We start from the raw sequence: 71734 nt of genomic DNA, 5'->3' as shown, positions 1-71734 counted from the left end.
GCATGCTGAGAACCAATGGTTGATGGCTGTGCATAAGTAGTGCTCATTGTGTGTGCAAAATGATGTGAAATAGGCATGGAGGTGGTGTGAAGGGCAATTCTATTTTATGCATGCTGATGCATTGTGATCTTGGCAGTATGGTGGTTTATGTGTGTGTTGGTGGTGTCAAAAGTGTGACCTAATGAAAGATTGCGATGTGGTGAAATGTGTGAATGAATCAAATTAAGAGACATTCCATCGGCCAGCATCCCGATGATGCCCCCTGGGAGTGGGGATGCCCCAAATTGTGTGGTCTGGGATGCCTCAATTCAAGTCACAAGGCCAGTGACCCTTGGACACCAAGATGCCTCGAAGGGAGATGCCTAAGGCCAACATCCCCTGGAAGTCCGGCCAGCAACCAAGAAGTGACTCGAATAGATCCAACCAGCATCTTCGGTTAAATCCGATTCGAGGGTGGATATGAAATGTTCTCACATTGAAATTAATTAATAAGGCATGTGAGTACGTGTGATGATGTAGTTGTGTGCCATGTGATGCATGAATGAATTCGTGTGCACCGTGTGACACATGATTAGAGTTTGTATATGCCTTATGGTGCGGTCTTCATGCATTTTACTCATTATAGCTGTGATATCCTAGATTTTCAGTCCTATTTTCAATTTAATAAATCGGGCTTTTCATCGACGCGCCTGTAGTGCTATTCTCAGAGCTGATCACTCTTGAAATAACTAGACTATCTGGAGAAATTATTAAAGGATTTTAATGCAATAGACTTGATAATTCAATTAGGAACCAACTAATCGACCGTGCTCATCTGCAGAGATCATTACGGCACAATAAAGATCGATTAGAGATTAGAGATAGGTCAGTTCAACTAAGATGTGTGGTTAAACATGGATGATTCCACTAAATTGCAAATTCTTATTAATCGGTACTAGACTGATTTTTCTGTCGTTTTGGTACCCTGTGTCTGTATTTGAAACCTTGAGATTTTTACGACTACCGAGAGTCGCCAATGTGTCCAAGAGATTCATTGTGGCTCGAATAAAATCGACCACGGGCCATTTGCACTAAAATTTTCTAAAAGCTACCCGGCAGTCTAGGTCACGCTAAAATCATGCCAAATCAAAATTAACCGCGAATTTGAATCCGATTTCAGAAATTGAAAGTTCTTTCATGTCACAAGTCATTTTAAAAATGTTGACTCATTTTTTGAAGATTTTTCTACAAATCGAGATTTTTGGCGAAAAGTTGACATAGGGCCGTTTTTGTCCAGAAAATTCAGAGGACCGTTTTTTATCGCGCAATTGGGATACAAGTAGGTTCTATTGGTAGAAAAATACAAATTTGATTGAAGACTTGATAATAGAATTTATAGAGGCCGAATTGAGTTGATTCAAGATGGAATTGAAGTCCAATTAGGGGAAAATCCAATCAAAATTCGTAGCCCCCCTTGGACACAACCTTTGGACCACCTCTTAGGCTTCTAGAGGAAGTTTGGTTGCTGGAAATTGGTTGAGGAAGCCAGCTTGCAAGTGGGACCAAGCTAAGGGAGACAAGAGGATAGAGAGAGGCCAAGAGGGACCCTCCACCAGCCAAAGCTGTCCCCCTCCCTCTATCCTTGCTACCATCGACCCTCTTCTAGCTCCTTGAAGCTTCACAAATTCTAGAAAACCGAGCTTCAATCCCCCCTTGCCGTCGCAACCACCCGTCAAGCCGTCGGACCGCCCCTCGTAGCTGCTCGCTCGCTCGCACGCCACTCGCAATTGTCCCGCCTACCCACGTCTCCAACTGCACATTCCGCTACTACTCGCAACTGTCCGATGTCACTAGGCCACCGTACGTCGCCGTTGTAGTCGCCGGAGATGCGGTCTACCCGCCTGCACACCCGTCCAAGCTGTTACAGTCCCCGTTGACCATCCTCGCCACTTCAAGCTATCGAAGCAGCTTCTTCGGCTCAACCATAGAACTGAATGGAGTGGGTCTCGCCAACACTGTTTGGCCCGTTTTGGTGCCCTTCCGAACCTCGAAAGACGCACCCATTTTGGAATTTATTGATCCTCTTTGCCTCGCCGTCGTTTTGGTTCAACCGGTTCGTTAATCAAGTGAGTTTAACTCACTAATCCATACTTAGTAAGTTAATGATGCTTAAAGGTTGATTAGTTTAAGTTAATTAGGGATTATGTGGTTAGTTAGAAATGATTAGTAATTTAATCAATCATTATTGCATGTTAGGTGGTTAGAGTAGTGCAATTAGCAAGTATATAAGCTCTAGTATTTACCTAGATAGGTTCGGAAATTTTTCAAACCTGAATTGGTATTTAATTAGGCTTTTCCGGCCTAAGTGTGCATTTTTGCTATTTATTGATAGTTATTAATTATTTTCCGTAATTATTTAATTAATTATTTTTTTTTAAATTAGACTGGGATAGCCAGTGATCGGAATTTTATGCTAATCGTAGTGGTGTGATTTGTTTAATGAATTGAGTGCTATCTTGTGCAATTTGAGCGTGATTTGTAATTTTGGGGTATTTATCCCAAAATTTTATATTTTAGTATTTAATTAGAAAATATCGGACGTCGGTTTACAACGCCAAAAATATTTATGGACTATGAAAATTAGTGGGATTTTCAAATGGGAAAATGTTGTATTTTAGCTAAGGGCGACCGTGTACCTACACACAATTATATTTATCGGGTATGATAAAAATGGTGGCATTCTCAATTGGTGAGAACAAGTATACTATATCAGCCTACGGGTGTCGATATATCAGCTTTGGGTGAACAGTATACTTTATAGCTTAGGGTGAGCATCATAGGTATACTATATCAGCCTACGGGCATTGATATATCAATTTTGGGTGAGCAGTATACCGGTATACTATATCAGTCTACGGACCTTGATATATCATCTTTGGGTGAGCAGTATACCTTAGCGGCTTTTGGTGAGCATTGAGAGTGTACTATATCAGTCTACGAACTTTGATATATCAGTTTTGGGTGAGCAGTATATTCTATTATCAGCTTTGGATGTGCTGTACTATCTATCTTTAGCTTTTGATGAGCAATCCTCGATGAGATCGGAATTTATAGATGGTATTGATTGGATTGACCGAGTAATGGTCGTGATGATATGGAATCAACTGAGTCGATTGATCGATGGTTCAATCTGATGTGATGATGTGATTTATTGATGTGATTCGATGATTTCGTGAATCATACTGACTTATAAGAAGGTACCAAGGCAAAGGTAAGTCCTCTGACTCGTGTTTGTGCTTAGGTAGCCCTTAGAGTGTATTCTCTTCCTAGTCGGGTCTTAGGGGGTGAACTTGCTGAGATGTCGTCTCACCCCGTTGTGGGATAATATTTTCAGGTCCTTAGATGGCTGCTCCTCCTGAGTGTTTTGGATAACTGAAGAAAGTCACAGAACAGGTATCTTACATCCCGTTTCATGGAGCCCTCGAGGATGGGTCTATGAGCTCATAAAGTCCGTGGTCTGGGTTAATGAGGCTCATACCAACGTACGCGGGATGGACAGAAAGGGGGTCCCATACCGAAGTCTAAGATACATGTGCATGTGCTGGAGATTGCTTTTGGAAAAGGCACAGCAAATCCTCCTAGTGGGTTAGTGGTGGACCCGTATCTATCAGATCCAGAGTTCCCAATGTATTCAGCTGAAGGCTCCAATGAGAATGAGGATGAGGATAAGGAGGAGGAAGAAGATCTATAGTTTTATGTAACCCCAATGTTTTACAAACCTTGTTTTATAGACTGGAATTGTATATGACATAGTTTGGTATGTATATATAAGTGTGGCTTGGTTTGGTTTTCAAAAATTTTGGTCCTACTTTCCTATCACATCTTGTTGTTATCCGGGAATTATTTATTCGCTTCCGCATACGTATTAAAAAGAATGGGTCGGCGACACATCCTGAGACGTCGCTATTTAATCAACCGCCGAGGGATGGGCACGCGCTCGGAGGATCGGGGCGTGACAATAGCTTGTTTAGTTCACATGATATCATTAATGCCATATGCTGCCCAATTTGATGTAGTCCATGTTTATAATGATTCAATATGTTTGTGCTATGTTCAATAATGAGCGAAGTTAAGATCTTGTGGTTTAATGCCATACTTTATCCTTTACTGGGCATTGTTGCTCACCCTTTATTTTTCCTTTCAAATTATTAGCTATGGATGTGACACCTTGGCGACTTATGGCACGCCCGTGCGGGTAGATGGCGTGTATAGGAATTTTGAGGATCAAGATTCTTGTCTTGTTTTGACTCATTATGTTTGTACTGTATGGATAAATGATGGATGCCATAATCCTTTCCCGATGTGATTTGTGTCCGTGTACCTCAACGTGAATGGGAGGTTGTTTGGGCCCACCCATTGGCGATGTTTTGGGCATGGAGTACGAGGCACGCGTGATATGAGGGGATGTAGTGAATGAGGAAAACTACCAGGTTGATGAGTTAGGCACCTTTTTGACTTTCCCAGGTGTTTTGTTCAGGTCATCTTGATAGTATTTTGCTATGTTTGTAATTGTTAAGATGTCTTTTTCCTCTTGTAACCCCTACTTATGATGAATGAAATGAAAGCACGTCATTATGGAATTTGTTTTTGAGTAAAATTTCCTTATATTAAAAATGTATACTCTTCCCCTTGCGTAAGATTATAGTCGAGGGTCTAACGTGATGGCCTGGGACGTCACAAAAGCTAATATCCGAAACTTGGTCGTGGATTTCTATATTATTATTTTAAATTCTAAAATCCAATTTAATTTTGAGCTCAAATTCGAAGCATATGTTAACAAGGGTTAATCATTTAAAGCATAGAAAAATACACTTAGAAGAAATTCGAACAGACATCGAGTGCTGTCGACATATAAAAGGAGTGTAAGATTTTGAAGAGCCAAAAATCAACATTTCAAAAAACTGGCGAGTTCTTAGTCCCGGGTCTTCGTCAACAAGCACTGGACTTTCATTGGAGCATCGTACTTGTTTTTTCTACCAAAAACGTATGTACCTCTATTCCTTCCAAGCAGGTCTCACCGGATGATAGTCCTCTGGTCCCACACATCGAAAAATTTCTATGCTTCTGGATGACTATGAGAGAATCTGCACGTGTGGCGATTCCAACCAAGCCTTGAACGAGGAGAGGAGGAACGTGTGATTCATAACCATTGCCGAGTCTTTGTCGGGTCTTTTCGGTTTGTATCTTAGGTTGATTTTTATCCACCGAGGGGACAAAAACCTTTGGTTTTTTTTCTTTTTTGGTCAGAAAAATCCTTTCGTTGATTTATTTTTATTTAGTGCCGGTCTTTATAGGGTCTTTTGGGTCCCTCTCCCCTGATTTTTCCTCTGGTAAGGCAAGCCAGGAACGGTCACCCTTCATTTCTCCTGGAGAAAAAAAAAGCCAATGGATCACACCTGCCAATTGGATCACCAGGAAGAAGCCAATGTTGACGAATGAACGTGGGAATTGGACTAAGTCGTCTTCGCCAACCCCGGCACCTGGGAGAGCAGCTGCAAACTTGGTTCTTGGTCAATTTCTTTACCTCGGCCTCCAGAAGTTGCTTATTATCGTACTCCTCTTGAATTGAAAGACAGTCCATGGCCGTCTTTGAATTACTCTTACTGAAGTTTCATTCTTTCCAAGTTCAAGCAAAAAAGATTATCGATGCACCAAGAAATATTTCCTTCGCTTTCTGGATTTCATGCCTGATCCTCTTCATCCCAGGCACTCCTGTCGGTGCACAGACATATGTTCAGGAGCGGTGTGCAGATAGGGGCGACTACGCTTCTCCTAGCAAGTTTCAGGACAACCTCAGCAGCCTCCTCCCCAGGGGCAACTCCGCTGATTACAGCAAAGGACCCATTCGCGGTTTCTACAACACAACAGAAGGTGAAGATCCAGACAAAGTTTATGGTCTCTTCCTCTGCAGGTAAATCACAAGCCAAAGATACCAAAAATTTCAACTTTTGAGTAATACCTTCCAAATCAATCATTATAATCTTTGGAATCGGCTCGCTTGGAACCAGGAATTATAATGACCTGATATATTGGTCTTAATTGGAATCCCCTCCAAAGTACGGTGATCCAATGCCAACCGAAAAGTTACTATCCAGATATGAGTGATTACTAATGCAACTTTACCATTTCTCTTTAGAGGGGATGTTGCCTCCGATCTCTGTCAGACTTGCATCCGTAACGCTAGCAGCACCATCATAGACAGATGTCCAGGACAGAAAGAGGCAACCATATGGTACGACGAGTGTCTCCTGCGCTACTCTAACAGATCGTTCTTCTCTTTCATGGAGACAGAACCGATTATTTTTGTTATCGACCCTGAGAGCAATTCAGTTACCTTCAACAAGATTGTGGAGCAAACTTTCGATAACGAGGACTTTGCAGCAAAAGTGACAGATTTGTTCGTGAGAAATGTCACGGACAATGCGATCTCCTCGGAAAGCTTATACACAACCATAAACGTTAGTGTCTCAAGTTCAGTGACCCTGCATGAGCGTGCACAGTGCACCCCTGACATCTCAAAGTCAGCTTGTAAGAGTTGCTTGCTTTCTGCTGTCAAAAATTTTTCTACCGCTCTTAATCTTAAAAGGGGAGGTGCGAGAATTCTTCAGCCAAGTTGTTATGTACTGTACCGAATGTATTTTGCTGGGGAACCTGGAGGACAAGCACCAGCACCTTCTGCAACCAGTAAAGGTATGAGCCATAGAACACTCAAAATGTGTACTCAATTTGTAATTGATAAGCATATAATGGTATCATTCCATTGCTTCTAATTCTCAATATAAGCTGTTTTATGTATCATAATGCACTTGACTTGCTTTACGATCTAAAGGATCATACTCTCTTGCTTTCAACGAGTTCTTGGTACTATTTACACTCAGTGAAAAAAAAAGTCTGCCCATTTGTGGTATGTTTAGATGCAAGGAATTTCTCTTTTTTGACAGGGCTCAAACGAATTCCATGGATTACAATAGTTAGCTCAGTAATAGGATCGGGGTTACTAATAATCATCGTGGGTTCGTGTCTTTTCTTTATGAGGAAAAAGAGATTGAAGAAAGGTATAAGTGAATTCATCTTGCTTGCCATTGGGATGACCATTTTCTAACCTTTACCTGACTAAACTCTTGGACTCTCAGAGATGGAAGACAGCCAAGAGGTTCAGTTACTTCATCTACGACAAGAAATTGGAGAAGAGTTTTCAAAGGAAAACTCTCGTGGACTGGCGGGTTCTCAAGAATTATCTCTGATGCGATTAGACATCATACGAGCAGCCACAGGAAACTTCTCCGATGAATGTAAACTTGGGGAAGGGGGTTTGGTTCTGTGTACAGGGTAAGCATTTCAGTGACTCAACACGTATTTATGGGGAAATTGGGAAAATCTTCTAATGGTAGCAAACTGGCAAGCCATTATCCATGGCATGAACTGAATCGAATTTGATTATCATTAGTAATTCTCAGATAGGGATCTCATTACTGACTTTACGCTGTTTCAGGGCACATTGGCAGATGGAAAAGAAATTGCAGTTAAGAGGCTTTCAAAAACCTCAGGCCAAGGACTCATCGAGTTGAAAAACGAAGTCATCTTGATTGCCAGACTACAACACAGGAACCTTGTCCGATTATTGGGATGCTGCTTGGAAGAAGATGAAAAACTCTTGCTATATGAATACTTGCCCAACAAAAGCCTTGATGCCTTGCTTTTTGGTTTGAGCTTTAGCAGATGCAATGAATTTTTGAGCTAGTTAATTTTAGTTTTTAAAGTTGAGCTCATTTGAGTCTCTCATTTTGACAGATTCGAGTATAGGGCGATATCTAGATTGGAAGCTGCGCATGAACATTGCCTGTGGAGTAGCTCGGGGACTTCTCTATCTGCATGAGGATTCTCGCCTGAGAATTATCCATAGGGATCTAAAAGCTAGCAATATTTTGCTAGATAGCGAGATGAATCCAAAGATATCTGATTTCGGAATGGCAAGGATCTTCAGTCTAAATCAAGACAAGGCAAACACAAACAGGGTTGTTGGAACCTAGTAAGTCCCTCAATATCTTTCTACGTCCTTTACGTGTTTGACTGATTCAGGAGGCCAACAAAGGACTCCGATGATCTTCTCAACAACACCGGATAGAGCACATTCATTTCAGAAGTTCCATATAGAAATTTACTTTACTCTGCTTCTTACTTCCAACTAATTGCTCTTCATTACATAATTCTGGTTAGTGGATACATGGCACCGGAGTATGCGATGCAAGGACTTTTTTCTGTAAAATCAGACGTCTTCAGTTTTGGAGTTCTCTTGCTAGAGATAGTAAGCGGGCACAAGAATAATGGTTTTCATCTCCAAGAACAGGGTGAAAGTCTTCTCACATTTGTATGTTCCTAATCACCATATGAATTTAATATGAAATCGAAGATTTTTGTGCAGCTATCCTTGTTAATTTTCCTTACTAAATAACAGGCATGGAAGTTGTGGTCCGAAGGTCGAGCGTTGGAACTTATTGATCCGTTAATCAATGAGTCATGTGATGAAGTTGAAGTGCTGAAATGCATACACGTCGGTCTATTGTGCGTTCAGGAAGACCCAGCAGATCGACCAGCTATGTCACTCGTGGTTCATATTTTAGGAGGCGATACCATCACACTCGGCCAACCATCGCAGCCTGCATTCTCAGTTGGGAGAAAAGTGAAAAACTTGATCGTTTCGGGCACACTCAAGAAGCCTCAACTGTCAATGGAATAACCATTTCGGTTGTTACGGCTAGGTGACCAAGTATTATACAATGGAAATGCTGCCAGTAATAATTGTGATATATTTTATCTTTTAGGACTGTGTATATATCTCCATTGTAATATATTTATATCATGTTATTTTCTGTATTTATCATGTAAAACTAGCTTATGTTCCCTTCTTTATATATACAAAAATATACAGAAACTAAAAATCCTCTCCTTCGCATACTTCTTATCTTAGCGTTAGAGTTAGACGATCTTGAGCAAATTTTGAGTGCTCAAGTGCAACACACCCGAGTGCACACCCGGAGCACACCTTCACATCCCGTGTCATGTGATTCATTTTTATTATAGTTACTAGTATCCCTTTCTCAATGTCAATTCTAAACATTTTCGTCATATACACATAAACGTCAGCCTATTGATGCATAACCTACATCCATCAATCGGTTCTCTCTTCATCACATAAAATCACCTCGTTGGATCTTTTCTCCCAACTCCATTTGACTTCCTCTTTTCACCTTGACCTTGAGAGTTTGTTCAAGATAATTAAGATTTTACCTTGATCCTTCATTTTTCATGATTGTAAATATATATTTCCCTTAATTGTGCATATTGTTGATTGATTTATAATCAATATCATAAGCCAGCCCCATTTTATTTTGCATGCATTTCCACCCCGTTCATCAAATCCATGTCATTCCGCATCTAGTTTACATGTAAGAGGGTTAAAATATCACATGCCGTTTGATTATGGGGATATATTCTTGTTATATATACATGTGATCTCTTTCTACTTATTTGATGGTTTTATTTAATGTGATGGGCCTAAGTTGGCCCATCCGCCCATGTTGGGCCTAAAAGCCCGGCCCACAAGATTAATGCCCATGGATGAAGGGATATGATGAAGGGGTATGTTTCTTTTTTGGAGGAGATGTATATAAGGGAGAAAAGAAAGGGAGGAACGCAGCTTTTGGCATTTACATACGTTCCTCCTTCCTCTCTCCCTCCAAAAAGAAAAACAGTGAGAAAAAGGCAACGCCATCTTCCCTTCAAGGCCAATTGACGTCATCGGATCAAACAGGATCGGTTTCTCTTCCTCATATTGGCGTCGGTATTTAATCTGTGGCTTATAAGGTACGTTCAATTATGTGATGTGATTTAGGATCGGTGATGCATTTGTTTTCCCGGGCTCGTCTTCCGCATTCGTTTTAAGGGTTCGATTTAGTGTCGAATCCGGTTTTTTGGGAATCCGACAATCCCAACATTGGTATCAGAGCCGTAATTCTTGTTTCCTGATCATTTTCCATGTTTTTCCCGACCCCTTACATGTTTATGGATGATTTCTTAATTGGTTTTTCGCGAAATTAATCGGCCGACACCGATCGGGGCGAAAAATCCTGACACTTGAGCACTGTTCATCCATTTTTTCGAGTTTCTGTAACTCAAAATCGATTTCTAATGGTGTTGGATGGAAGGTCTTGTCGAGATGATCGCGACGAGTGGCGGAACGCCGCCAACGGCCGCCGAACGCGCCCCCATGCACAGCCGGAACGAACCGTTGCACGCATCGATTCGCAGGGGAAGGCGCGTGCGCGCACGCGCATGCGCGGGTTGATCGGCGCGTGTGCCGCACATGTCGGACAGTCCGTTCGACCCGGCCCTACCGGTTCGACTGATCCGACCGGTCCGTCCGGTCCAACCGGTCCGTTCGGTCCGACCGGCCCGCCCAACCCGGTGACCCGACCCGGCTGACCGTTGACCGTTGACTTTGACCGTTGACCCAAAAAAAAAAAAGAGAGGAAAGAATGTGTTTCTTTTTCCAATTAAGTCTATGTGGATTATATGCGATCCCTTATTTGTTCTGCATTTGTTGCAGGAATAATGCCTCCCCTTAGATTGCGCACACCTGTTTGCGCAATTACCGATGAACAAAAGGAAAGGCTTTCTAAGTTGATAGCTGACCTGACTGATCATCGATGAGAGAGTGGTAACTTAATTGATCACGTTCTTGAAGTTAACGGGAAAATTCAAAAAGTCATATGGAATGGTCGTCCTATGCCACAGTCTGAGATGGTGCGATTTTTCATGAACACCCTTCCACCAGAATGGCAAGGAGTGTTGAATCGCATATGGGATGTCAAGAAAGCCACTTCATACAGGAAAATTGTGATGGATTTTATAGATGATTATTACTGGTTGTTACAAGGGAAAATATCAAGAAATTGAACAAAAGAGGATCTTTTTCTAGTTCGTGTATTGACTTGGTGTTAGATGTATTGGCTGACCTTTGTTGAGTGTGCTTTGTGAACATCTTATGTAATGTTTACTACCTGATTGTTGTTGATGTAGCAACCGATATATTAGTTGTATTATGTGAAATCATTATTATTCTATTGGATGTCAAATATTATTTGCTTTCATTATTGTTGATTCACGTGGGTAGTTCATAGAAGTTTTTGTAGCTTCATAGAATTTATTTTGCATAAGACAATTATATTAATGATAGTTTTAAGTTAGGATTTTTGGAGGATGATTGGAAACATAGTGACATTTTGATTCTTAAACCTTACTTGAAATTGTTCATTAATATGATGGGTCTGTGCAAAATGGATGCATAAATGATAGGCATTAATAATTTGTGCATATATGTCTGATGTATTTAGATCAATGGTTTTAGCCACAAAAAGCATAGTTGCCGAGCTGAACAAAGGTGAAAAACTCAATGGCGATAACTATGAAATATGGCACATGAAAATCCAATATGTGCTGGAAGAGCAAGAGGCACTAGAAGCTCTTAACCTGACCATGATAGAACCTGAAGAATGAAACATTGCACAGCACAAGAGAGATAAGGAAGCATTTGCTGCATTGAAAGAAAGAACTCTCTTGCTCGCATTACGTTGCTGAGTAGCATGGAAAATGACGTCATGTGAGAGTTTAGGCGTTTTGAGAATACCAATGAAATGTGGGAAGCATTGGCAGCAAGATTTGGTCATACTTCAGTGACCAGACTGAGGCAGCTCACTATTAGGTTTGACTCTTATAAAAAGCCTCATGGTCAGACCATGAAGCAACATCTTAGAAAGATGTCAAATATGATTAATGAGCTTAAAGATGCTGGTCATGTCCTCACTGATGAGTAGCAAGTGCAAGCAGTGATTTGTTCCTTACCTCGGAGTTTGGAACATATGAAGGTGCACCTGACCCATAATGAAAATATCAAAACCTTTGAGGATGCAAAGACGTCATCTTGAGCTGAAAGAGGACCGCCTCTTGGCAGCTAAGCCGTTTGAAATCTACCATGCCTGGTTCTAGCTCACATGGAGCTTCAAGCTCCAAGCGCAAACGTCCTAACTGGTTTGATAAAAGGAAAAGCAAGGAAGCAAGTCCTTCAGGGAAGAAGTCTAAGCTTAACCAACATGAAAGAGGAAAGCGTCCTCGAATGAAGAAGCTTACAAGGGTGAAGTGTTACAACTGTGACAAGAAGGGTCATTATGCTCACGACTGTCGTGAGCCAAAGAAGGTATACACCCCTTGTACTTTTCAGAACTTTGCTTTTGTGTCGAGCTCTGTATTCTTAACTGAGTCTAATCCTTTGTGGACTATGGATTCAGGAGCGACAGACCATGTAGCGAAGGATAGAGAATCCTTCGTGGAATTCCGACGAGTACCAACTGGAACTAAGTGGATCTATGTGGGAAACAACTCCAGTTAAGTGAAAGGAATTGGCACTCAACCGAACATGCATGGTGGACGCACTTTGTTCCTACATGATGTATTATATGCTCCGGAGATTCGTCGGAATTTAATGTTTGTTTTAGTGTTGGTTAAATTAGGTTTTAATATGAACTTCCATAATAGAGGTGTGGATTTGTTTTTGGATACAAATTACTATGGTTGTTGTTATTTTCTGGATGGTTTCATTTGTATTAGATATTGACTATGTTAATGCAAATGTTTGTTATTCCCTTCTCACGTCTCCTAGTTCATATGATAATGATGTAAATGTGTGGCATGCAAGACTTGGTCATATTGGCCAACAACGTATGAATAGACTAGCCAAAGAGGGCTTGTTGGGCAACATTGAAAAAGTTGATTTGCCCATATGTGAGCATTGCCTAGTAGGGAAAACAACAAGGAAACCATTTGGAAAATGTAAAAGAACTAAATTTCCTCTGCACTTAATCCATTCTGACGTCTGTGGTCCAATGAATGTGAGAGGAAGGCATTGGGCTATTTATTTCATCACTTTTATAGATGATTATACTCGATTCGGATATGTCTATTTGATTTCTCATAAATCTAAAGCATTAAGTTGTTTCAAAAGGTTTATGAACTTGGTAGAAAATCAATTAGATAAGAAAATAAAAGTATTAAGATCCGATCGAGGTCGAGAATATTTATATGATGAGTTCAGAAAATTATGTGATGAGAAAGGAATAGAAAGACAGTTGTCTATTCCATATATTCATCAACAAAATGGTGTTGCGGAAAGAAGAAACAAAACCCTATTGGAAATAGCTAGGTCCATGATGGCGCATGCTAACTTACCTATCACCTTTTGGAGTGATGCGTTGTTAACTGCTGCCTATATACTTAACTGGGTACCTTCCAAATCAATTACTTCCACTCCATATGAGTTATGGACAGGTAAAAACCGGACTTAAGTTTTCTTAAGCCATGGGGTTGTGCTGCCTATACTCATGAATCCTTTCACAAGTTTGGGAAATTGGGTCCCAGAGGAAAGAAGAGTATTTTCATAAGGTACTCCGAACACTCGAAAGGGTATGTGTTTATAGGTGAGCAGGAAAGTGGGAGTGTAACTGAATTTAAATCACGGGATGTCACATTCTTAGAGGATGAATTTCCTAAGAAGGGCGAAATAGGGGAAGATTACTCCATATTTGAAACCTTGGATCAAGATAATGATATTAGTGGAGTTCGTCCAAGTGGGAGTAATATGAGAAGTGATGAATTGAATTCAACTCATTCTCAATTGCAACCACATGATGAGATAACATCATCATTATCTAATCCTAGTGGGAGCATAATGGGGAATGATGTGCAAAGTGTACAATCTCCCATACGGCGAACAAGTCGCCAAAGTATTCCCCGTCAACGTTTTGACATTGAAGGGGAAACTTTTATGATTGCTCCGCAAGATGAGGATGAGCCAAGAAATATTAATGAGGCCCTGAATTGCGCTAGTAAGGAAAAATGGATTCATGCAATGGAAGAGGAGATTGAGTCAATGAAGTCAAACCGAGTTTGGGAACTAGTTGATCTTCCAAAAGGACGCAAAGCTATTGGGAACAAGTGGGTTCTCAAAATAAAGCGAAAAGCTGATGGCTCGATAGAAAGGCATAAGGCTCGCCTTGTGGCGAAGGGGTATAATCAATAGGAAGGAATTGATTATGAAGAAACATTTTCTCATGTAGTAAGATTTATCTCGATTCGCATTATTCTGGCAATAGTGGCTAGTATGGATCTTGAGTTACATCAAATGGATATAAAGATTGTTTTCCTCAATGGAGAATTAGAGGAAGAAATATATATGGAACAACCTACTGGTTTCATAATGAAATGCCAAGAAGAAAATGTATGTCGACTTTTGAGATCGATATACGGCCTTAAGTAGTCATTGAGACAATGGTATATACGCTTTCATAATGCCATAATGGCATATGACTTTACAATGATAGATGAGGATCATTGTGTATATATCAAAAGATCCAAATGTCAATTTGTGTTCATATCATTATATGTTGATGATATACTAATTGCGGGAAGTAATATGGAGTTTGTTAATACTGTCAAGAGTTGGTTGTCTTCCAACTTTGAGATGAAGGATATGGGTGAGGCTGCATACATTCTTGGAGTTAAGATTTCAAGAGATCGTTCGAAGAGGTCGTTATCTCTTTCGCAAGAAACATATATAAATAAGTTCTTGAACGATTTCGTATGCAAGATTGTAAACCCATAGACACTCCTATTGCAAAAGGTGAAGGATTGAGCCATAGACTGTGTCCAAGGACTCCACAAGAGAAGGAACAAATGAAACATGTTCCTTATGCTAGTGCCGTTGGGAGCTTGATGTATGCTATGATGTGTACAAGACCTAACATATGTTTTGTAGTTGGAATGGTGAGTAGATACCAATCCAACCCAGGTCAAGCACATTGGAAGGCCGTTAAGAGAATACTGAGGTATTTGAAGGAAACTGCTGATTACAAGTTGAATTACCAAGGAAATGATCTATCACTTAAAGGCTATTCAGATGCTGATTGGGGAGGAGATTTAGATGAAAGAAAATCTACCTCTGGATTTGTTTTCTTACTGAAAAATGGCGCCATATCATGGAGCAGTAAGAAGAAAATGTGTATAGCCTCGTCCACGATGGAAGTTGAGTTCGTGGCATTATCAACAGTGGTACAAGAAAGAGTTTGGCTTAAGAGATTTTTGGATCATTTAGGTATTATTGAAAAAACTGCAAATCCATTATTGGTTAACTGTGATAGCCAAGCAGCTATAGCGTACACCAAAGATCCAAAATATCATGGCAAGACCAAACATATAGATACCAAGTATAACTTTGTCAAAGATATGGTTGCACGAAAGGATGTGAACTTACAAGTACATATCTACGCATAGAATGGTAGCAGATCCTATGACAAAGCCAATACCTAGAGATGTGTTTTGTAGTCATGTAAAATCTCTAAGATTGCGTAGAGTCTGATGTACTGGATTGTAATTTCCCTGATTTGTTCACATTTATGAACTTTTGGTTTTTCATTGTTAATGCCTATGATTCTTTGTTTGACATTTATGCATCTAAATGCTTAGTGCATTACTTTAAGTTGAGAAAGTATGTCGGACAGATAAAATATTAGCCCACTCATACGGGTAATCGCCTCTATTTACTGTGTGATAAATAGAGATGAGACTGTTTTTAAGCTTATTATCTATGTGATAATCGAGAGCTCAAGCTTAAAATATATAAGTCGCCTTAACTGAATGTTAAGATGATGACATAAAACTTACTATGTCCGAAAGTAAAATACCCTACATATTTTACTTTATCTGTCTATAATGCCAGATGTGAGTTCTAATAAATTTTGTAAATGAGTAGATACGTGAACTCAAGTTAGACATTGTGTATGTCTGAACTATCATCTGTACGGTATTGAAGGTGTAGACATACGCTCCATGGGAAATGAGTTAATACCGTAATACGTATTTCATACTACGTATGCATGAGACGACCAATAAGAGTGGCAAAAGTTTGATCTCAACTTTTATGCCGTGTGAGACTCTTGAGAAAAAGAGTTCCTCAATTTTAGTGCCCTCATGACTTTTACTTATTCTCAAGATTTCTATTTAGTGTTTGCTATCTTAAGATTTTGCCAATGGTCATGAGTTGATTCGATCTAATGGGATATTACTAGAAAAGCAAGCTAGATTGAAATTGAGAGCTTGAAGGAAAGAGGAAGATCGAATTTGGAGAATCACATTATAGTTTGTATTCATTGGTCGACCAATTATGATTGTCTTTGGGATAATCATAATTGTGAATAAAATATATATATATATATATATATATATATATATATATCATTGTTTAAAAGAGATCAAGAGAGATATAAATGTAATCGATCGATCTAGGTACTGCATACTAAATCTACTCACAAGTGTGATGCCCATTATGAGCTGCTATATATTCCTAATGTGATGTATAAAGAACGAGCTCTCAAAGTATCTTGCTGGTCGCACGGATTATTCACCTAGGTATGAATGTTGAAGAGGGAAAAAGAGAATCATGTTGGGCCCACCATGTGCGAGTGAAATGAGATGATGGTTTTATTTAATGTGATTGGCCTAAGTTGGCCCGTGTCCCACCCATGTTGGCCTAAAAGCTTGGCCCACAAGATTAGGCCCATGGATGGAGGGATATGATGAAGGGGGTACGTTTTTTTTTTTTTTTTTTTTTTGAGGGGACGTATATAAGGGAGAAAAGAGAAGAAGGAACGCACCTTTTGGCATTTACGTACATTCCTCCTTCCTCTCTCCCTCCAAAATGAAAACAGTGAGAAAAAGGCGACGTCATCTTCCCTTCAAGGCCAATTGACGTCATCAGATCGAACGGGATCAGTTTCTCTTCCTCATATTGGCGTCGGTGTTTAATCTGTGGCTAACAAAGTACGTTCAATTCTGTGATGTGCCTTAGGATCAGTGATGCATTTGTTTTTCCCGGGCTCGTCTTCCGCATTCGTTTTAGGGGGTTCGATTTAGTGTCGAATCCGATTTTTTGGGAATCCGACAATCCCAACATTATTAGTGAAGAATCTTTCGGTTGAATTTTCGAATTTCGCGATTTAATGAAATAGAATGATAATTACAATGTTTGATCTCTTTTGCATTGTGACAACCATTTCTTAATCCTTGATTTCTGAATCATCAATTAATGATTTTAAGGGGAAAAAAACCTGTTCATTAGTCGTCTTGAGCATTCCATGTGCACAACTCCTATGGATTAGATAATTACTTGAGTGTAAAAGTTCAAAAAAATCATGTGTGACAAGACACGTGCTATAAATTTGACAAAGTATCTCGTTACCTAGGTAGCACCGACACGCGACACGCGACACGACACGACACGACACGCGACACGCCATTTCTCAAAAAGTAGAGAATTCCGACACGTTCCGACACGTTAAATATTAAATAAATATTTTTATATATACATGATTACTTATTATATTTAAATTAATTTATTCAAATTCATAAATAAATAAACAACAAAAAAAGAGCCTATAATAAATCTATACTAATAACATTAATAAATTTATTCATAAAAAATTGAAAAAGACTTTTTTACTTTAACAAAAGTTATAAAATAAATAACTAATAAAAGATTATAGTCAAAATAAATTTATATTTTTCTACGATGATCAAAATTTATCATTATTTAATATCTAGTGCTTTTATTTTTTGAAATAACTTTTAACTTGTAAATTTTTTAGTTCAAAAAAAGTTATTTAATGTTTCATATTTCTTTTTAGGATTTAAATGGGTCCCACCCATTTATTTCAGCACACGTTTTCTTCCCCCACCCCTACCCACCCCCTCGCCCGTCACTTTGCCCCGTGACAAGACAGGCTTGCAGTGCTATAAATTCGCCCAAAGGGCAAAACCCTAGTCACCTTATTTTTCCTCTCTCCTTTGCTCGGTCCTTTGCCTCCGTTCTTCCCTTTGCCGTCGACTTCATTCTTGAGCCAAGAACATTTAGACATCATCTTATTTTTCACCTTCTTCCTTCGAACCAAATCCGCCATCAACGTGTCCGAGCGTGTTGGACACGTGTCGGGGTGTCCGACACGACACGGAGGCCTTTTGAACGTGTCCGTGCTACCTAGTCTGTTACTTCATTCTTGAGCCAAGGACATTTAGACATCATCTTATTTTTTGATCACATGAGTAATAGTGATGTGTGCATTTTGTTGATTCAAAGCATTAATTGGCCGATATATTCACTAAATCTTTTTTTTGCTCTAATATTTATAATAATAAAAAATTAAGTATGCAAAGAGTAAGCGTAAGCAATCTACTCAACAATAATCTAGTGGCCACCCTTTCAACATGGAAGGAGGAGGTTAGGGGTTCGAATCCACATCTTCTCTGGGGGTTGGAGTGGGGATGATATAGTTTCAGGTGCAGGTTTGGAGATAGGGCAAAAGTCTGCAAAAGTCTAAAAATGAGAGTTAAAATAGGAATAAAGTAAGACCAACAAAAAAAATAAAAAATTCTACTCAACAACCTTCATTGCTATGATATATATCACGCCCTGAACTCCTGAGTGTGTGAACATCCTTCAACGGTCAATTAGTTGTGATGTTTTAGGACCCATCGCCAACCCATTCTTTTTATCTTTCAATTAAACCCAAGCGGAAGAATTTAATATAAACAACATCTTATCAAACAACAAACAACATGGATAATAAGAACACAATAAACATTCCAAAAACAACACTTTAATTTATAAATTGTTAATCCTAAGATATTTAATAATTACAAGCCTTGCTATGGCCACTTCCTACCAACCATCTCAAAAACCTACAGGGTCAAGTTTAACCTAAACTTTACTAACGACGAGGCCAACCAAACGTGACGCTAGGCACACCAGCGTCTTGGTCCATCGGGACCCCATACTGCATGTGACAGTTTTCCATATTACGGACTTGAAAATATTTAACAATAACAGGATGAGATATCAATCTCAGTGAGTTAACCGCCTAAGCCTCAATTAGGACGCAAGTTCGTCTCATAAGCAGCCTAAACATGCAACAGCATACAATCTTACCTCACCTTAACACACACCTGCATATTAGTACATCACATATACCAATATCGATGCAACAAGCATAGTCAATAATCAAAACACATAACTCCCATACACCAAGTATTCACACGGGTCTCAATTATAAGATAAAACTCGTTTTAGCTAGTCCTATACCATTCCTCACAGTTTTACCCCATAATCAAGCGCAATGCATTGCAATCATTTACATGTGTTTTGATTATTACAACCCCTCGAGCCACAGCCAACACACAAGTTGGTGGTCTTTCCGGCATGAACAGGCATTGTCCCGCCCCATCGGGCATGGCGTTGTTTAGAACCCCTACCTAGACAGTATTCCATAAAGGAGCGTTGGTCTAACTTCAATTGCAACTTGGCATCCGAAACCCCGAGCATTCAATAAACATCGGACATCGTCCCTTTGGCATTCTACTTGTCCTCTTACATAAACCACTGCAAGCATTCCTCTACGAACCGCTTCTCGGTATAGAATTTGCTATGCCATATTATCTCATAAATAGTAATAACTCATATATGCCACACATTAGTTTCTCAATTCATTAGGCTCTCACGCTTAATTACTTATGTAAAATTATAGTTAGGGCACTCGTTGATGGGAGAAAATACATTTACCAATAATTTATAAGGAACACTACCTCCAAAATCAATTGAATCGTGTAATTTTTACTTTTTGAAAAGTAAAGTGCATCGCTCAAATCGGAAGGGTGCAAAACGTAGGGGGAAATTATCATACAATGGTACGGTCTCCCTTGGAAGAGAGACGGTACCTTCTCTGCCTTTCATTCTCCCAAATCGTTCATCCGATTTCTTTAAGAAATTTGGAATGAAATCTCTTTTCTTGGGATTTCCTCTAATCCCTCTAAGCGAGCTTTCTTAAACGTGAGTATGATAAATAAATAAATAAATAAAAGTAGGAGAAATAGTAAATTTGAAGAAAACCCACAAAACATCCACAACAGTGCAAAAGTTATGGTTCATAACCACTTATTGAGCTGCCATATTTGCATTGACCAGTCATGACCTCAAGCTTTGCAACTCAAAAGCTGCCACAACCATGGTTGCTGCAAACTTAGAGCTTGAGTTTGTGGCTATGGCGGCTGCGATGGACCTCCATCTCTCTCTCAATTTTGTTTTCTATTATATTTTTTGACATGGTGCCTTTTCGGCTAATAATAATTTTCAACGAATCATAGCATAACACATGTATTTTGGTCAGTCTAGGTCATTAATTCTGCAATCCATGTCAACAAAAAATTGACCATTAAGAGAAAAGGTATAATGAAATGACTATACGTTGACATTAAGAAAGAAAGATGATTTTAATTTTCGGACAAAACAGAGGGACAATGGTAATATTACTTCTTGAAAAAAAAAAACGACCTTCATTCCACGTTATATATTGCTTTTTCATCTAAGTTCCATTGTTAAATTAATAAAGGTTAGCAAATATAATAATGTATATCTTTAGATTCCAACAAAAGTTCAATGGATTACCCATTCCTTTGAAATGGAAATTGCCGTCCACAGGCCACCATCATCCCCATTTGGCTAACATTTCCCGAACGAAAATTGCAAATGTTCATAGTGATATTTAGGTAATTTTCTTTTGAAAAAAGAAGAAATAGTCTAAAAATTTCATGGAATTGAGTTCTAAAACTTTTCAAGAGCGTAATTAAGTCATAAACTTGTCACAAAAGTACAATTAAATTTCAAAACTTTCAAAAAGCGTAATCAAGTCCGAAAACTTGTCAAATTAATCCAATCAAATCATTTTATTATGATTTGATTGGATCAAGCTAGTCAAGGATAGAGTGCTCACTTTTAAGAATGTCCCTACTACCCCGAGGAACAAAAGACTTCAAAGAGGTTGGGGCTTTGATCCCTCGGTCTTCATCCAGTAGCCTCGGTTTCTGCAAGCTTCTTGGGTTGTGCTACCGCTTCCTTGCCTCCTTTGGCTCTCCATACTTTGACCTTCTTTTTTGTTGTGTGTCGAGGTTCGGTGGAGCCGTTTTGTGTTTGATGCCTTTGCATAGGTTGGTTTCCTTTGGTCTTTCTTGCCCTTGCGGCTTTGTTTCGGCTCCCTTTCGCTCTTTCTGTCTTACAGTTAGAGTCCAAAGCTCAATATATATTCTTACCTTTTACAAAAAAAAAAAAATCATTTTGTTATAGCACTTTTTGAAAGTTTTAGAATAAAATCATTTCGTTGATTGCACTTTTTGAAAGTTTTGAAATTTGATTACACTTTCGTGATAAGTTTTAAGATATCATTGCACTTTTTGAAAAATTTTAAAATTTAATTACACTTTCGTGACATATTTCAGAACTCTTAATGCACTTATCTCAAATATTAATCACCAAATTTTTCTCATTCCCAATCTCTACATGCTGTACTAAATTATTTCAATATTCGAATTTACACTGGACTATAACTTTTTGGGATTAGTTTTAATTTGAACTTATGTATCTCTTTACGTGAAACAGAAGTTTTCCTTCTGGAAAAAAAAAAGAAAAAGACAAAAAAATTTCTCCCTCCCACAGGTCAACATTGAAGTGTGGACAGCAAAATCCATTCCATTTTACCTTAATTTTTTCTCCCAAGAATTTTGGAAATTCGGTCCATCTTTGCCTTCGATAGTAATAATGCGATTCGCCTCCTTCCATAATCACGTGGGCTTTTTTGTAACGTTAATAATAAGCCGTGCTTACGGATGGCTGTGCTTCGGCCGTCGTGTCGTCACCGCTGCGAACCAGAGAACAAGTTTTAGTCGGTCGGCGGCTTTGACCATTCTCTCTCTCTCTCTCTCTCTCTCTCTCTCTTCTTTCTGCGCTGTTCTTCCTCTGCTCTCCTCGCGAAGCCTAGAGCGTTGAGCGATGGCGTTCCCTCGTGGGTTGTGCACGGTTTCGAGGCTCGCGCGGCGAGGCTTCAATGGGTACCGCCGGCTTCCTTCTTCGGACCATCGGCTTCCCGCCCTGATTCAGACCCACTTCGCCGGCTCTCCTATGACGGTGCGTCCTCGTTCGCGGGTCGTTTCTTTTTTCTTTTCCGATTGGTCGTACGCGTGGGAGCATTTGCGAGGGGGAGTGCTGAGCTTGCCAATCTTATTGGGGGGATTGGAGAGCTGGGGTGAAATGGTGATCTGGGTACTCGCTCTTTGTGTTCGACGTATTGTCTGAGAGTTTGTTGCATTGGTACGATCGCGGTGGGAGGCAGTGCGACAATGACTTGTTCGGTTAAGCTTTTCTCTAAGATTATTCAGCTGATTTTGGAGTGTAAGGCAGTTGCTGCCGTTTTGGTGACTCAACAGGAATTGTTTCGTTTGTTGTGAGGCAAAGCAGCGTCACGAACATCCATTAGTGTTTGCTGAGATTGCTCGATAATTGGTTTTGCATTCTGGATTATCATTGCGGGGGTTGGGGGTTGGGTTGTTGCAGAGCAGCACGGGAGGGGTCTCCAGAATGAGTGTTTTAGGCGGTGGTGCTGTGGCAAATGAAGCACAATGGTTGTTTTTTGGGGGGTAGTTTCTCCATTGCTAAAGGAGGACATTTAACAAACCATTAACTATTAAAAAGTCAAACTCCAACTTTTAATCTTATTTCTGGGGAATCTATTTTTTTGAGTCATATTTTCTTTGTGACAATAGGTGTTGGGCTGCAAAGATATCTACTCATGGTGTTTACCTTCCTCATATAGTATCAGACATCAGATTCATCATCAAACAGCGGTTGAGGTAGTCGTGCTGTCTTCTGTTATTTATTTTTCTACATATTTCAGCACAATGTCGCTTTCAATATTGTTTGATTAAATGTACATTTACGATTGAAATAGTGCTGGAGGGAGTATGTGTATGTGTGTGTTTTTTTTCCCCATTTGTTTATTGGTTTAGCTTCTGCTTGTGGCATTGCTATGAATATGAAATTCTTCTAGTCAAATGATTTATTATTAATCTCATTAGGGATGATCAGTTTTGTTGGGTTGTCAGGCTTGATGTAGCATCACCTTTTTTTGTCCTTTAATGAAAGCTTTCTTTGTGTTGCTTATAGTTTCCCTTTCAGTTAATTTGTATCGAACTTTAGACTTTTATTATTGGGTTTAACATATAAATTTTTCCTCCTTGACATTTCAAACAAGTTGATATTCTTCTGTGCACAATCGTCCAATCTATTTATTCTGTCCATGATCAGTTGTGCTAAGTGTGCACCTTTTGTCTTGTGGTCATCACTATGAAAGCTTGTTTTCAGTTGTTGTGTTTTGAGGTGGCATGGGATATTGTGCTTGTAACTTATTTTTGGTGAATTAAAGTTTTTTTCTTTCCATAGCATGGTGATGAGTCTTGACCTTTGTGATACTTATATGTAATCACGTATAGCTGTACATACTCTAAAGAGCTTTTCATATAATTTCAGTTTCGCTTATTCTGAATTTTGTTGCTTTCTTTTACTTCATTGCATACATCATCATTCCTTGATTGTAATTTCAAATCAATTTTCTTGTGGGCGATGTCATTCCATGATGTATAACAGTCTCCTTGATGGGATCCTTCTTCAGCTTCTTTGAGTTGAATATTTTGTAGATTGATTGAGAAAACAATATCTTAATTGGGTATTCCCCTCCACTGTCTCTTTTCCTTTTTGGTCTTTTTTAAATGTAAGAGACCGCTGGTCAATGTACTGCAACTTACTGGCACAAATACATGATGGCTGAAGACTAAATTATATGGCCACATTTTACTAGAAAAGCTGGTGAATCTGCATCACGTTAAGGGATTATGCTGCAAACACATGCACATGCGTGTATGTGATATGGATCTGAATCTGTTTATAGGGACACGTGGCCCTGTATTAATATCAATATAGCATGCTTAATCTACTGTTTAAATTTGCTAATGGCAATTTTTGGTTTGACACATAAGAGTGGGCATTAGATGATGAAGCTATAAAGTGTGGGATTTGTAGCCTTACCATTTACTTTCACTAAGGAGATGCAACAAAATCATGGAGACATGTGGGAAATCTTAGTCTGACTACTCACAATATTTTCAATGTATATGTTGAAAATGTGTAGCATTTCTTGATCCAAATCCTAGGAGTTCTTGACAGTGAAGTACTCATCTGAGTAAGCTTTTCGGAGAAATCAGCTTGAGATATCTTATATACGAAATAAAATTGAAAATTAGTTGAATCTTATTTTGTTGGCTAATGCAGTTTCTCTTTAAATATTTGAGCATCCATCATAATTCTTCCTTATTCCATCATATGTCCGGTGTGGCATGGCTTCCTATTTTCCTCTAGCATTGCTGTTGTGGCGAATAATGTCCTTTTGTGTTGAGGTCATTTTTTGTAGCCATTCTGATGTTTGTGAATTTTCTATTTACTATTCACATATTTGATCAATCTCACAATTATATTTTCCCATTGCCTTACTCTTGGTAATTTTTATAAGGATTAACATCTTGTCGTGTATGGTTTGCTTTGCATTTTATATTCTTACATTCTCTGCTGCTTCTTTCAGGAACAACTTGACCCATTCTCACTTGTTGCAGATGAGCTATCTGTACTTGCTAACAAATTGCGATCAATGGTTATTGCTGAGGTACCAATATTTGCTTTCTTCTCTTTTGTTTCATTATGAAGTAGGAATGCTTTGAATGCTTTTCTCCTTAATAATCTAACAGTGGGAAAATTGATTCTTTAGGTCCCAAAACTTGCCTCGGCTGCTGAATATTTTTTTAAATTGGGTGTGGAAGGGAAAAGGTTTCGCCCTACAGTACGTCCTATGACTTCTACTTTTTAATATCATACTTCTTGTTTGAGGAAAATGTTGGCATGTTTCTTTATGTGAGGCTTCCCTTCTGAAGCCATTTCATACAGGGGTGGTGCCCACTACCTCATTGGGACCTCTTAACAGATTTTGCTAATCATTAGACTAAAGACCTTGTCTTTATTGTTTCAGAATATTAGAAGTTTGGAGTTTGCCTATTGCTTTTATTGCATTGTGATGTTATAATTCATTGATGTATTAACTATGCTGAATGTTCATGCTTTTGCAAGGTTTGCGTTGCAGACCTTTGACTGATAAGTGTGTTCTTAAGCTGTGATGCAACCACTATTTTTGTTCTGCCGATCCACACCATTAAGTTCACAGTATGGGAGTGTTTGAGGTGTGATGTTGAGTCGGGAGAAAATGTGTTGAGGATAACCAAGATTTGCTTGCCTGAGAACTGTGATATTAAGAAATATTAATAAATCATTGTCATCCGGCTTGTTTGCTCTGAGAGGCTTTAAAGGGGAGAAGGAATTGTAGCTAAAGTCCTAAATGTTTTGTATAGAGTGGGTTCAATTTTTAATTTGAAATTCATGCAATTAAGTCCTCTTGACTGGTGTATCTAATTGACGGAGATTCAACCCATCAGCAAAACCAAGACGGTTCCTATTATACCCTTGTAAAAAGGCATATTGATCTTGGTGAGTATTCATCGTATGGCTTGGTTATGAGATCGATTAAAAGACAAGACTCAAGTCTTATGTAGATTTGAGGAAAATTGACTTTTGTGAAGAACCTGCAGACCGACCTTCAAATCTCAAATTTAATCACCAAAGTTGAACAAAGTTCTTATTGATCAATCATTGGTTCTTAAAACCATACATAAGGTTGCTCTTGAGTATTCAATTTAGTTATTCAATAAGTTTTATTCATTTATTGAATGAGAATTTGATTTTCAAACTCCAGGGTTTAGCTAACCTGAATCTATCTCCTGTTCTTTTGGTTTTTTATTATTTTATTGTAATTAGAGGCATGTGTCTTATTATTTAATGATCTTCCTTATTCGTGGATGATAAATTGATTTGATTAAGCTTTTTTGGTTTAAATTAAAATGGAGGACTAGTTTTTGATTTCATGTAAAAACGACTTCTTGACTTCACATAGATTTTGAATTTGGTTTGCAATGGTAACTGATAATCAAGTCATACCTGATTATGGTCGAGTCATGCTTTATTTTGTGAAAATTGAATATTGTCCAAAATTCTGGTGTCTACAGTGGCCATTTTAGGACTTGGTTGTACATCAAAAGGATTGGAATTTGATTTGAAATATTTATGAATTGATTGCACTCTGTATAAACCTTTTATTGCTTTTGGTGTAATTTCGCATTAAGGAGATAGACACCCTTCCTAAGCCAAATAATAATTTGTTGAATGTCAGGACATATTAATAATAGCATAGGGCCCATGAACTATTGTGGTACTTGTGGAACTAACAGCTTTTAGACGATGCTTTGAGTCATATTGGAACTCAAGTTCCTCTTTTCTAATGTTTAAATCTTTGGTTTTAATTGGTTGTTGTGCATGTGGATTTCAATTTCTTTATCATTTTCCATGATTTGATTTCTTTTTCCATACTTTCAGGTGCTGATTTATTTTGTAGAGAGACAAAGTTAGGTTTCTAGTGATGTACATACTTCTTATATTTTGGATTCCACCTTCTCTTGAGTTTTGTCTTTTATCTGGCACAGGTTTTACTTTTAATGGCTAGTGCTTTGCATATGCCTCTGCCAGAACCAAGTGATGGTAGTGTAGGAGATGCTGTGTCTTTGGAACTACGTACAAGACAGCAGTGCATAGCTGAGATCACAGAGATGATTCATGTGAGTTAGTTTTTCATCTTCCTGTTAAATGTGCCTTTTTTCTGTGTCTGTGGAATCAAAGGAGTAGGAAATAACAGGTTGTTGCTGCATTTGCATATGAATTAAGTTAAATTATTCTCTTATATCTTTTTTTTTTCCTTTCTTTTAACATTTAAGCATCTAAATTGCTGGTCCTGTGACCTTGGAAACATATTATACAGTAGATGGTGGAGAAAATTTGTCTTTTGAGTGATCCACAAAGGCTATTACCAGATGAAGTTGTTCTTTAAATGATGTCCATGATGCTACTTTCTCATTTGCCTACAGCTTTCTTTGAACACTAGATTAATATATCTGAGCTCTCCCCAAACTCACCACCACCATAACTTGCCCACCAACCAAGAAAGAAAGTCTGTTGTCAGTAAATAGAAGTAAATATAATGAATAAGACATTGTGAAGCAAGTATATAAAATAAGAGATGATTCCGTGTAAGTTAGGAAGTTCAATTTCACACTTAAATATAGAAAGAAAGGAAAGGCAACAGACCCTGCACATATGTATAGCATGTTTCATAGTACCAGTAATGCAGAATAAGGATTACATCTCTTTTGCTGTACAGTGTCATAGAGTCAAATAACGTTTCTCATAAGTTCCCCCTATTATGGAACCTTTGATTTCTTGATTAATGCACATGTTATCTGTTTCCCTTAGGTCGCAAGCCTTCTTCATGATGATGTCTTGGATGATGCAGACACAAGACGTGGTATTGGTTCATTAAATTTTATCATGGGAAACAAGGTGCTCATACATCTCCACCATCTTCAGGAACATTGCTGGTTCTTATATTTGTTATATGACTAGATTCTGTTCATGATTTTTGTATTTATGTATGTATGTATGTATGTATGTAAGTAAGTAAGTAAGTAAGTAAGTAAGTAAGTATTGTACTCCAAACTTGGTGTTTACCAGTAATGGGCGGAGAAATTTTTCTTCTTTTACATAGACACAATGCCTGCACCTAATGCCTGCACCTTTGTGCCTCGATTTTCTTTCACACAGGAGAAGAAGTTTTTTGTCTTACCATACTGTTCCGCTTTATGAAGAAGATGCATTGTGAAGATTTATGACTTCATTGTGGTCCTTATAGATGATAGTATATCAAAACAACTAGACGTCAACAATATTTTGTTTGCTATGCAGTTGGCAGTTTTAGCTGGGGATTTTCTCCTTTCTCGAGCTTGTGTGGCACTTGCATCCTTGAAAAACACAGAGGTATGTGTGGATTTCAGTTTGATTTGACATGATTCTGTATTGATATTTAATGATAGTCTTTGTTTCAGTAATGAACACTACATGATAGGACTTATTTTGTCTAGCCCATAAAAAAAGACATACTTTGGGTACTGGATACTAGGCTCTTCTTTTGTCATTTAGTTGTAAATTGTGGATGCAGCAATCTCAAAATCTAGGTATATATTTACTATCTAGAGTGTGTCGAGTTCTGTTTTTTCCCTCCTCTGCAAGATCATGGTTCCCTAATTTTGTGTGGACATTCAAGCTTAGGCTTTTTGGACATCAGGTCCTCTTGCTTGTAGAGCGATAGATGCAATTTCTTATGATGGCTCAGGATATTCAAATGAGTCTCGCAAATGTTTGTTCTGTATTTGCGCAAACTGCCCTTGTTTAGGATTGACAAGGAGATCCAGCATCCTCCTTTCTCTTCCTCTTTTGCACTGAAATTTTGTCCACTATTTCACATCCCATTTGACAAAAATAGTAAAATTCAAATTCTGAGCAGAGAGCGCTTTTCCAACGCAGCTCTAGCTGCCTTTTTTCTTTTCTTTGTATCAATCTACTAAATTAAGAAAGACCAGATGAGTTCTGGAGGATAATCCCCTAAAGTGTCTTCTCTATTCATGGAGTTTATGACTCCTAAATAAATCTTGCTTCATTTTCCTTCCATTTTTCTGTTCCTTAAAGATTTCAATCATTAAGAAGTGTAGAGTTTATGTGGTATCACTGGGATTGCAATGCCATACCTTGAGCAGCATAAAAAGGTCATATTCTTATTAGATTGCCCTATTTGTAGGTTGTATCATTGTTAGCAACAGTAGTAGAGCATCTTGTTACTGGTGAAACTATGCAAATGACCTCATCGTCTGATCAGCACTGTAGGTATGCTTCTGTTTTATCTTTGGTGCACTTTTAGTTTTCACAGACTGGTGCAGAGGTGATGTGTATTCTTCCCTTTGCGCCCTAGACATGACAATGGATGCATTTATATCTCAAACATCTATGTGTTTTATGGACATTTTTTTTCTGTGTCATGGCTGCATCCTTTTGTGCTGTTCTATTGCTTCCTGAATCAATTTTTGTTCTGGTTCTCTATGGTGCTATACATTATAGCATATGACTGATCAGTTTATTTTATTCCTTTCATCAATAGCTAAGCATGTTTTTAGCAATGAATATGTCTGTTTTCTGGAAACTAGCTTTTGGGCCCATGCTACACATGGGTTCCTTCTCAATATAATTTGTTAGAATTTAATTACCATCCATTAGTAGTGGCCAAAGATACAATCATGATATATGCTAATTAGTGATTATTAAACCGATCTTACTTTTTTGCATACAACTTTCATGTTTTGATGTAAACAAGTTTTAAAAGTTATAGATGTTTAGAAAATTAATAAGACAAAGCACATAGCATATTCTATCCAAAAACATGATGCGTCTATCCAATATTCAAGTAAATGCTTCAGTGTATTAACTTGTAGTGTAGTCTACAACGATATATTGATTGATACATACCTTTCTACAATGGATAATTGTAAAAGAAACTTGGGATGAATTTTATATTTGTGTTTCATTTGACCTTACCTTTAACATATTATATTTAAGTTTTATCTGATATTGTATACTGTTTATATTTAGAGACATAGAAATCCCAGTATTTAAGATGATCATGAAGTAGTTTCTACAAGTTAAATTCAACATATATGTTCAACATATGAGATGGAACATTGAGATCTCTCACAAGCTATCCCTAGTTCCCAAGCACTCCATTGCCATGCTCCCCATAACAGAATATTGCTTTCTCATCCAAATGTGGGACTTCACCTTCATGACATTAAATTGTTAACCAAAAGTGAAATTCACAAAAGGGTTGGATACTCTTCTATTTAATTAAGTACATGAGCTATGCAAAGTATATATTTTCAAGTCCATGCTCAACTTGATTTGATGCTCAAGCTATTCAAAATTGACTTACACCTAAAGTCATCAAGTCTTGTTCAAGTAATTTTTGAGTAGGTGGACTCATTTATACCTCTAATGCTCATGATCATAAACATAAGCTAGCTCTACAAATCACAATATAGTTGGCGCACAAAAAGTAGTAATCTGAAGTATACTTCCCAATTAAATCAGAATACTGTTCTCATCCCATTGAAATGAAATATTAAGTATTTAAGATCATGCCAACTTCTTTTAGTTAATAACTCAAATCAGGATAATATTAAAATTGGCACATTTAATGTCTGAAATTTTTCTTGGTATTTTATTGACTGAACTAAATGTAATTTAGACAAATATATATGATCTATTAGGATATTTTAGGAAATATATTTCACTTATCATGAATTTCATAACTAATTAAGAAATACATTAACTAAAAAGGACTAATTGAAAACTGAAAACGCCACTGAAAAAAAGGTTATAAACTTACCCAAGTCTTCTTAATAAAGATCCAAATTTAGTGGGTGGCCTCACTACAAAGTTATGTCAGAAATGTGTCTTGTACAAGGAGACTCACCAAAATGCCCTTCTTTATGCTTTAAATGACAAAACTATCCAAGAGCGTAGGAAATGAGAAATAATCAGAGACTGTTTATAGATTGTACAGAAAGAAAGTGAGCATTTTGAAGACCTTGAAAAATTTTAAAGCGGATAAGAACAGTGTCGAAAGAGAATCAACTGGTTTACCTATGTGCTCGGGCGAGGAGTGGCAATGGCACTTCTATCTAGGAAGTCCAGCAGGGTGCATGAGGTCAGGCGTACGCCTTCTACCACATTTTGTGCTTTCTTCATCAGACACAAGCTTAACTTGTCACCTGATGAAGATAAATGGATTTCACTTAAGTCAATTGGCTTTTCCTGTGAAAGTCTAATTGATCCTTTTATTTATGGCGGTGTTGAAAGTCCACCATTTTCAAGACTAGAAGTACTTTTCAGATTCTCAGAGCAGAGCAGCACCTGCAAATTTTTCATAATTGTCACTGTTAGCTACACTCAGGCCAGTGTACCAGTACCAGCTCTGTGCATGTGCGCCTTTGGAAGCACATGTATGAGATTGAGCTCTACATTTTACTATGTCTAATTTCTCTCTTTCAATTCATCTTTTCTTATCTGTCTCTGACTCAATCATCTAGAGTGCATGCTCTTCTTGATCACCATTTTTTCCTTATTTATGTGGCTTGAACCCTCGATGTCTATTTTTGTCAAATACTAATGCTACTTCCCTATTTTGTGTTTTTGCACCCTACTTTACTGGGGTGTGCCCTTTTTTTCCCGCCTTTGCCTTGTGCATTTTTGAGTGCCACCTCAAGTGTGCTTTTTGCCTTTGCCCACACTGGATAAGATCTCTAGGACCCCACAAAGAGAACCACTTTCTAGAGAAGAAAAAAGGTGTACTTATGCTGGTTTGAAGTTTGTTTCCTAATATTGCCATCTACTTTCTTGTCAAGAGAGGTGCTAAGTTCCAAGGACGTCTCTTCACAAAACTTCCAGAGAGTCCAGTAATAAGGTTCCAATATGTAAAGGATTGTATGTGAAGCTGCAAAGTGGCCTTTGATTAACAGTGGCTACTATATATGCTGTTATAATGTTGCATATTTCCCAGATTTAGTATATGCAAAGAAATTTCTTAACCTGACTACTGATACTTAAGTTGTTTAGAGAGGCTGTTGTTTCTTTTTTAGTTAAAGCAGTTTCCTAGGGGACTCTATCTCTGTATGCACTTCGAGGTAAACATGGTCTCACTATCCTAAATATCAAAGGAAGATTCAACTTGCAAAATGTCTTCCTGGGGATGAATGAAATTATCCACTTTTTGGTTTAAATTTAATAAGGTATAGTTGGAATGAAGTCTGATTACCTGGTCTTGTGAATCCGCACGAAATCAAGGATCAGCAGCAAAAATCAATATAAAGAGATGGGGCAGTTTGAGGGAAGTGTGTCACTTGGAAATTGTACACCAGCTTAGTACTAATAAAAGTGGCAAAATGACGTTGGAAGTTAGTAATTGTCCTCCAATTCCATGTTATGATGGCGCCTCAAGTATCTCATCCACCAAGAACCACCTACAACAGCAGAATTAAGCTGCATCCTCTAGCTATCGTTTCACTTAATCATCTATTAGCTTTCTCTTTGAAGATTTGGCTTTACTTTTCATGCTGCTATAGGAGGCCTCCATAGAACCATTCCTTGTTTGTATTGAGCCACTTCCAAGGTCAAAATTTCATCCTGTGACCATGTTTTTACCGTTATGTAAAGTTTAATTTTCTGATTCAGGAAGGTTATGATCCATGAGATGTTCATGAGCATTATACATCCAAAGTTATTGTTTAGGGGTAATTCCATTTCTGGTCCTATGGCTTAGGTGGATTGTGTAATCCAAGTCCTGTAACTCTTAATTCATGCAATCGAGGTCCTGGAACTTCAGTCCATTTTTCAATGCAGTCCTCTGATGACCTGAGATCAGAAACTTCAATCAAATCGATGACACGGGCTTGTACATACAAAAAAGAAATGATGTGGAGAGTATGAGATCCATGTTGACTAACATCACTCAATGTGGACTATTTTCTTGAGAGAGGGTGATGCATCATAAAAGGTCCACAAAGTAAAACCCATATAAAAAAATAAAATCAAAAATCAAAAAGCACAGAAATGTGCTTGAAAGTGGAGAAAACATATGGGGTTTAGTTTGAGAAGATGAATCTTGAAATTTCCTTTGATCAGTGAAGGTAATCCCACTGAGCTTGAAATAACCCAAGAATTTAGGATGGATTAAAGGAGAAATAGTCCTAGGAGAGAGAGCAGGAGGATGAGAGGCCTGTGTTGCTCTTGTTGCTGCTCTTAAACCAGTCCTCTGGGGATGTGGTCAACGAGTTGTATGGACACTTCTCTTTCTGCTACGTACTCGTCGCCTTCTTCGTCTTCTTGGTGGTTTTGACTCGTGTTTTGGGTCAATTTCTATGAGCTGGTGAAACAACAGCAGAACAGCATTTTCTAGGAGAGCCTTGGTGTAATTTTAAGCTCAATCTTCACTGGTTGAAGTCAATTTCAAAATTCATCTTCCCCAATTAAATCAATGATGGTTGCTCTGTTTTCAAGCACATTTCTGAGCTTTTTAATTTTTTTGGGTTTTGCTGTGTGGACTTCATGATATATCACCCAAAGAATACACATCCAGTGATGTTTGTCCACATGGATTTGCACTTTGTATGTCATTTTCTGGAGAAAGATGAAAGTCCATGACATCAATTTTATTGGATTTTGTGATCTCCTGTCGCAAGAGGACTACACTGAACAATTGACTAAAATTACAGGACTTGATTGCACAATGCACCTAAGTAATAGGACCAAAAAATGGGAATATACCTATTGTTTGATTGCAGAGTGATCATTCTACTGTTTGTCTCGTTTGGAGTCCATTGTCCCTCCTTGTAGTTGATGTGAGATAAATTGCTCATTGTGTGCAGCATGGAATATTATATGCAGAAGACATATTACAAGACAGCATCATTGATTTCAAACAGCTGTAAGGCTATTGCTATTCTTGCTGGACAAACAACAGAAGTTGCCATGCTGGCTTACGAGTATGGCAGAAACCTGGTTTGTCCTCTACCATAAGCTTAATTTGTAGACTTCTAAATTTATAGATGTTGTATTGGTAACAACTGCAGTTGATTACCTTATAGGTACTCCTTCTCGTTAGTCATAACTGGAAAATGCAAAGATGGCATTACCTTATAATATAGTTTAAAGCACTTGGTGAGATGTCTTCATTAGTTGATCTCATATGGGAGGCAGCAAAATATATCTACAAAATCATATATATACGGCGCCTGTCTAAAGTGATATCCAATCTAAGTGATAGCATGCCAATTAATAAGGAAAACAATCCAAATTTTGAGCTTTTATCACATTTGGACTAGTTCTTAGCTTATTGTAATGTAATGGTAATTATGTAGGATGATAAATGGCTAATTCTCTTTACATAAATTGAGATCAGCAGTTGCCCAACTGGCCTTGGTTTAGTTGGTTTAAGTATCAATTCTTAAATCTGCTTGTAAATCCTTTATCTTTGATCACGTTGAGAATGCTTTATGTTCGAATAATAAGTATTTCTAGAATATGCTTCAATATCAACCAACATTCACGTTGCCTAGAAATACCTTATAAATAGGAAATAGGCACATAACAGTTTAGTTTCCTCATTATTCGAATTTCTCATTTGTCTTTTCTGTTCCCAGGGTTTGGCATTTCAATTGATAGACGATGTTCTGGATTTCACTGGGACATCAGCATCCTTGGGGAAGGGTTCTCTATCTGACATCCGCCATGTACGCTGTGGTCATTGTGAAACTTCATGGTTCTAGGATTGAACTGGATGGAGCAGTCACTTTTTGTGCTATTATACTTATTAGATAGATTGCTTTGTTATTATCCCAGAAAATCTGATACTAGTTCAGCAGATGATATTTTATCTGCTAGTAAATCTTATGCTTGAATATATTTAGTAATCGCATCATGCATCCATTCATAGTCTTTCTGCTCTGTTCAAAACAACCCTGGGGCAATAGTAGGAGGAAACAATTTTTCATAACTGGTAATAGTTTCCTAATGTCATCTAAACTAATTGAGAAGCAGTTTTGCAATATTTTATTGGTATCATTTGCCGAATTCTTTGGTAGGAGACAAAGATGTCTCTGGAATATTTTCCTGGATAGTATGTCGCTATCGTGTGATTGCATTTGACTAAATGAGGTCTTGATTTCTGTACACATTGCTGGGTACTTGAACAGCTCTAGAACTATATCTGCTATATTTATAAATGTCTGGTTGAGTTGTTTGCCTAATTTTAGTTTGATCTTCCTATTTGACTGGGTTGCATCATTTTTTGTTCTCATGTTGATATATCAATAGCTACAAGATCAATAGCTACAAGATTTTAGTGTGGAAGAATTCTTCTTGGTTGTATTTAAGTGGCGTGCTTGCCAATTGTCCAAACCAAACATAACATGCCTTACTCTTATTCTGAATTTGTGCATTAGTAGATAAGAATGTCCATGACAACTGAAATTTCTATTATTTGTACAGGGAATTGTGACAGCTCCTATGTTGTTTGCCATGGAGGAATTTCCTCAGTTACGCACAGTTGTTGACCGGGGCTTTGATGACCCAGCAAATGTTGATCTTGTAAGTGACACTTATTGTCAATCAACTAGCTAATTGAGCAATCTCAGATCTAGAGTGGATGCATTTTCACGTCATTTTCTTGTGACTGCTAGGACAATATCAGCCTTTTGAGCTGGCTAGGTTAGTAATGGCAGCTTTTTTCAATGCTAAAAGCATGAATAGCATAATTAGGAGGAGGAAAAAAGAGAGCACTTGAATTGGATGTCATTACTAGTAAGATAGGGTTGAGGCTTTCAATGGAGCACAGGTTACAATCCTAGTGTAGTGGTTAATTATTTTTTATTATATTTTAAATTGCATTTTTTTTGTCCTTAAGGCTTTGAGATTGTCTATTCAAGTGCTGTTCATCTTTTTTTTCTTGGCTCTCAAGGGCTACTCTGTGGCATGAGCAAAGTTTGACTGAGAAGCAAGCTAAAAAGCACTTCCCATTTGCATAAATGACCTAATGGGGAAATTTATGTCCTCATTTGTCATTGCAATGAAGACAGATTGGTTAAACTCAGGATTTAGTTGGTGCCACTTCCTCCTCAATCAAGCTCTTTTGTGATACCTATCTTGGTCAACTAACTAATATTCTTTACCACGTAGTTGGTGTCACATGCAATAAAAAGTGCTGAGCATTTTAAGGGTCCCTTGGAATGTTTCAAACCTAGCGATATTTTTCCCCTCCCATCTGCAGAATATGTTCTGATCGGTGGATTTGGTGTGAGATGAAATGGTTACAAGTGTAGTTGACCCTTTTTTTTTCTGAAATTGCAGGCTCTTGAGTATCTTGGAAGGAGTCGTGGAATACAGAGGGCAAGGGAACTAGCCAAAAAGCATGCAGAACTTGCCGCTACAGCAATTGATTCTCTTCCCGAGAGCGACGATGAGGACGTCCGGAAATCAAGGCGAGCACTCGTGGACCTCACACATATAGTCATTACAAGAAACAAATGATGCAGGGGGCTCACTCTTCGTTCAATAACAAACACGTCATAGAGGAGGTTTTGATCTTTTTGTAATCATTCCTTGAAAGGTGGGGGGTAATTTTGCCCTCTTTATCAATATTCCTTTAATTTATCCAATGTGTTCCAATAATCATCTGAATAGGAAGTTGTTCATTGTATAATAGACCCCAATTAGATAGTAGGATTTGAATTTCGTATATTGTAAGCTCCCTTTTATCATTTGCTGTTTTCTATGCTCTTTTACCCGCATGTGCATGGCTTCCGTCAGTCTCTAAGCTAACATAAAGATAGTCGAGTCCGTTAATAAGTGGCTGAGTAGTCAATTTTCGAACGCGGCGCCTCTACTGTTGGCAAACGCGGCTTCAATTCAGTTTCTTGATTCAGCACAACTGAGAGGAAAAGAATGATAGTTGAACATGGATGCCAGTGAGAAACGTCGCTCACCCTCATCTGCCTGTTTAACTGTGAGTTGGTACTGTATGTCCTGACTTACTTTTGCCTAATCGTTTGCTGTTATCTATCTGGAGTGTCCCACTTGCTTTTGGCCTAATCGTTGGCTTGCCGTAAGTGCAATGACCAGCAATGTTTGTGGCGTAGCATACGGGGGGAACGAACTCTGCTGTTTCTGCAAACGGTAGAACTCGGATTGTGGGTTGCAGGATTGAGAGAGTTGCAAGCACATTGAGACAAGGGGCGCGAGTCGTGGGCCCATGGCCATGGGTGGTGAGGGTCGCGATCCTTTTCTGCCCTGAGTAGCGAAGGTCGCCACCCTCGAGAGCGACGGTCGACCCTATCTAGAGATGACGCCACCTGCTCTCACCTAGCCTTCCCTCTCTCGTTTCTTCTTTGCTTTTCTTTTTTAAAATTTCACGAATTTACTGTCTCTTGATTCTGTTGTTGCTTACTATGTAGGACGTGATAAGTTACGGCATTCTAATTTTCAAGGACCAATTGAAGAAAAAATTCTGATAATTCTAGATTGAACTTTTGGCAAAAGTGCAAGATCAAGGTGCCTTATTCCCCAGTGTCAAACTATCCTGAGATATGAGATTCCAAATGCAACCATGTCGGAATATTAGTTGGAATCTCTCTATTTGAGATTTTTGACTGCTCTTTGGTTAGTTTACTGTCAAATATTTATGCATTTTCGTAATCCCTTAGCGGAGGATTGCGCGAGGTGACGAGAAGCCCATATTAAGGTGTTTGATAGAGAATTAAGAAGATAAATAAGAAATTCAAAGAAATGGAACCGAAGAATTGATAGATCTATTTTGCCCTCCTACATTGAATCCCTTATGAATTAATGGATGTAAATGGCATATCAGCGAAAGCAAATTTGCATTCGCGCTAAAGAAATCAAGTTTTTCTTTCTATATATGGGGCTTGTGCAGCAGTACACTGACTTCAGACCATTAGTGACGGCAATGAGACCTTCTAATCCGTTAGGATGCATTTGCAGGCCCTCCATTTTTTTTTTCTTTTTGGAAAAAATATAAGAAGACGTCAGATTAAGAACATATTGCAACTATTCACATCAGTTCCAACTGCAAAATGCTGCAGAAAGACATTGACTTATGCCAATTCTCAGCCAATGTAATCTCTCTCTCTCTCTCTCTCTCTCTCTCTCTCTCACACACACACACACACACACACACACACACATTTATTTGCACGATTTGCACTGACATCATATTATTTCAAGCGATAATAATGAATTCCCAAAAGCAGTATGCTTCAGTCAATTAAATAATCAGTTGCTTCTGAAAATTACATGTACCCGCACAATAGTCCTGCATGGTCTGTCTTCAAATTCATCAGTTTGTCTTGCAAAAGAGTGCCAAACATTGCATTGAGCTTGAACCTCGTGAAGTATCGCTCTGAAGTAGCTTCTGCATATCGGTTTAGGCAGAAACAAATCGAAATCCTCTCTCCCTTGATTGGTCCAAGCCCCAGATCCAGACAGTGGCAATTGTAAAGGTTTTCTTCTGCTGCAGAAAATTATCGGAGACATGAAAAATACCCCAGTTTCTGATTGCCTGCATTGCAAAGGCTAGGAAAATGTTGCCAATCGTATCTCCAGCTGTAATGACTGGAGAAGACCTGACTGGAAATTGTGATTCAGGATTTTGAATCATCAATTTCGAGTGCATGTGACTCATCAAGATGTGAAAAATTCACCTATCCTGCCCATTCTTGAACCTGAGTAGCCGTCAAACTGGATACAAATTCACTAGAAGTTCCTACACGTAAAGCCAAAGGTAGATCAGTTAAGATGTTTGAGTAGCAAATTAGTGACCATATGACAAATTATGACATGATGATGACTTATAAATATTTATATTCACCACAATTCACCATATAGGTCCCCATTGACCACCTCTCCTTGAGAGAAAAAATCAATCTCCACCACCACAAAAAAAAAAAAGAGCATGTAAGATCCTTGTAAAAAGGAGGGTAATCGTATCTGTTAGCTCATGACGTTAATTAGTGAACAAAAGAAACACAACGCAAAAAATATTTTGATTGGCTTTGATAAATTGGAGTATCAGGCTGTAGCAAAACTAAAGCCTGGTGTCTAATGGCCTTCATAATGTAGCACCAAAGGCAGGTGTATGACTTTTGCATTGACCAAAAAAGAGCTAAGATAAATGTCACCATTCAGATTTTAGGCCATCTTCAAGCACTCTAATCTGAGTCACAGACCAAAAGAATTAAAACCCCTTAATGTCGGATGAAATGTTTGAAAGTAAATGCATCAAGATATCTGTTGTATGCTCACATGAATTTTTTAATGAAAAAACACCACCCCTCAAACTTCCTGCAGCTCCTTTTCTATTAAGCCCAAAGAAATTCATTGATAGATAGCTCAATATGTAAATCAGAGTTGAATCAGTAGCATGTTATTCTAGCAATGATTTCAACTACTTCATGATGCTTAACTAAAAAAAGCATTGTCGTCCGATCAGGCAAATCAGCAAGTAATGCAAGAAGGTAATGCTCATGCTCATAACTAACTACACCTAGCTGCTGTTGAAGCTCCATGTAGAAATAGGTAAGACTTTGGTCAGAGTAGAAAGAGCAGCTGAGCTTTTAGTTGAAAGTAAAGCAGCAACAACCAATTTCTGATTAGGTTCCCCTGCAAGGATGGGAAGCTATACACTATAATGTGAAGAGCTATCCGATTCAAGTCATCATCTTAAGAGTCGAGGTTGAGAACTTACGTTAGACTCTACTGTATATTATGCAAGATTCAAACAAAGAATGGTAGTATCATAATGAAAAATAATTCCAGTCAATCTGATTTTGGGTCTGTAAAATTAATTCCTTTATTTAGATCAGAGGAAGAGATTTGAGTTGATCACACAATAGACAAATAACAAGCTGACAAAGGGGTAGATTTAAAAATTATTTCAACCCCACATTGGTATCATCCTACAAGTCTAGTGCTTACATGTTAACCAACATAACCTTCTCTCGGCCAGAAACAGGAAGACAATCATGACAGCCACTGGCTACATCTCACTTTCTGTACTTCTGTTCTTGCATCAAGTCTGAACAGGCATCCTCCTATATAAAAGTAGAAGCAGCTCAGAACAAAGCATACCTTCTATACACCATGTTTCTGTAAACAGTTCATCATCATTATCTATGCAGCCATCATTATTTTTCTGTATGCAAAGAACTGATTATGACAATAAAGATGGTATGATATTAACAGTCCAACATTATACAATGACCTAAATGATATGGGAAACAGGACCATAGAAAAGCTTAGAGAAGGTATGCTACATGTTAAGGCATGGGCCAATCAAATAACATCACTTCTTATTTAGGCAGTCATCACTACCAACTTAAGTCCCCCAAACAATCTCTCCTTGCACCATCATTTGTCTACTCTGGATCAGCATAGTAAAGTTCCAAGTTGTCACTGCATCAGAACAGCACCTAACTACTCCATCCTATGTCCTAGTATCCCATTGATGACACCAATCCTCGAATGATGCACAAACAATATTTAGAACCATACTTCCAGGTTGAGGTCATTATGTCCAAGCGAGTTCTAGCTTTAGTAAATCCAGAAAAACATACAAAATAAGCCCCTACATGGCTAGCTAGATAGCATGATGATGGGATGGTTGAGGGGTTTGCTTGTTAATTACAAACTTGTGTCAAATGACGGTCTATATAGGAACATATAACCAGGTCCAGATATGATACATAAATTAGGGTGGAAATCCCCCAAATAGGCTGCTAGACAGCATAATTAACAGAATGCCATGAGTAAAAACATTCAGTAATCCTTTAATGGAGAAAAAAGAGTAAAGGTGATAGAAAGTTCTACCATATTTCAGAGGAAAAGACAGATAATTTCATGGACATATCATGCTCCAAGCCCATAAGAAGAAAGGTGATAGTAGAGAAAGTGGGAGGTATCAACTGCATTTTAATGTAGAAGGATGCTTCACAGGATTGGTATTGTTTTCAACTCTGAGGCATAATGTGTCCACGTTCCACAAAGAGTAACATAAGCTTATCCGCCTCCTCCAGTTTCCCTTCTGACATAAGTCCTTTGGTCACTCTCTCACACAGTTTTAAATCAGGAATCATATTCCGCTGAAACATTTTGCATGCAACTTTGTATGCTGACAGAGGGATCCCCTTGCTCAAATAACTCTCCATTAAGACATGGCATGTATTGCCATCAATACGAGAGGCTGTTCTCAGAACCTTATTCAGAAGTTTTTCCGCTGCCACTAAGTTTCCAAAATAACAAAGCTTCTCAATGACTTGATTGTATGCTGTTTTGAACTTTTGCCTCAAAAGCATCTTTTCCAACAGCTTTAACAAATCTTCCACCTGACCCCTTTCACAATAACGGTGTATGACTGTCCTGTATGTAACCGGAGTAGGAAGCAAACCCTTCTTCAGCATCTTCATCATAAGGTCAGTTGCCTCTTCAATTCTTCCCTTCTTCCCCAGTGCATCTATTAGTGTCGTATATGTGAATACATCAGCATGTCTGTTGCTGAGGTACATGTCATCGAGCAAAGATAGAGCCGCGTCCAAATTATCTGTCTGACAGTACCCATGAATAACTGTGGTAAAGTTCACAACATTAACAGCACACCCTTTCTTCAGACATTCTTCCATGAACCTTTTAGCCTCGTCCACTTTTCCCTTCTCGCAGAGAGACTGAAGAAGTAAGTTAATTTCAACAGGAGTAGGAAAGAATCCCTTCTTCACCATCTCTAGAGCTACCTCACCAGCCTCTGACAACTTTCCCTCCCTGCACAGCCCATGCATCACCACACTGTAAGTAATGGCATTAGGACTCCACCAGTCCTCTTCACTCGTGTTCATCATTTCTCTAGCTTCTGAAGACTTACCACTTCGACAGAGACCAGTTAACAAGGCTGTATAAGATACAGTATTTGGCTTGCAGCCATGCCTTTCCATTTGCTTCAGCAGCTTTCTAGCTTGATCTACTTTACCTACTCGACAAAACCCATCAAGCACAGCAGTATATGTCACCACATCTGGGGTACAACCCTTCGAGAACATCTCATTCACTATTTCCTTTGCCTTATCTAGATTCCCCTCCTTACAAAATGAATGGACTATGGCACTATGCCCTATTTTATCAATCTGAAAGCCTCTCTGTTCTGCTTCCCTCAAAAATTCAAGAGCCTCATCTCCATGGCCATGCTTGGCAAGCACATGGACTAGATGATCATAAGTAACCTGATCCGGTAATAAATTACTGTCCCTTACCATTTTCTGCAACATCTCCCTCACTTCTTCAACCCTTTTTTCTTTACATAGAAAATCCATGACAGTATAGTAACTGATCTTATCTGGCGGACAACCCTTTGCAGGCATTCCATCGAGCAGCTCAATGGCATCCTCAACACAATGTAAATCACAGTAACCCATGATTAAACTATTATAAGTAACCACATTTGGCATAATTCCAACGAGTTGCATTCTCTCCATGAACTTAAATGCCTTTTCAAGCCTGTTGGCCCTTATGAGGACATTCATCGCCACATTGCATATTGATAAATTAGGTTCAACACCTGCCTTCTGCATCAACGTCAGAACCTGCAAGGCACGCCTTAACTGGCCCGCCCTACTGTAGGACAGCATGAGATATCCAAAAGCTTCAGGCTCACGCACAATCTGCCTTCGGTGCATGAGCCGGATAATTCTCCTAGCGCCTTGGCACAATTTGGTCTTGCTCAAGATCCCCAACATCGTATAATACACAATAGGATCATGCCAGTACCGCCACTGCCGATCAGCCCAGTAGAAGAACATCAAGGCGACCCGCTCATCCTCCTGCGCCCGAAGCACGGCGCACACCTGCCTCGGCTTGAGGCTCCTCAACAGATGCCTCAACTCACCTTCAAAGTTCGGGTTCCAAACCGACCGAAGCTGAACCAGCCTACAAACTTCCCTCACCAAAGGGTGTCTCAGTTCATCTCCACATTCCTCAACGCTTCGAACGCAATCACTCCGCCCGTTCTTCAAACCGAGCGGTTTCACCAACGGCAGACCATCATCCTCCTCCGAACCGGCACTCTCCTCGGCCTCGTCGCCGCTCGACTCTTCCCCTACCCGAAAACTACCGAAGAAGCCGGGCTCAGCCTCATATCCACAGTCACCTGGCGTGCGCGCGGCACTTTCGCGACCCATCCTTTCGAACGAGTCGAACCCATCAAAACCATCCTTTCCCGGAGGCCGTGCAGCAGGAGCCCGACCGGAAACGAGAGCAGAAGCAGCAGGAGTTTCGGGCGAGGTCGGTGCACGGGCCAATGGGCGGGCCCGGAAACGACCTCGGCGTGCGAGAGAGCGACCCGCGAGACGGGAACGATTCCCGGGCAGCATCCTCTGACCCCTGTTCACGCGAACCGCCACGCCGGAACATTTTCGATGCTACCGCAGGTGCGCTTCGTTCGTCGGGATCCCATCAGGGGAACTGCTCCGGCGAGTGCTTTCGCCGGCGGTTGTTTCTACTCGAGCTCTTGTGGAACGGAAGATATCGTGGACAAGAAGAGCCTCGTCGGCGCCCAATCGAATGTCCTTGAGTGCCACGTCCAAATAGAATCGACAATTTGAGTGTTATTTTCGATAAATCATTTTTGGTAAATCGTCCCACATATTTTTTTATTGTTTTTATTCTGATGTGAATTTTTTTTTTTTTTTTTTCTTTTGGGTGCCGATGTCAATCGTTGGTGACCTTTGCCGGCACACAAAAAAGGCAAAGAAAAAAATAAAAATAGAAAATTCATAAAAATAAAAAGTTATTCACGTGAATGTCATTGATGGCACGTAAAAACGACTGGCCTCGACATTAGATTTTCTGACAAGACAAATTATAATGACACTTAACTAATCAATTTTTCAAATTTGTAGCATTAAGGCACTAAAACGATTATTGCACAAATGTTATGATACTCTTGCTGATTTTATTTCAAAGCTGTTGGGATGAAGGCTTATGTGTATACACTTAATGAATTCAAAAACTACTTAATCATTTATTAATGTTAATAAATATTAAAAGGACATTAGACAAATAACTAAATAAAAAAATACTGCAATTCTCAACGCCATGATTATTTTTGTGATATTCGTAATTAATACTTTGAATAATGAATAGTTTCTCATTTAGGATAATGCCCCCAGGAAGATTACTGCCCACGTTAAAGTTACCGAGCACCACAAAAGTTACTTATCGTTTATCAAAGTTCTTTTTTTCTTGCAGTAAGAGTTGCCAATATACTCAAAGCTATTTTGATACGTACAAAATATAAGTAATTGCTTTGCAAATCACATGTAGCTCGATCATTGCTCCCTGCCTCTTAGGATCTTTCCTAATTTTAGACTTCATTTGTTTCACGAAAAATAACTTTTTAAAAAAGGTTATTTAAATTTTTCGATATTCTATATGAGGAAAAATAAACTAGTAAAGGAAAACATTTTTTGTCAATAAAAAAAAAAAACACTTTCAAAAGTGAGAAAAATGTATTCCACTTTAAAACAGAAATTCTTTTATTTTATTCTTTGTTTTGTTTTTTAATTTCTTCTTTTTTAAATAATTCAAGTTTTTAATAATTTTCAATTTTATTTTGGCCTCTTTCTCATCTAGTTCCTGGCCATGGTGGTGGTTGGTGACCAGCCAAAGAAAAATATAAAGATAAAGAAAGAAAATGAAAAATGAAAAATAAATAAAGAATTCGAATTTTTTAATCATTTTTTTAAAATAAATCTAATAAGATACCAAACAGCATAAAATATTTTCTTATTTATTTTTAAATCTTAGCTGAACATAAAAAAATATATTGTCATTTTTCTTTGAAAACAACCTTTTGGAAAACATTTTTTAAAAGTTTTTTTTTTTTTTTTTTGCAAAATGAATGGAATTTTAGGTTCAAGTTGTCACCCACACATATTAAATACGCAAGTTGAAAAGAAGAGATCAATTTATTTGTGTTTACGATATTGTAAGAAAATTTAAATAAACACGTCAATTCAACACAAGGATTATTTTAAATTGCTTAACAAATCGAGTTACAATCGCGTCATGAGGGATTGTTTCATCGGGTATATTTTATTGAAAATATGATGACCCTCACCATCCTCAAATGAAGGCTAACAGAGAAAAAAGAACCGACATATAATAGTTTAAAGAGGAAACTGGACAAAAAAAAAACAATTAAAGTTTTAGAACGAAATTGAAATAAAAATATATAGGTTATTAATTTTAATGGCATGTTGGCAAATTTCATTAAATTTTAATGAAAATACCACATCGAATTAAAAAAATTTCAAAATGACATTGGATAAATGAGAAAAAGTTTAAATACCACCGTTACTGGCCCTAAAATGTGCTGTTGTTAACTCGCAATAAATGATCTGACTCTCAATTTGTTGTGGGGAATTAAATTGACCAAATTGAATGGGTCTTCTTTTTATTTTTTATTTTTTTTCTCTCTTTTAGAACTAATATTGCGTTAGGGTCACGGCCAGCATGCATTGTGAAATTTCTGCTCAAATCCAAAGACAAACTCCAAAATCACGATTAAAACATGAAAAAAAAAGAAAAACTAAATCTCCAAGATTATTTCATGAAGGGATAAAAAGTCAAAAGGGTCTCATTGCTGACATTTTTGCTCCAGTTTTCTTTTTTCCCTGTACAAAAGAAGAATAAAAATCCGTTTGATAACGTCGAGTTGTTTTTCCTCGTTCTCCGAATAAAAAAATTAGCCCTAATAGATTTGGAGCGAAAAACGAGAAATACAAAAAGTTGCTTTTTGTTCTCTTAACAATTTCTAAAAATAAATCAATTTTCTCTTTTTATTTTTCTTTTGTTCCCCTCTCTTGCCATGACCACCTTTAACCGCTCGGAGACACCATTGACTACCGCCGCCGCCGCCGTCAGTGTTGCCGACTACCGTCATTGCTAGCCGCCACCGCTACACGATCACCGGCCGCGATTGTCCCGCCGACCGTCGCGCACGCGGCCATCGGCGCCACATCGACCGCGGCCTAACAATAAAAGGGCGGTCATTCGTGAGCAAAAATAATAAATGAATAAATACAAAAATAAATTGTTTCATACCAAACACATTTTATATTATTTTTTTATTTACGGAATAGAAATTTTATGTAGTTACTAAACACCTTATTTTACTCAGAAATTTTCTAGAGTAGAAATAGAAAATAACTATTTCTGAAATGCGCGGCCTAAGTTTTCACATTAAGTAAGGAAATCTATTTATACTTAGTAAAAACATAATTTCAGATTATCGTATAAATTATCCTATTCCAACGTAAAAGGAACTAATACATTCTAATTAAGAAATAACTACAGCTTAAAAAAAGAAAGAAAGTGTAAAATAGATTCTGAGTTCTACAAATTGGGAGTCCATACTATTTTGCAATCGATTGCCACAAGCTTGCATGGGCCCCACAATATGGAATTTCCAATTAAAAGAAAGCAAAGCCAAAAAAAAAAGAAGAGAGAGGGGGGGCGAAATCCGATTTCCCACCCGATCCGACGCGAAACTCGAAGAAGCGAAGGATCAGACGCATTTTCAACTTCACCTACATTTATTCCCCACAGCCCCAGGTGAAAACGGCCCCCGCACAACCCGCACTTTTCATTCCTTGCATCTCTGCAGGTTTCTTCCTTCCATTATAGTAACCTTCCACATTCTCTCTCTCTCTCTCTCTCTCTCTGTGTCCGTTCATCAGGGTTTTTGAGGGGGGTGTCCGAGGCGCATTTGCCGTCTCCGTCGAAAGCAGCATCTGGGTCGCCGCCTCCGGCTCCGGCTCGGCCGACGTCACCGGGTTTTCCGAGGTTCGCGGCTCGGTATTCCGTCGGCCCGCGACATTTCGCCGATTTTTCCGATTCCGATCGTCGCCCGGCTGTTGAATTCCCGCCGCGGGGTTGGTTCCGCGATTGGGCAGTTAAGGTTTGTCGATCTGCATTGATGCGTTGATGGGTTTTTTGGTTTTTTTTTGGGGACATTGTGTTTGAGGGGGTGCTTAGATGTGGTGGAGACGGTCTCTCGGGTTTGATTTTTGATCCGTTTGGGAGATGATTCTGGTAGACGGTTGGTGATACTGTTGGGGGCGTGTTCTGATTAGGGTGCTGATAAAAAAAGAAATGAAGAGGCTGAAGCTCGAACCCGGGAGTGCCAGAAAGCTCAAGCTTTCGCACCTGTTGCTGGTTGTGGGGGCATTGTACTTGCTTTTCATAACCTTAAAGTTCCCAAAGTTCTTAGAGCTGGCGACCTCGATGGGTGGAGATGATAGCCCCATTGGGTCGGTAAAAGAGGATCCTGAAGATAGGAGCCTAAGCAAAACGGTCATCACTTCTGTTCACGAGGATAAATTTCACCAGAAATTAGAAGATTTTCAAAGCCAAAATGTTTTGAAAATGCCTAGGAAGGAACACGCAGAGGTGGAAGCAAATGGGTCCAGGCCCACTAAGATATCCCAACTCCGCTACGGTCGAATAATGGAAGAAATCATGAGGCGGAGGAATAGGACGAGTGAACTATCGACACTTGAGAAGATGGCAGATGAGGCTTGGAGTTTGGGGCTAAAAGCATGGCAGGAATTGGGCAAGTTTAAGCTGGATGAGACTGCACAAACTTCGCTCTTGGAGGGGCCAATAGAGTCATGTCCTTCCTGGGTTTCAATGAGTGGGGAGGAATTGGCGCAGGGAGATAGACTCATGTTTCTGCCTTGTGGGCTTGCTGCAGGATCTTCCATTACTGTGGTTGGAACTCCTCATCATGCCCATCAGGAGTATGTCCCACAACTTGCAAAGTTAAGGAGTGGCAATGGCGTGGCTATGGTCTCGCAGTTTATGGTTGAATTGCAGGGGCTAAAGGCCGTGGATGGGGAGGAGCCTCCCAAGATTTTGCATTTGAACCCAAGATTAAAGGGTGATTGGAGCCACAGGCCAGTTATTGAGCACAACACTTGTTATAGAATGCAATGGGGAACAGGTCAAAGGTGCAATGGTTTATCATCCAAGAATGATGAAGACATGCTAGGTAGGATTTATATTGCCTTTGAAATTTCTTGTAGTCTCGACGTTTCATCAGTCTTCATCTGTTTAGTATCGGTGAGTTTATATGTTTTATTGACTTTTGATTTCTCGGGAATACTTGCTGTCATCGTATGTTTGATTTTTCATGTCTTACTCCAGGAAAATAGGGCTAATTCCCAAAAAAGCCCCAAACTTTAGGCCCAATGTCAATTCTGCTCCGAACTATTTTTGTCTAGAAAAAATCCTTGACTTTTGCTCTAATCTTAAATCTAACCAAAGTTGAAAAGTTTACTAGGGAATTAGGCTCAGGAAAATATGAAAAGTTCTGACTATTAAGAGTTGTTATTTAATTTGAGAATCTGCTTCTATCTTAAATGGTTACCTATGCTTTTATTAAGGTTAAGGGTGTGGGCCTAGAGTTGCATGTGAAGTCTTGATCTGGATATTAGAATGTGTGATTATCTAAAGGTTTGAATAGAATTCTCACAGGATTCTAATCTTAATTAATGAAATCTTATGATTGATTCTTTTCTATTGATTCTATCCAATGACCTCAATATGTTTTATCTGTGGACTTGTATAATTTGGGTCATGTGGTTTTAAACTTGATTTGATGTTCTAGTTTTATCTATGATCATGATTCTTAAATAATGATTTTACCAGCAGTATCATCAATTGTCTTTTATTTGCTTTACATTCTTTTCTCTACTTCTGGATGCTTCAAGCCCCGGATGCTTTCTATCTCTGGATCCGATCCGTCAGGCCCTAAATAAGATCCTATTTTCCGCATTGAGGCATACAAATATCGGCATAATCTGTAATCCTGTCAACTTGGTAGTCTAAAAAGGACTTCTACCAATAAGAGGTTATATGAAGCATAGGTATGTTGACTCATGACAATTAGTCAAAAAGAAGCATTCAAGAAGAGGCTATGTTATCGTTATTAATAAATGCATGGATCAACACTTTGCTGAACTCGTGGGATGTTTACTGCCTTCTAGTTGGTCGTGTACAAGGTAGTTTTCGATTCACATTGTCGATTTTTGTGCAAATACTGGTTTTCTCCATGGAGAGGCTTACTTGGTGGCAATGAGAGTAAAAATTGGCTTAAATCTGTATTTGGTTCCTCGACTTGTGTTATTTTCACCATGTGGTTCTTGAGCTATTTTTATTCACAATGCTATCCTCAAATTTTTTAAAAAGAAGGGTTGATTTGTTTCTCACGACATAGTTCTCATCAGAGATTGGCAACATGGATAAACTGGAAACTTTGGTTAGGTTGTATAAACAATCATGAAGCCCTTAAAAGTAGGAACATAATTTTTGACAAATTGGTTGATGTTGCTTGAAAAATGTGCTGGAGGAGATCAGAATCAACCCTCTGTACAATTTGGATGGAACAGAGTGAACAAAAGGGTTTGTGGACCAATTGTGTTCAGGGACCAGATCTATATTCGAACTTTAAAAGTTTGGTCTCTCGTGAACTTTGCCCTATTCTCTTTTTATTTATTTACTTATTTGTTTATTTATTCATTTATATGAGCTGTGGAAATGTAATAGTTGGTACTTGTACCGTAAACATGAGAAACTTTTGAGTGGTGACAGATGGCTTATACTGGGGTAGGCATTTTACAGAAAGAGTAGCTGTGTATTATTTCTGCTGTAAGTGATTTTCAGAACACTTAGGGGATGCATGACAAATCAAAATTTCTGTTTCAGAAACAATTTTTCTATTCCAGACTTGTTCTTGGAATAGAAATCTGTTTGATAAAATTATTTCATTTTTCTATTTTTGAAATAGATTTTTGTTCCAGAAATAGATTTGGAATATAAATTAGAAGTAAAATTTTTTTACTTTTCTATTTCTGAAATAGAAATGAGAAATCAAAATTCTTCTCATCGTTCATCCTTGTTACGAACTGGTCGTCCATCTGTCGCCGCTAACCATTGTCCACCGGCATCCGTCGTCCGCTTGCCACCAGCCATCGCCGGCCACCGTCCGTCGGTCATTGGTTGCCGGTCGCTGGCCGCCGCCATCCACAGGTCACCGCCGTCCGAAAGAGAGAAATTTTGTGTCGTTATCAAACGGATTTTTATTTTTAGAGTAGAAATTTTGTGTCGTTATTATACGAGTATTTTTACTTAAAAACTCATCTAGAAATAGAAATAGAAAAATCTATTTCTCTTCCATAAAATTTCTAGCTAGAATGGTTATCATTTGCGCCCACTTGGTACCTATGTACATCGACTCTTTAGCCCAAGAAAGTGGTCATGTTCTTCTTTCTCAGGTGCGTTGTATATGGAGTCACCAAGCTCTGTTTGTCTCTAAGAACTCGGTGCAGAAACTGAGATCAAGGTGATTTGAGAGTGAAGTGATATAGCCACTGCAGTGATTTTATCTGAAAATGCTTGTAGGAAACTATTTTTATTGTTTCAGGTTTTCCTAGATGAAGGTTAGGGGTCATTTTTCCAATTAAGCCTTTCAAAATAATATTCCTGTGTGATGATTCCAGTTCATTTTAGATCTGTTTAACTGTGGGTGTGTATCATTGGCTGTGCTTTGTGTCTTGTGCCGATACATATTGGTACTTTTTTCCTGCTGGGATTGTGTTTTATCCTTCTAGTATTTTGTGAACTTTCATTGATTGCTGTACTTTCTGTAAATTAACCATTTATTTTGTCAATTGGTTGCTCGACTTGGTTAAATATTGATGGAAGGGAAATTTCAGTATGGAAATGGCTGGGGGATACAATTTAAATCTTGGGTGGGAAGTGTAACATTGGAGAGGGGCAAAAATGATTTTAAATCTAGAGAAATAGAACTGTAAGCATACTTTCCGTCTAGTACTTCCTTGGTCATCTTTGCTAGTTTCCTTGATGCTTGTTTGTGGTTTTTCCTTAAGATTAATCAAGTTGGACCATTTGGTGGTGTTAACTAATGTGTGGATATTCATCTAATTGGTATGGTTTACTAGAATAATAGTGATAGTGGAATGTTTGGAACTGATAGAAGTTACATGGTTATCACATTGTGTATATAACATTTTCCTCGTGTGTACTGGCAGTTGATGGATATGCGAGGTGTGAAAAATGGATGCGGAATGATATTGTTGATGCGAAAGAGTCCAAGACAACGTCATGGTTTAAGCGATTTATAGGACGTGAGCAGAAACCGGAAGTGACATGGCCTTTCCCTTTTGTGGAGGGTGGGCTCTTTATTCTTACTCTTCGTGCAGGTGTTGATGGTTACCATATTAATGTTGGGGGTCGGCATATTTCTTCATTTCCTTATCGGACGGTATGTCATTTGTCATGGGAGAGACTGATCTCATGGGCTTTACTTCTTGGGGCAACTCTTCCAGTTTCATTAAATGAATACTGAATATTTTCCTTTAGATGGATATTATCTGCTTTTCCTTTAGCATCTAATGCCATGGTACTTCTTCTTGTGGCTTTTGCTATAAACTGATGAACCTCTCTTCATCTGGGATATTCTTACTTGGTTCTGATGATTCCTAGTTCTTAGGGTGATATGATGCCAGATCAATTACTTACTTGAGTTGAACATGTGGTATCTTCTAAAGCCTTTCTTTCTCCCTTATATCTGTAGGGATTTACACTTGAAGATGCAACTGGATTGGCAATAAAAGGAGATGTTGATGTTCATCAAGTTTATGCTACCTCTCTCCCAACTTCCCATCCGAGTTTTTCTCCTAAAAGAGTCTTGGAAATGTCTGAGAAATGGAAAGCTCATCCTCTGCCTGAAAGACCAGTTAGGCTTTTTGTTGGAGTTCTTTCTGCAACCAACCACTTCGCAGAACGCATGGCAATCAGAAAGACCTGGATGCAATCAGCAGCAATAAAGTCTTCAGATGTAGTAGCTCGTTTTTTTGTAGCACTGGTAAGGTTGCTAGCATGCTGACTATAACTATAGTTTATCCCGCATCAAATTTTAAGTCGAGTATGTCTAGGTTATAGAGAATCAGATGTGCTCTTGGAATTTTACATTCTATTGGGAGGGTTGTTTGTGTGACATGTGATTCCTTGCTAATTTGAGTTTTTGTAGTTGTTATGGTTTGTTAGTAATCAAAGTTATGAACTTTACTGAAGGATTCAGGGAATACTTCTTAAAGTAGGAATAACATGGCCATAGACTTTCTGGATTGAAAATTACACTTACACTATGGGAACTTAGAAAGATGACTTTAACATCTGCGGTGCTGTTTTTTCTCTTGGTATTGACTTAGACCCCCTTGGTAGAATGTCTTGGACAAAAAGGGTAGAGTATGCTGACAAGATCCTAAATAAGCCTTTATGTTCAAATAAGTTGGGTGTGATGATGTGATTCAGTTTTATGACCCTTCAGGCACGAAAGCAATCTATATAGATTTTGAATGGCCCAAGTTGCCTGTATCAGCAGCAATCCACATGGCAACATGTTCGTATTTCCACTACGTTAGCAGAGTGAATGATGACTGATTTTTTTGTTTAGATGTTAATTAGGCTTTTCTATATGCTTTTTGTCCAATAACTTAGGGGAGTCAAAAGTCAATCTTTCATAAAGCGCAGGAGGGGCGTCACAGTATCTGTCAGTTTCAAATGCATGAGTTGGCACTGAAATGTATTTAAAATTGAGGGTGTATTGGAGTAATTATCTTAAAGTAGTAAAAACTAAAAGGATACTGGAAAAAAGAAAAAGAAAAAATTTACGTTATGAGATAACCATTTATGATTTTTTTAGTAGATATTATGTCATCATTTGTTGAAATCTGTTGCTGACAATGTTCACCGTCGAAAGCCTCATGTGAAACTTCGAAACTAACACAATTATTCCTTTTTGAGATGGATGGAATCATTCACCAGAAAAAAAAAGAGACGGAAGGAATCAGATGGCCTAATTTAAAATATTTACTGATTAATATAGGTGGGAGTATTGACTGAGTGTGATCGCGTTATGTATTGTAAGCAGTTAGTCATCAACTAATAATTGACAGGATCTATTGGAAAATTGAAGTTTAAGAGTTCTTTAATCTCCAAATAAATGCCCTTTGGAATGTGAAGTACTGTGACAAATGTTTATATGTGGGCCGATAATTTTAACATCAAACTGTAAAATAGTAAAGATTTATGCTTTACTGTTCTATACAGTCCATATGTAATCTTGTAAAGTATATACTCTTTTCTGCTCATATTATAAGAATCTTTGCACAATTGCCAACTTGCAATCTGATTTTTATATACTGTTTTTAGAATCCAAGAAAGGAGGTGAATGCAATGCTAAAAAAGGAGGCTGCCTACTTTGGTGATACAATTATTTTGCCATTTATGGATCGTTATGAGCTCGTGGTCCTGAAAACCATTGCGATATGTGAGTTTGGGGTAAGATTTTGTTTAGTTACTGTAAATCTACATGAAATTATCTACCCACTTTGAACATTGTGTAGTAGAACTCTACTTTTAACTAGCTCATCATCTTGAATGCAGATTCAGAATGTGACAGCAGCATTTACAATGAAATGTGATGATGATACATTCTTAAGGGTGGATGCTGTCTTAAATGAAATTGATGGCATCTCTTCCAAAAAGTCTCTTTATATGGGCAATCTCAATCTCTTGCATCGTCCACTCAGAAACGGAAAGTGGGCGGTTACTTATGAGGTAGGAGGCTTCCGTGGTTATAGTGATTATTGAATGCAGTACCAATTCGTTGTTTTGTTTGCTACTTGGAAATAGATGATTATTGCTGGATTGCTAGACATTTTCTGTTGGCGAAGGTACTTAGCAGCTTGATAGTGAGTCATCAGATCTTTCCTGTTCTCAGATTAGATGACCGACAAAGTTCGCTAGATGTTATCACCTTGAAGTTTCAACTGAAGACATTTGACACATGCACACATGCATGCACATATAATTTCTGCCTACCCTGTTGATGATTAAGTTCATTTTCATTATACTGGACCTTTTGCTATGGATCTTGCTGAGCAATTCAAAAGAGTACATTGAATGCACAGTAGATTGTCTGCATTCTTTGCTTGACATGATAATTATCTCAAAGTGATGATTATTGTCCAACATGACAGGAATGGTCTGAAGATATATACCCTCCATATGCCAACGGACCTGGATATGTCATTTCAAGTGATATTGCTAAGTTCATTGTTTCTCAACATAGAAACCGAAGGCTCAGGGTGAGTTTATCCAACGATTGTGTGGTTTTTGTGAGAATATATATATCTTCCAAGCTTTTCTCACCTATGGCTGAACTGTTTATATGTTTCACCTGTTGGTAGCTCTTCAAGATGGAGGATGTGAGCATGGGGATATGGGTGGAGGAATTTAACAGTTCTGTGCCAGTACAGTACTCACACAGCTGGAAATTTTGCCAATATGGTTGCATGGAAGACTATTACACTGCACATTACCAGTCTCCTAGGCAGATGATCTGCTTGTGGGACAAATTGGCAAGGGGTCAAGCCCAATGCTGCAACTTTAGATGACAAGTAACAGACAAATCTCGTCTTTAAAATTTAGCCGTACATAGTCCCCTTTGGCTTCATGTAATTAAGGTTGCAGCTAGTTAGTTCCGCCTATATCATGAAATAGGTCAGGCTGGCAATCCCAGTAGAGAATGAGATAAAGAAATTTTGACTGGGATATATTGTACCATCGCACTGGCTGTTTAATCGAGCTGAGTAATTTTGGCTAGGTCATCTTGAACGGAATCCGTTTTGTAATACTGGGCAAATGTCTTCATTGAGAATGGAGTAGGCTATTGAGCGAAGCATGAACCAATAGGATGAATTGGAAAAGATGCATTCAGGTCGATGCCTTAAGTTTTGATCTCGGTTCTGTTTGACATCAGTCTGCAGGCTGAATTTGCTTGAACTAGACTAAATAATGTTTGTCACTATGTTTTCAATTGATGACCAAATTGTTCTTCTGATCCAAAAAATCCAGCGAATTTGATTAGGTGTGTGCAATGGGAAAACATAGACGGGATCGGTCCAGCTGGTCCTAGGTGGTTCCTAGGGGCGTTAGTCCGGTTTCCGGTTCTTAAAATTGGAACCGGTAACGGGTGTCTGGTTTTCTTTTCTAAGGTGGAAACTAGACCGATCAGACCAGACTAATTATTATTATTATTTATTTTATTTCTTTAAAATCTTTGTACCCTAACCGCTCTTTTTCCTCTCTTTCCCCTCTCTCGCCTCTCACGCTCGCCTCTCGTCCTCGCCGCTCACGCTCATCAAATTGCAAAAGAAGAAAGGAGGAGGAGAATAAAAGGGGTAATTGTTGGCGGTGGGCTTTGGAGGGTGGGCAAGTCATGGACTGAACTCAGCACGCCCGGCGGAGGAGGCGGCGCAGGACAGCCTGAGGGACCCAGTGTTTTTCTAGGGATGATTCCCTTTCCGGGAATACAAGGGGAGGATGAATCGAGAATGAATGAACAAAGGAGGGGCCGACGAGATGGGGCAGATGAAGTCCACAATCTGAACAGTGTCTTAGTAAAAGTGAGCTGTTCTGTTTTCTTTTGGTCTCTCTCTCTCTGTCCGTCTGGCCGTCACGGCGTTTGTTGGCATTTGGTTCGACCAAACCGGCGTTTGATGGTTTTGTGAATGGATCTAGCTCTTTAGATCTAAAAAGCTTCACATGCGTTGGCTTTGAGGAATTTTCACAAACACCTCGGGGGTTCCAAAATTGCGACCGGTTCCGTGGGAGCTCCTTGGAACCAAACTAGACAGGTCGATCCAGTTCCAAGACCAGATGGTCTAGTTTCCAATTTCAAAAATGGGGAACCAGTCCTGATCTGGTTCCCTATTTTTGGATAGGGTTAGACCGGATTGGAACTGATTACTTATAAGTTCAGTGGATGAAAGCGCATCCTATTTAGTCCCATGCTCCTTTGGGTAAGTCTTACATGGATCCCAGTCTATTACCCAAATCCATAGTGTGCATCGTTCACATGGAATTCACATAATGATGGCCAATATGGGTTCAAGTGAATCCAGATTTAAAAAAGTGTTTTCTTACTACCCCAGCCGAACCACCGTTTTCTCAGTGCTGTAGGCCGCTCAACCCCTTCTGTCTTCTGTGCTTAGCTTGATTTGGACCGTAAAACCTACGAGCCTTTGTATAGGTCATGTTTTGGGTGTGTTGAATGTACCTATAAATATCATCAATGATAAGTACACTGAAAATTCTAAAATTTATTATGAAAGTGCAATTGAATCATAAAATTTTCAAAAAATACATTCAACTTTAAAACATGTCACAAAAGTATAATTAAGTCTTATGACTTTTAAAAAGCGCAATCAAGTATTAAATCTTATCAATTTGGTGCGATTAAGTTATCTAACTTGATAAACATAAATATGGGAAAAATCACCAAAAAAGTCATAAATTTATTATAATTGTTCCAATTCAATGATAAATTAACGTTTTGGCTAATTGAGTCATAAATATTTTGTAATTATACCAGTTTAGTCCATCCTATCACAATTGGCCACTTGGCATTGATGTAGTTGTCGGCCAACGATGGCGACAATTTTTGTAGTAATACTTTTTTTTTCAAATTATTTTATTAATTTGTTGTTTTTTTTTTTAATCTTTTTTCCCTCCTCTCTCCTCCTCCCTCTTTCTTCCTTTGGCTTCAATGATTAGCCAAAGGGGAGGGTTGGTTGGTCGACGGACTAAGGTAGTCGGGCAAGCTTGCCCTAGCCATTGGTGGGGCGGGCCCTCTTCTCATTTGGTGAGTGCTTGCCTCACTATCATTGGGTTCGGTGAGATGAGCCCTCGCCGAACTAGCGGGCACTCACCTTTGCCTAGTGATAACGAGGCGAGCTCGCCTAGCTGCCTTAGTTCGGCAACCGGTCGGCCCTCCCATTTGGTTAGTCAACCAAGCCAACGAAGAAAGAGGGAGGAGGAAAAAGAAAGAAAGAAAAAAGTAATAAAATAATTTGAAAAAATAAAATATTATTAAAAAATTGTTGTTGGCATTGGTTGGTGACCACATCAGTGTCGGCTCGCCAATTTTGACAGGATGGACTAAACTGGCACAGTTGCAAAAGGTTTATGACTCAATTAGCTAAAAAAAATAAGTTTAGAATTGAATTGGCACAATTGCAATAGGTTTAGGACTTTTATTGGTAATTTTCTCCATAAATGTGTAATAAGCAATAGCACAAATGGATAAAAATTTCTCGATCTGAATTTTCTCAGCAATTAGGATTATACTACTAAAAATTCCTAGTCGAACACTTTGAAGTACCAAATGAGACTCTGTACGTGAAATTCATTAGAACTTTGTATTTTCATCGATTTAATAGACGTGTGACTGTTTAAATTCGTTACATTCTATGTGGTTTTGCTTTGCGTAAAGAAGAAAGTCAATGTTGCATCCGGTGGTGCTACTGACGGCGGTAGTAGTGTTGCGCACCGATGGTGGTGGCTGTGTGATGGTTTTGTCTGTAGCCATAGCGCCACATGACCCGCTCATGTGCGGATTTCATCCAGCAATTTAAATTTTAAGGTATTTTTAGTAAAATTTAAACTCTGCATCTCTAAGTCTTATGCATGTTTTGGAAATAAATCCCTAATCAATATCATAATGATTGTTTAAAAATATTAAATGTTTGGAAATAAGTGTTTCGTGTATATTAAAAAAAATTCTATTTCGAAATACCTATAAAATATATGAATAAATATAATTGTTTTTTTTTTTTTGGTAAGAATATAATTGTTTATTATGGAGTTTTGAAAGAATTAACTATGTAGGGTTACCTATTTCATATTTGACAAATATAAATAATTAAGAGATAAACTCAAAATATCCTTTATCACAATATAAAATTAAAAAAAAAAAAGTTACAATAAAATTACTCATAAAAGGTTCGATAACAAACTGTTTGTATTTCAACATGGACAATGCAATGTACAGTAAACACGATTATCATGAGTAAAAGTTTGAATACTCATTACAAAGATATGCTTCGTCGTACTTCTTAAGTAAATGACATTAACAAATTGATTTAAAAAACATGATAGCCCATATTTAACATTTAAATGATAAATACTCATTGGATCTTTCATGTTCTTAGATGAGATAATCAACGAAGGTCACTAGATGTTGTCACCTTAAAACTTGAATAAAAGACACTTGACGCATGCACACATTCATGCACATATTAATTTTTGCATACCCTGTTGAAGATTAAGTTCATTTTCATTATAATGGACCTATTATTATGCTTCTTGCCGAACAATTTGAAGAGAACATTGAATGCATAGGAGTAGATTGTCTGCGTTCTTTGTATGGCATAATAATGCTCTCAGAGTGATGATAATTGTCCAACATGACAGGAATGGTCAGAAGAAATATACCCTCCATCTGCCAACGGACCTGGACAAGTCATTTCAAGTGATATTGTTAAGTTTATCTTTTCTTAACAAAGAAACCAAAGCCTCAGGGTGATTCCATCCAACGCCTCCGTGGTTTTCGTAAGAATATATATCCCCGAAGCTTTTCTCATTAATGGTTGAACTGTCATAAGTTTTGGCTGTGGGTAGCTCTTCAAGATGGAGGATGTGAGCATGGGGTCGTGGGTGGAGCAATTCAGCAGTTTGTGCTGGTACAGTATTCACGCAGCTGGAAATTTTGCCAATATGATTGCATGGAAGATTATTACGTTGCACATTACCAATCTCCTACGCATATGATGGTATGGTTAGAACTATCACATAGAGGGGGATGAATAGGTGATTGTGTGCAAATAAAATAATTTAAACAAATATTGCAACGAGACAGCTTCTAATGAAGTGGTCAGATCTTACCAGTGTACGATTGTACCACAATAAATAAATAGAGTAAGGGATAGAGAATTGCACATTCAAGATTATAGTGATTTGGCTTTTGCAAGCCTACGTTCACTCTTCTGCGCTATAGTCAATCGGCTGGAATCCACTGATAAGAACCAATTAGAGATTACAAGATTTGAGCTCTTGAATGCTCAAGTTTGTGCGAACAACTCCTCACACTCTCAACCTTTAAAAGGTTACACAATATCACTTAGCAAAGATGATGTATGAGATCACAAAAACACTATTCAGACTCTCAGAATTAAAAGCTTCAAATCTTGTAAATGCGAATTTTGACCCTTCAGCTTCCAATCTCCTCTTATATTCTTCCTAGTCCAAGCTCACCGTTGGACATATTTCTAAGAGGATCATCCAACCAATCTACCTGTTGTTCCTGGATCTAGTTGAGAAGATCTAATTGCTTTAATCGATGAAAGGCTTCCCATATTTTCTACCACCCATACAGTAGTTTGAGTTCCCAAAAAATCGAGTGTTTACGAATGAAAAAAATGTTTCGCCTCTAAAAAAAAATTCTAGGAATATTGAATCTCTAAGAGATATTAATAAGACTTTCCTTTTGAAACTCTTTATAAGTATGACAAGAAATCCAACCAATTGCCACTAGTCGTTGCATGAAGATGTTTGTTTCATTCCTAGTTGTTTGACAAAATATATATGGAAGGAAGAATAAACTACGACTTTGATTTTGGTTGAAATTGTCTGATCCTATCCTATCAGACTTTCCACCTGAAAAACTTTTTATCAGAAACAAGGTCTCTAAGTTTTGTCAATCATCGAAATCGCTTAGGGAATGTTTTCTTAACAATCTCTCCATTTTTTATGATAACGAAACTTGTACAAGTAGAACTTTAAATAAGATATTATGAAATTTAAATAGCTCTTGAAACAAAAGCCAGTTTTAAAATGAGGCGTAGTCGATTCAGGAATTGGAGGAGTTGCAGCATGAACTTCCTGAGTATTTGGAACATCATGAAGAACTCTAGTCATGTTAGTAAGTAGCATTGGATCTTCTAGAACTACATCAGCATTATCAATAGCTCTTTTTTCAATAGCATCAGAGGAATTTATGGGAATGTTTTCAGGTCAAGGCTCAAGAGGATCTTCGGCATGGTCAAACTCCCCAGAATTGATGCTCCAACTTGAGAAGAAACAACACCAATTGACTTGATGGGATCTTGAGAAGTCTTCTTATGCTTGGCAGGCTCCTAATGCTCAGTAACGATATCAGCATTTTTTGGGTCTTGAGTGAGATTGAGATCCACCACATTGACTTGATTATCAGTTGGTTTGACTCTGTCTTCAGCCTCCTTTTGCCGTTGTTTTGTAGTAATGATTTCCACTGTCAGATCAGCTGTTGTTCCTATTCTTGTTTCTCCTTTGGCATCAATTTCTTCTTCGGCATCATCTTTAGTCAGGTTGATATGCATCAATGATATCATCCAAATCAACTTTGACTTTTTTGGACTCAACTAGCATTTCTGCATTAACCCTTTGTAGGAAGGCTTGAGAGCTACGCTCTTGGTGGGGCGATCAACTGGATTTGGTACAATTTCATCTGCATCAACTTTCAAAAGTCTACCTTTTGTATTCTTCCAACATTCAATGGTATGCCAAAAACTCATTTTCCACATCATTTGTTCATCTATCTTCAACAGAAGTAATTGAAATTTGCTCAACTTTTTGGGATCTCGATGTCCAGTTCACGAAAAATCTTCATGATTAGAGAACCATAGGGCAATTGTCCCTTGTTATTCAAGACAATTCTATACATATGCAGTATAATAAGATGAGCAATAGAAAATGAGCGACCATTTAAGATGGCTCACATCAACTTGGCTTAATACCAAGAAATATCAGCTGTTGAAGATACCTTAGGTCTTAAGCAGTTAATAATAATTTTATGAAGAATAATCTACCTCAAAGGAAACAATTGATGAGAGACATGCGACTTGTCATCTCTGGTGAAGTCAAAAATTGCAAAGAGTAGTTTATATGCAACATATCGATGTCTATGGGCTCAAATTTTGAGTATTGAATCCCCAACAATTTACCCAATTCCCATACTTGAATCAGATAAGATTTGTTATACACTTTGAACTCAATAGTATTTACTGAGTAAAATGAAAGCGTTGAATGTAAATAAGTAGTCAGAGCAGGGCATGTAGGATATTCAGTGACACATAGAGCAATCAATAGCCGATCACCAAAGAGCTTCTTAAGATAAATATTAATGGACTCGAAAAAGGCAAAGTCGACAGTTCTCTGTTTGATAACTTCCATATTCATTAGAGATCTGAAGTATTGTTGATGCGCATGATCATTATCCGTCACCTACTCATTGATTCTCCTTTTGAAACTTGCACAAAGGTTTTTATCATTATCCCCCCTTCGTCCATCATCATCAGTCCTTTTTTGAGTAGCAAAAGTTTCGGCCACTTTCTCCTTCCCTTTTTGAGATTTAACCACACTCAAATCACCAGTACTAGTGGGAGGCATACTTCTAATAGGATTAACCAACATCAACTCCAAAGCCTCTTTGCTCTCAAAGCTATGTTTAGCCAAAAGTCATGAAATAACGTCCTCACTATTCCCTGATGCCTTAAGAGTAGCAATAATCAATCTTAACTGTAAATACTCAGAAGAAGTTTCTTTGTCAACTGTACCTTCAACATTGTCTGGAAAGTTGGACAAATCAAAGAACTAGGGGCTTCCGCGAACTCTGGACTATAATCCCTCAATGTGATTTGATCTTCTTGAACTAAAAGGTTTGGGCTTCGTTTTAGGAGTAGTTTTTGGGGCCATGGTTTAGAAAGTGAAGAAATTTTTTGAACTTTTTGCAAGAGAGAAGAAGATACGGGAAAGGTTTTGTAGAAAGAGTGTTGGGTAGAAAGAAGAAAAACAAAGAAGAAAAAAGTTCTTACATTTTACGTAATATGAACCGACTTGATTGAAAGGGTTAAAACAAAAAAGATTCGATTTTTGAGGGAAAATAGGTAAAAATTGTATAATGTTTTTGAAAATAATAAGAGAAACAATTTCCAAAACAAATAGATAAATTTAATTCAGGAAAGAAAATACTTGATATGCTTCCAAAAATACTTTTACCACCAAAAGCAAATGGATTAATAATGCCGAGTTTAATGCGAATAAAATCGAACGCCTTTTTGTCAAGGGGTTTTGTAAAATTGTTAGCCAATTGATTTTGAGAATCAACAAACTAAATGTATACTTCACTGTTATTCATGTGGTCGCGTATGAAATGGTGTTTGATTTCTATGTGCTTGGCTTGGGAGTGTAAGATTGGATTTTTTGTTAGGTTGATGGCACTTGTATTGTTGCATTTGATTGTTGTATCTGAGTCCACTACCCCATAGTCCTTCAATTGCTGCTTCATCTACAGAATTTGGGTGCAACAATTGCCTGAAGTGATAAGGTTACTGTTGATTGCTTTTTGGAGAACCAAGATACAAGCATGTTGCCCAACAACTGACAAGTTCTAGACGTACTTTTTCTGTCAATCTTACTTCCTGCAAAATCAGCGTTAGAATACCCAAATAACACAAACTTTGTTTTCTTAAGATACTAGAGTCCTAAAGATGGGTAAGTATTAATATACTTGATGATCATTTTTACCGCAAAAAGATGAGACTCTCTAGAATCTGATTGAAATCTTGTGCACATACATACACTAAAAAGATATTAGGTCTTGAAGTGGTGATATAAAGTAGAGAGCCAATCATGCTCCTGTATAGTTTCTGATCAACTTTCTTTTCATTTTTATCTTTGTTAAGCTTTGGAAATGAAGATATATGAGTTTTCATTTTCTTTGAATTTTCCATGTGAAATTTCTTCACGAGCTTTTTGGCATATTTTTCTTGAAAAATAAAGGTTCCTTCTTTTGTCTGCTTGATTTGCAATCTAAATAAAAATTTTTTTTAATTTTCTAATCATGCCCATCTCAAATTTGTCCTACATCAATTTAGCAAAATTTTTGCAGAGATTTTCATTAGAAGATTCAAAAATAACGTCATCGATATAAATTTGCACCAATAGAATTTCCTTATCTTCTCTCCGAATGAATAAAGTAGTATCAACATTACCTTTCTCAAAATCATTATGAATAAGGAAAGTTGTCAACCTTTTGTACCAAGTATAAAGGGCTTTTTTCAGACCGTATAAGGCTTTCTTTAGTTGATAGATGTGATCTGACTTTCGTGCTTCTTCAAAGCTTGGACCTTGTTCTACGAACACTTTCTCCTTAATGAATTCTCTCTTCTTGCGAGTAGCCTTTGGCAACTAGTCTTGTTTTATTCCTCGTGACTTTTCCTTGATCATCGAGCTTGTTCCTATAAACCCATTTTGTTCCTATAATGGGATGATCTTTTGGTCTGGGAACTAATTTCCACACTTCATTTATCTAGAATTGTTTAAGTTCCTTATGCATTGCTAGATCTAGTTTTCATCTAATAGGACTTCTTTAGTACTTCGTGGTTCAATCTTTGAAACAAGTGCCAAAGTATTGACGGCATCCTTTAGTGTAGATCTCATTCTAATCTTGTCGTCAAAGTTTCCGATGATTAGATTTTTTTGGATGACTTGACTTGTGCTTCCAGTTTCTATTGAATCTGTCATCAGATGTTGTGTGCTTCTCACTGTCATGCTTATCATAACTTTCTTATTTTTGTGGCTGTTCATCTGATTTTGAATTATGAATTTCTTCTTCTACTTGAATTTTGTCAGATGATGACCCTACTTGATCAGAATCTTCTTGCAGATGAATATTTTCATCAAACTTTACATTAATAGATTCCTCCACTGTGCGAGATCTTTATTGAAGACCCTGAAAGTCTTGCTCATAGTTGAGTATCCAAGAAAGATGCCTTCATTGGATCTTTCATCAAACTTACCAGGTCGGTCATTAGTATTTCTTAAGACAAAACATTTACATCCAAAAACTCTGAAATATGAAATGATTGGTTCCCTACCTTTGAAATGTTCATAGGAGGTCTTTTCTAAAGAGGGTCTAAGGAAAACCGATTTTTGATGTAGCATGCTGTTGAAATGGCTTTAGCCCAAAAGTGTGATGCAACTTTGCTTTCTAAAAGAAAAGTTTCTTGCCATTTCTTGCAAGGAGCTGTTTTTCCTTCTCCACCACACTATTATGTTTAGGTATATAGGGAGTTGAAAATTGATGCCCAAACCACTTTCTTCACAAACATTTTGAAAACTTTGATTTTCGAACTCACCCCCATGATCAGTTCTAATGGAAGAAATTGAATAACTTTTTTCATTTTCAATCTTTTTGGCAAACTTTGAAAAATGAGAATATACTTCATGCTTATGGGTAAGGAAGAAAACCCATGTGTACCTTGTATAATCATCAACTATTAAGTAGTACCTTTTACCTCCCATACTTTGTGTTCTTATAAGTTTGAAGATGTCCATATGAAGAAGTTGCAAAGATCTGTTAGTATTGACAAAATTAATGGGCTTGAAAGAACTCTTTACCTATTTACCTAAGGCACATATTGAGCAAATTTTAGATTTTTCAAACTTAAGATTTGGTAATCCTCATACCAATTTCTTTGAGGAGAGTTCCGATATTTGCTTGGTGCTTATGTGTCCAAGCTTTCTGTGCCAGAAGTTTAATTTATCCTTGATAGAGATCAAATATAGAACATCATCAACAATTGTATCTAGTTAATAGATATTTCCATGTCTCCTTCCAGTAAACGACTGCTTCAGATCTTTACTCGAGATTGAGCATTTGTTTTCTTGAAAGCAGATTTTGTGACCAACGTCACATAACTAGCTTATACTAATGAGATTATAGTTCAAACATTTGACAAAAGATACATATCTTATAGTCAGATTTCTATTTCCAATCTCAACTCTTCCTTTGCTAATGATCTTTCCTTTGTTGTTCCCTCCAAAGGAAACACTTCTACCATTGAATCTTGAGAGTTCAATGAACTTGCTTGGATCACAGGTCATATGTCTTGAGCAACCACTATCGAGGTACAATTTGTTTCTTTTTTCTTTTTTTCCTTTGGTACCTGCAAAGATTAAGACAAATTCAAGTCTTCTTTGGTACCCATATTTGTTTGGGTCTTCTCTGGTTAGAAGGATTGGCTATACTTAGAAAGTTTCTCCAAATCAGCTTCCAACTTTTGAAACAATTATTTTCAAAATGATCATGGCTGTCGCAAATTGAACATTTGAGAAGGTCTTGACCAACGGGTTTTACAAACTGTTTTCTAAAATGATTTTCATGGAAAACTCGCAGAGGCTTTTGCCTCTTCCTTTCTTTGTGAGTTGGAAAATCATTTTCTAAAATGTTTTTGTTTTTACATCTAGGTCTTGATTTGTTGTAGTATGGGATTTGGATGGATAGATTATGTTCCCAAATTTTCAAGCCAATTGAAAATCTTTTTTCAAAGAGTTGTTTTCTTTTAAAACAAAATCATGATTTTCATTTGTTTGAAGAAGATCCTTTTCAAGACACTCAATCTTTTCTTTTTGGAAAGAATCCTATTGTCTCAATCTTGAGTTTTCCTTCTCCAATTCTGAAAATTTTCTAAGCACAGCCTTGTAATCAATAAATAATTCTTCTATATAATTAGATACTTCAATTGGAATATCAAAATCTCTTACCTCAATTTCTTCTTCAGAATTAAATTTTGTCATGAGACAATTCTTCGCATATTCTTCATCACTTTCTTTGCACTTAGTGTCACTCCACATTTCGGTCTTCAGTGCTTTCTTTGTCTTCTCATACTTGTTTTTTTCTTTTCTTCAAAAGAGGGCAATTTGGCTGGATACGTCATTGCTTCTTGCACTCGAAATAGACCACATCCTTACTTTCTTTTTTGTTGTTGAAGCTTCTCTTTTGATAAGATGTTTTGAAATTTTTTTCTTCTAAACTTCATTCCTTTTATGGCAATTCTTTCAAGCTTTTTCACCATAAGGGCAATCTCCTTGTCGTCCTCGCCATCTTCATCTGAATCTAAATCATCATAGTCAAAATTAGATTTTAAAGCAATTGCTTTCTTACCTCTAGTGTCTTCCTCCTTTAGATGTTCTTCTTAATAGGATTGAAGTGTTCCCACGAGTTCATCCATAGAAAGAGGTGATATTCTTTGAATCTCTTGGATGGAAGTCTTAATATTGTTCCACTCTTTTGACAGCCCTAAAAAATCTTGTTCACTTTCATTAAATATGATATAGGTTGCCCTTGATATGCTAATCTATTGACAATGTCAATAAATATAGTAAACATGTTGGTTATGGATTCTTCAAGTTTCATTTTGAAGGTTTCATATTGTTGGAGAAGAATGTTTATCTTTGTCTCATTGACTCGATCAATTCCTTCATAAATTACTTGCAATCTATCCCAAATTTCTTTTGCCGATTCACATGAATAGATTCAATTATATTCATATGAAGATAAAGCACAATATAAATAGTAAACAACTTTAGCATCTAGTGCTTCTCTTTTAGTGATGTCTGCATTAGAAAGAGCTGAGGTTTCTGACTTGTTGCCTTCTTCCTTGGTTGAGGGAGGCACTAGTTTTACACCCTTCAGAACGATGTCCCATTCCAAGGGGTCCTTGGATATGATGAATGCTTTCATCTTGTTTTTCAGATGTTGTAATCTTTTCCATCGAGATACGGAGGCCTTATGTCACTATGACCTTCCATCATACTTGGTACAATATTACTAGCCATCAAAAGATTGTTAACTTAGAAGTAATATTACACTTTAGTAAAGAGCAACCGAGCTCTGATACCAATTATTATGGTTATAACTATCACCTAGAGGGATGGCGAATATGTGATTGTGTGGAAATGAAAGAATTTAAACAAATCTTGCAATGAGACAACTTCTAATAAAGTTGTCAGATCTTAGCGGTGTGCAATTGTATCACAATAAATAGATAAGGTAAGGGATAGAGAATTGCACACTCAAGATTATAGTGGTTGGAAGCTTACATTTACTCTCTCGTGTTACATCCAATTGATTGGAATTCACTCATAAGAACTAATAAGATGTTACTAGATCTTAGCTCTAAACACTCAAGTTTGTGTGAATAACTCTTCACACTTTCAACCTTTAAAAGGTTACACAATATCGCTCAGAAAAGACGAATGTATGAGATCATAAAAACTGTCACGCCCGAACCCTAAGCGCGTGCCCATTTCTTGATGATTGATAAAATTTATGACTTCTCAAGATGAGTTGCCGACCCTTTCATTTTATTACACATGCGGAAGCAAATAATAAATCTTTTGACAATAACTATCTCGGGATAGAAAAGCAAGACAACAATTTCACAAACAAACATGCTTTTAAAAACCAACTGAGTTATATACAAAGGTCAGCAATCAAAAGTCTACAAAAGATAGTTCTCCAAAAAGAAGCTATCCTAATTGACCTACTCCTCGGATCCCCTCAACTCGGCTCCGGGTACTCTGATGGCCCTGAAAATTGAGCCCATGTCGAGGTGAAATATAAATCTCAGCGAGTTCACGCACTAAAGCCCGATTAGGAGGGTAATACGCCTAGAGGCCTCCTAACCACACAATCATACAATCATAGGGACTTACCTCGTCTTAGATCCACCTTGCAGGTCATCACAGTTCATATACATCATGCATAAAATCGATGCACGCGACAATTGAAACGCATTACTTACTCAATAAATCACATGAGTCCTAATTATATGGCCAAATCATTATGACACATCCCATACCACGTCACACAATTTTATCCCATAATTCGGCGTATCTATTTCACTCAATATGCATTCCAATTGATAATTACGCCCACTCTAGGGTACGGCCTACCTGAAGTTCGGTGGTCTATTGGCGTAGCTAGGCATTGTCTCATCCCATTGAACATTGTTACATCTCTCAAAGATGGCTTTCCCGAAGGAGTATAAGTCCATACTCTACTACGACCCAAATCCCATATAGGGTAATGTCTAGCGTAAACGCTTGGGACGGGTTCTCTTAACCAACACATGACAATCCAATCTTAGCCCAGGATACCGTGCATTGCACTCAAATGCATCAGTTAAATGGTGAACATGACATATTTTCTCCATATTAGAAATACACGGTAAAATAGTCATGTGTGGGTACACGGTTAACTCAATCCAGAAAAGTGATATCTTCCAATTAAAAATCACTCTGTTTTATATAGTATATAAAACCATTTTCGGTGTCAAAACCCGACACTCGAGATTTTCTTAATTAATATCAAAATTTATAAATTTTGGAATGATTGACCAAATTTCCAACCAGCACTCAATTAGCACAATTTAACACTTAATTGTAGAAATTAACCACACCATGCAATCTTCACAAAATTCCGGTCACCGGCTATCCCGATCTAATTTCTAGAAAATATTTAATAATTAATTAATTACCAGAATTAATTAAATAATTGCAATTAATTACCATAAATACAAACCTAGGCTGAAGGTGCTAAATTAACCGCCTAAACGGGTCGGGAAAATTCTCAAATCTGTCAAGATAAATAGCACATCCTATCTAGGCCTAAATTAATTTAATCTAACCACCTAACATGCATAATTAACTAATTAAATCACTAATATAATTTAACTAACCATCTAATCCCTAATTAATTTAAACTAAACACCCATTAAACGTCATTAGCCTACTAAGAAGAGTTTAGTGCATAAACTCACCGATTTAATGCGAAAATTGGTTCACCGCGACGACGGCCAAAACCCGAACTTTTGGGCGACACCAACGGGGACTTAGACCTGGCCGAGAAGCCTTGCAAGTCCACAGCAAATTGCTGGGTTGATTCTGGGCCTGGGCTGTGAGGTGGGCTGCTGGGCTCACTTGATGGGCTGAGATGGGTTGAATGGTGGGCTGGGTTGCTGAAAAAATTGAACTGGGCTTGCTGCGGCAGGGCTTCAAGTGGCGGGCTGTTGGACTGACTCATTGGAGATGGGCCGTTGGGCTGGGCTGCTGATTTCGTTGGGCTGTTGGGATTAAACGCAAGCGGCTGAACGGGCGGCTTCAGTGAACTGGAAACAAGCGAAAATGGGGCAGCTGTAGGGAGTGCTCATGGAACCCATTTTGGTGTGCTCATTTTTTAAATTGAAAACAAAAATTGAAGTTGAAACAAAAAGGACTCATTGAAATTAATTTTTAGTGCTATAGGGCTCAAGTGCATCAAATGTGATTGGTTTTGATGGTCAGAGTTTTGGGTAGTTGCTTATTTAATTACCACTTGAATTTTGTACATGTTTGATACTACCAAGGGTTTCTTTTAAGTACTTTTGTAGGGAATTGTGTCGATTCGGATTTGGCGTAAGCTTTTAATTTATTCCTTGTTTTTGTTCGCCTGTATAGTTTCTGAAGATATTCCTGGAGGTTTAGATTAATAAAGAGCCTAAGTTTACCTTTTATATCTATAGGTACGTAACGATTGGGCCTATTTTGTGCTCTTTTTGAGGTTATACAGGTTTTGTGAATTGTTCCGGCGATATTTTGAGGTACAAGTGGCACGAGAAGAATTGCTTACTATGTTTAAACCTATTCTTTGGATTTGTTAAATCAATTCTCCAATATGGTTGATGCGGCTTATGTTTTGTGGGGCCAAGGTGCACTGTATTATGTCCACGATGTGCACATTTTCTTGAAGCTGATGATGAATGGCTTCGTTTTCAATTGCTTTCACTTTATTTGCCCTGCTTGCTGATTTCTATCGTGATTCTCGGCTGTGATTTTTTCTTTTAGAATTTTCTGGGCATGTGTTGCATGCTGAATTGAATTCACATGTCTTCACCTGTTTCGATCCTCACCTTTTAAACTTTGTACAAAAACTTCTTGAAAAGTAAAAAGCATTTTGCCATGCTTTTCAGACCTTTTCAATGTTGTGAAGCCATCTGAAATTTCATATTCCAGTTAGTTTGAATTTGATTTTTCTTCAAGTCATGCTTATGCACAATAATTTCAAACTTTCATGTCGTCCTTAATGGTCCAAATTTTCAAATCATGTTTTGGCTTAGCAATGATGTTGTCTAAGGTTTGAACTATATTTAGGATGTTTGCAAAACTCGATCAGAATGCACAGGACACACCCAAGTTAGCCTTGATGAGTAAATATGTTTCATAGCTGTGATGCAACTTTGTTATGCTATTAACAAACTTTTCTTACAATTTCTCTTTACAATTTACTGTTATTGTTCTTCAAATGGCTTGTGAGCATCATTTGAACTTTCATTAACCTTCAATATGTTTACTTTCATTAAACGCCTGTGATTGTGTTTGGTGCTTATCGAATAAATAAGTGATCTAGTATTGGCTCACTAAAACTATCTGATTAATTGAGAACCAAGGCCCAAGCGTCCGCCTGCATGTTTACTTTCCGTTATATATGTGATTTTTTGATATATGCATAGAAGCGGTACTTGAATTCATGGGATACATTTGGGATACACTTAGAACTTGTTTTAAGGGTTTCTTAGCGTTGGTTGTCACATGAGAATACAAATGGTGGCCAATAGCTGTGAGCCTTAAAAAAAATGAATTGAAGTAGGTATCCTAGAGGGATCGTCGCATGAATCACAAAGGTTGACCACAAGGCCAATTTGGATGTGGCATCCAAAATTTCATAGCAACCCCCGGATATTCCATGAACCATGAATAGGTGATGGAAGTGCCATCGGACTACATCATGGTCATTGGTCTAATAGATTTCAATTTAACAAGGCCGAGCAATGAATGGACTATTGTTGTATTGGGAATACATCCTTTGTCCATGTGTGATTAAGGATTTGTATTGAAGGACAAATTGATAGAATTTTTTTTTTTGGCCATGAACTTTATAAGTTTGATTTTTATTGATTTATATTACAAATTTTTGTAGCCATATTAATTTGTAATTAAGTATTTATATAAGTAGGGATTAAATTAAAAATAGGAGAAGGTGTGGGCTGATTTTCTTAAGGCTGAACCAGCCCACAGCCCACCGTTTTTCTCCTCATTTGGTTGACCAAAGTTGGCCCAAATCCGGCCCATTGAAGCCCATCAACTTGCATGGAAAAAAAATGACAAGTGGCGAAGGGGATTATCCAAGTGGCCATTGCATGAAAACTAATGATTGGTAATCATGGTTGAAGGGAAGAAAAAGGAGGAGAGAGGGGGCGGATTGCTCGAGGGATTGAACCGAGAGAGAGGAGTGTCACGCGAGGGAGAGAAAGAGAGAAAGAGAGAAAGCCGAGTGAGAGGAAGAGGGTTCATGTGGGTGGTTTGGCAAGGGAAGAGGAAGACCAAGCCCCACCGTGCGTGCGCCTAGCTTCACCGTCAACCGTGCTGTGTTCAGAGTCCCCGGGTCATCGTTGCTTGCTTGATTTTGTCAGATCTAAGGAAAGTAGAGTCTGTTAGCCTACATTTTGCTTGCTGTGGTTATGTGTGAAGTGTAATGAGTGTTGGAGATGCTTGAGTTGTGATGATGGATGCTAGAAATTCGAATGAATGGTGGTAGTTTTTCAAGTAAGCTATTGCATGTAGGAACAGCCCGACCCCGTAAGATCCCGTGAATTTTATAAAATTATCCAGTTATAATTTGATCTTATATTATTGAAGAAAGTTGTAGATGACAGCTTGAGGAGTAACATACTAAAATTTAAGAAGAAACGAACAAGTATTGGTCGGTGAAATGATTTTTCTTTGAAGTGTTAGATCTGGAAATCGTTACTGAGGGTTAGGGGTAGTTTTGGTGAATGTAGCTCATGATCTATAACGAATCTGACTTTGAGTTCTTCACAAAAAATTTTCCTCTAAGTATTTTATATAACATATCAAAATTTCATAATTTTCTGAACTGATTTATGGTTTATACCGAATTTATGAATAAAACTGTGCAATGGTGATGTTCCGAAACTTTAAGTTGTGATGCATGGACTGTAGTGACCCGTACGAAGCTCTTTGTATATGGTGTTCTTCATGAAACCTTTTTATTTAAGTCTTTTGTATAACATGTTAAATTTTCAGAATTTATTGAGACCATTTACTAATTTTTCTAGAATTTTAATTTAAGGAGTGCATTATGCT

General features: G+C 38.0%; 4 protein-coding genes across 7 annotated transcripts; 3 read left to right on the top strand and 1 right to left on the bottom strand.

The window, feature by feature from the left end:
• Window positions 1-5464: 5464 nt before the first annotated feature.
• On the top strand, window positions 5465-7757 carry LOC104444865 (putative cysteine-rich receptor-like protein kinase 9). The gene is made up of 6 exons (XM_039313028.1): window positions 5465-5549; window positions 5746-5950; window positions 6176-6729; window positions 6981-7094; window positions 7173-7368; window positions 7532-7757. The coding sequence occupies exons 1-6, from the start codon at window positions 5465-5467 to the stop codon at window positions 7605-7607; spliced, it is 1230 nt and encodes a 409-aa protein (XP_039168962.1). The 3' UTR covers window positions 7608-7757.
• Window positions 7758-21824: 14067 nt separating this feature from the next.
• On the top strand, window positions 21825-36444 carry LOC104444866 (solanesyl diphosphate synthase 3, chloroplastic/mitochondrial). 2 transcript variants are annotated; one of them, XM_010058638.3, is made up of 12 exons: window positions 21825-22150; window positions 22786-22872; window positions 24654-24734; window positions 24837-24908; window positions 26656-26787; window positions 27479-27565; window positions 27968-28039; window positions 28857-28942; window positions 33532-33664; window positions 34306-34395; window positions 35153-35251; window positions 36011-36190. In XM_010058638.3, the coding sequence occupies exons 1-12, from the start codon at window positions 22016-22018 to the stop codon at window positions 36188-36190; spliced, it is 1254 nt and encodes a 417-aa protein (XP_010056940.2). In that variant the 5' UTR covers window positions 21825-22015. The 2 variants fall into 2 exon arrangements, with proteins under 2 accessions (XP_010056940.2, XP_039169099.1); XM_039313165.1 differs by having other exon boundaries at window positions 21827-22150; window positions 22786-22875; window positions 36011-36444.
• A 1426-nt stretch (window positions 36445-37870) lies between these two features.
• LOC104444868 (pentatricopeptide repeat-containing protein At1g09900) lies at window positions 37871-43272 on the bottom strand. Of its 2 annotated transcripts, XM_010058639.3 has the most exons (3): window positions 40544-43272; window positions 39653-39768; window positions 37871-38441 (listed from the first exon to the last, which is right to left on the bottom strand). In XM_010058639.3, exon 1 carries the CDS (start codon window positions 43087-43089, stop codon window positions 40684-40686), a length of 2406 nt encoding a protein of 801 aa, XP_010056941.2. In that variant the 5' UTR covers window positions 43090-43272; the 3' UTR covers window positions 37871-38441; window positions 39653-39768; window positions 40544-40683. The 2 variants fall into 2 exon arrangements, with proteins under 2 accessions (XP_010056941.2, XP_039168987.1); XM_039313053.1 differs by lacking the exon at window positions 39653-39768.
• Window positions 43273-46231: 2959 nt separating this feature from the next.
• LOC104444869 (hydroxyproline O-galactosyltransferase GALT2) lies at window positions 46232-54559 on the top strand. Of its 2 annotated transcripts, none has more exons than XM_039312714.1 (8): window positions 46232-46333; window positions 46459-47771; window positions 50833-51065; window positions 51378-51668; window positions 53018-53146; window positions 53252-53425; window positions 53848-53955; window positions 54058-54559. In XM_039312714.1, the coding sequence occupies exons 2-8, from the start codon at window positions 46874-46876 to the stop codon at window positions 54262-54264; spliced, it is 2040 nt and encodes a 679-aa protein (XP_039168648.1). In that variant the 5' UTR covers window positions 46232-46333; window positions 46459-46873; the 3' UTR covers window positions 54265-54559. The 2 variants fall into 2 exon arrangements, with proteins under 2 accessions (XP_039168648.1, XP_039168649.1); XM_039312715.1 differs by having other exon boundaries at window positions 46280-46679; window positions 46805-47771.
• Window positions 54560-71734: the final 17175 nt, after the last annotated feature.

This window comes from Eucalyptus grandis, chromosome 5, assembly GCF_016545825.1.
Source record: "Eucalyptus grandis isolate ANBG69807.140 chromosome 5, ASM1654582v1, whole genome shotgun sequence".
Classification (NCBI taxonomy): domain Eukaryota; kingdom Viridiplantae; phylum Streptophyta; class Magnoliopsida; order Myrtales; family Myrtaceae; genus Eucalyptus; species Eucalyptus grandis.
The sequence above is the reverse complement of the archived record's forward strand: the minus strand, read 5'-3'. Positions and strand labels throughout refer to the sequence as shown.

Excerpts from the sequence above, each read along its gene's own strand:
- LOC104444865 (XM_039313028.1), top strand. The coding sequence starts at position 5,465 with ATGTTGACGAATGAACGTGGGAATTGGACTAAGTCGTCTTCGCCAACC. Across the intron at positions 7,095-7,172 it reads GAAAAAGAGATTGAAGAAAG|AGATGGAAGACAGCCAAGAG; the intron begins GTATAAGTGAAT and ends TTGGACTCTCAG. Across the intron at positions 7,369-7,531 it reads GGTTTGGTTCTGTGTACAGG|GGCACATTGGCAGATGGAAA; the intron begins GTAAGCATTTCA and ends ACGCTGTTTCAG.
- LOC104444866 (XM_039313165.1), top strand. The coding sequence starts at position 22,016 with ATGGCGTTCCCTCGTGGGTTGTGCACGGTTTCGAGGCTCGCGCGGCGA. Across the intron at positions 26,788-27,478 it reads AGATCACAGAGATGATTCAT|GTCGCAAGCCTTCTTCATGA; the intron begins GTGAGTTAGTTT and ends TGTTTCCCTTAG. Across the intron at positions 33,665-34,305 it reads ACGAGTATGGCAGAAACCTG|GGTTTGGCATTTCAATTGAT; the intron begins GTTTGTCCTCTA and ends TTCTGTTCCCAG.
- LOC104444868 (XM_010058639.3), bottom strand. The coding sequence starts at position 43,089 with ATGCTGCCCGGGAATCGTTCCCGTCTCGCGGGTCGCTCTCTCGCACGC.
- LOC104444869 (XM_039312714.1), top strand. The coding sequence starts at position 46,874 with ATGAAGAGGCTGAAGCTCGAACCCGGGAGTGCCAGAAAGCTCAAGCTT. Across the intron at positions 51,066-51,377 it reads CTTCATTTCCTTATCGGACG|GGATTTACACTTGAAGATGC; the intron begins GTATGTCATTTG and ends TTATATCTGTAG. Across the intron at positions 53,956-54,057 it reads ATAGAAACCGAAGGCTCAGG|CTCTTCAAGATGGAGGATGT; the intron begins GTGAGTTTATCC and ends ACCTGTTGGTAG.